The sequence below is a fragment of the Drosophila obscura genome, unplaced genomic scaffold, assembly GCF_018151105.1.
Source record: "Drosophila obscura isolate BZ-5 IFL unplaced genomic scaffold, ASM1815110v1 contig_137, whole genome shotgun sequence".
In the NCBI taxonomy this organism is placed as follows: domain Eukaryota; kingdom Metazoa; phylum Arthropoda; class Insecta; order Diptera; family Drosophilidae; genus Drosophila; species Drosophila obscura.
In genome coordinates this window covers 493,310-565,398 of record NW_024542721.1, presented here as the reverse complement: position 1 = coordinate 565,398, position 72,089 = coordinate 493,310, and the positions used below count along the sequence as shown (strand labels likewise).

Below are 72,089 nucleotides of genomic sequence, written 5' to 3'. Positions count from 1 at the left end.
CGGCTAACTGGGAGGCACTTGGTCCAATTGGTGTTAATGAAATATCAGTATTCCCTGCTTCTGTGCAAGCACCATGTATTTCTTCTCTATGTACCTTTTTTCAGCTTCGCGTGTCTCTTCCAGCATTGCCAACATCAAGGAATTTGAGCTAGTATGCGTGTGTGTTTGCTCGGTCAGCTTGTGCAGACTTATTTCTGGAGGTGGCTTTGATATATTGCAATTGACTTGGTCAACTTGCACAGTGTTCCAGGGATTGATGTTTTCCGGAACTTGGGGACCTTTGCTGGTTGAAGCTTGATCACTTGCTGGGGCCTTGCATGCGGGGCATGTCCATTCCAACTGCGCAATGGTGCTGTTCACACCAACACAGTCAAAGTGGTGCCAAATCTTGCATTTGTCGCATTGCACCCAGTTTTGGATGCCTTCTGAAATACGGTTCTTTCTGCAGACGCCACAGACACACATATGTTAATGACTTGTGCACTTTAACTTGGTTTTACTGTGTGTTCCCACGTTGCATGTATTCAGCGCGATCTACTACAGCAAGGTTCTTACACATACATGGCTTTTACACTTGTGTTTGTGTATGTAGGCAATTCTGTATGCGAGCGTCTTGTGTATTTGAGCATGCATGTCGCTATCTTGAATGTTAATCTGATGAAACATTTCGGCAATGTCTGCACAACGGCTATTCTGCCGACTCTGAATGCCATTAGTCAGGTCCGTTTAAAATAAAATCATTAAGTGATTTTCCATGGCTCTTGGCTGCTGCATCCCAGACTAGCCTTATTTTACTTGGTTTATTCGGACTTAAAGCAATAAAGATCGGTAGATACCATACGCGATCCATCTGGTTAGCTGCGTCTTTGGGCTCAGGTTCAAATCCTTTTGATATCAGATTATCAATTTGGAATTGTATTTTTTCGAACAGTTCTGGGTCTTTTCTGATTTTAGCTCGTAGACATTCAAGGTGCTTCAAAGCGGCGGAGTAGCTTTCCGGCAGAATGGCTTAAAACTCTCCTTAACCGCTTTGTCGATTTCACTCCAATTACAGCTACAATGATGCAAGGAAATATGTCTGTTTGTATTAATTGTTCCTTGGATGCTCCATCCTAGTGTACACTTCGATGCGATGGGTGCATTTCGTCGTCCTTCACGAATTTTACGGTGTACTGCCAAAGTCCAGTTATTGGCACCAATTAGCAGCATTGTTTGTGCGTTTGAGTACGATTTTATTGGCAATCCTTGTAGGTGAGAATATTGGTTGCGCGAGATTTTTGACTGAACGTACATTATTGAGCCATAGCATTTTGTGGCTTCCCGGTTCTGATACTTTAATGTGAGCTCTAGCGGATGTATTCTCCATTCGAGTGGTTTCGCTGGTCCATTGCAGGCAAAGAGGATCGGGAGTCGAGGAAACCTGAAGAATTCCCATTATGCTGTCATCAATAAGTGTGACGGATGAGCCTTCATCCAAAAAGGCGTAGGTGTCAAACTTAACTCCGTTTCCGTGTAGTGTGACGGGAAAAACTCGGAAGTATTGTTCTTCTATGCTGCTTTCCTTAAGGTGGGCGGTGCTGGTGCTGTTGACGGTGCTGGCCCTTGAGCTTGGTACAGGTATAACAGTGAATGCAGCTTCAGCTAACTTGTATATCCAATCTCTGAATGATTTGATGACTGGGATGACGTCACTGCGTGGGTGCATGGCCCAGTTTAACTTTTGTTGAGCGGGCAACTTATCGACGAGTTCGCGAAGCAGTAAGGGGTTGTCCAGGTGTGAGTTTAATTTGCAGGCCTCCATAGTTGCACACGTGTTGCAAAGTCTATAAGAGATTCCAATTTGTCTTTGTGTACCTTGATTTTTCTAATTTTATCAATCAAACGGTCAAGGATTTGTTCCGGTCGCCCAAAGAAGGTTTTTAGAGTATCGATCACTTCTGGGACTAATGCTGGCAGCAGCAGCTTATCACGCACCAACTCATCAGCTTTGCCCTTAAGACACTTCTGGAGCCGAAGCATGTTTTCTGCATTTGAAAAGCCGGCCACTGCGCAGCTGTTCTCGTACATGCTGATGAAAATCGGCCAGTCCTCCGCATTGCCGTTAAAGGTGGGTAGATCCGGTGGTAGCACTTGACTTGCGGCTAACTGGGAGGCACTTGGTCCAATTGGTGTTAATGAAATATCAGTATTCCCTGCTTCTGTGCAAGCACCATGTATTTCTTCTCTATGTACCTTTTTTCAGCATTGCTTCGCGTGTCTCTTCCAGCATTGCCAACATCAAGGAATTTGAGCTAGTATGCGTGTGTGTTTGCTCGGTCAGCTTGTGCAGACTTATTTCTGGAGGTGGCTTTGATATATTGCAATTGACTTGGTCAACTTGCACAGTGTTCCAGGGATTGATGTTTTCCGGAACTTGGGGACCTTTGCTGGTTGAAGCTTGATCACTTGCTGGGGCCTTGCATGCGGGGCATGTCCATTCCAACTGCGCAATGGTGCTGTTCACACCAACACAGTCAAAGTGGTGCCAAATCTTGCATTTGTCGCATTGCACCCAGTTTTGGATGCCTTCTGAAATACGGTTCTTTCTGCAGACGCCACAGACACACATATGTTAATGACTTGTGCACTTTAACTTGGTTTTACTGTGTGTTCCCACGTTGCATGTATTCAGCGCGATCTACTACAGCAAGGTTCTTACACATACATGGCTTTTACACTTGTGTTTGTGTATGTAGGCAATTCTGTATGCGAGCGTCTTGTGTATTTCGCAATTTGTTGAAATGCAAGCGTGGTTCACGATTATGTTTGTTGTTTGTGCGTAATTAAAGTTTTTTAAAGAAATGTTGAGTTTATTAATAATAATAAGAGAGAGAGCTTTAAAAAACTTTGTGTTCTTGCTTCGCTAGTTTATCCTCAATTGTCTCTCTGTTTTAGAGTTGCCGAATGGTGGTGCTTATGCATGGTGGCGTTGTCGTATGCGCCTACGTGGCTGTTATGGTTTAAATTCCAGAACTACTCTTTTAAGTTTAAATTTCGTCGGCAACAATTAGGCTGTGGCCCAAAATGTCTTTTTCTGATAGATTTTGGGGTTTACAAATCTTGAACGGAATTATGGTTTTTTTTTATGGTTTAGTTTTTTATACACGTACTCAAAAAAGAGTTAAGGGGTATATTAGATTTGTGTTAAAAGTGGATGTGTGTAACGCAGAGAAGGAAACGTTTCCGACCCCATAAAGTATATATATTCTTGATCAGCATCAATAGCCGAGTCCGTCCGTCCGTCCGTCCGTCTGTCCGTCTTGATGAGCGCCTAGATCTCAGAGACTATAAGAGCTAGAGCAACCAAATTTTGTTTCCAGACTCATGTAATATCACACTGCTACAAGTGTATTTTAAAATTTCGCCCCGCCCCCTTCCGCCCCCATAAAGGACGAAAATCTGTGGCAGGCACAATTTTAAAGATACGATAAAACTAAAAACGCAGTATCGTAGAAAATGACCATATCTACCAGATTGCCAGAGTTTTTGGAGTAGCATCTTCAGACCAATAGTGTAGCATGATAGCAAGCCCAGTGGGTCGAATACGGACATTAATACTTGTAAGGCTTCGCGTTTTGTTGGAGCTGTTTCACCATTCAAAACGTCTCTTTTCAATCTTGCAAATCTAAAAATATACATAAAAACGTCTCTGGAGGGTTCCCAGTACATACCAAGCACCTTTTCGGGCCCCCCTAATTCTTTTGGGTGTTGGTTATCCAATTGTCGTTCTCCAAAGTATTGAAGTACAGGGGTCGAGTTGGAGGTCAAGTTTCTTATGGTGAATCCTCCCTTGGCATGGATATCTCGGACTGCGGATGCAACTGCAATTGCTTCATCGTCGTCTTCGTAGCTGCCAATGAGATCGTCTACGTAGTGAGCTTTTGTAATGGACTCGTATGCTCGTGAATTTAGATTTTTGAATTCCTGTGCGTTTTTGTCGCGAACATGGTGAGCAATGCAAGGGGCGCAGCTAATTCCAAATGTCATTGAGCGCATGACGAATATTTTTGGAGTCTGATTATCCTTGTGGAGCCATAAAAATCGTTGAGCATGCATGTTGCTATCTTGAATGTTAATCTGATGAAACATTTCGGCAATGTCTGCACAACGGCTATTCTGCCGACTCTGAATGCCATTAGTCAGGTCCGTTTAAAATAAAATCATTAAGTGATTTTCCATGGCTCTTGGCTGCTGCATCCCAGACTAGCCTTATTTTACTTGGTTTATTCGGACTTAAAGCAATAAAGATCGGTAGATACCATACGCGATCCATCTGGTTATGCCCAGGTTTAAATCCTTTTGATATCAGATTATCAATTTGGAATTGTATTTTTTCGAACAGTTCTGGGTCTTTTCTGATTTTAGCTCGTAGACATTCAAGGTGCTTCAAAGCGGCGGAGTAGCTTTCCGGCAGAATGGCTTAAAACTCTCCTTAACCGCTTTGTCGATTTCACTCCAATTACAGCTACAATGATGCAAGGAAATATGTCTGTTTGTATTAATTGTTCCTTGGATGCTCCATCCTAGTGTACACTTCGATGCGATGGGTGCATTTCGTCGTCCTTCACGAATTTTACGGTGTACTGCCAAAGTCCAGTTATTGGCACCAATTAGCAGCATTGTTTGTGCGTTTGAGTACGATTTTATTGGCAATCCTTGTAGGTGAGAATATTGGTTGCGCAAAATTTTTGACTGAACGTACATTATTGAGCCATAGCATTTTGTGGCTTCCCGGTTCTGATACTTTAATGTGAGCTCTAGCGGATGTATTCTCCATTCGAGTGGTTTCGCTGGTCCATTGCAGGCAAAGAGGATCGGGAGTCGAGGAAACCTGAAGAATTCCCATTATGCTGTCATCAATAAGTGTGACGGATGAGCCTTCATCCAAAAAGGCGTAGGTGTCAAACTTAACTCCGTTTCCGTGTAGTGTGACGGGAAAAACTCGGAAGTATTGTTCTTCTATGCTGCTTTCCTTAAGGTGGGCACTGACGAGTTCGGCCTTGGGTGCTTCTCTATGAAGAAGTGGGTGATGTTTAGATTGGCAGTTATCGACGCCACAATCTCGTTTAGAGAAACATTTGCGGCGGTGGTTCTTCAGACATCTATAACACGCCTTAGTATCGTTGATATGAGAAACGAAGTAGCTTGTTGTTGCTGATCGTCTTCTGACTGAGGGTTTTCGTTGTTGTCCAATCCATGGCGAACCTGTGCGTGTTGACGGTGCTGGTGCTGTTGACGGTGCTGGCCCTTGAGCTTGGTACAGGTATAACAGTGAATGCAGCTTCAGCTAACTTGTATATCCAATCGCTGAATGATTTGATGACTGGGATGACGTCACTGCGTGGGTGCATGGCCCAGTTTAACTTTTATTGAGCGGGCAACTTATCGACGAGTTCGCGAAGCAGTAAGGGGTTGTCCAGGTGTGAGTTTAATTTGCAGGCCTCCATAGCTGCACACGTGTTGCAAAGTCTATAAGAGATTCCAATTTGTCTTTGTGTACCTTGATTTTTCTAATTTTATCAATCAAACGGTCAAGGATTTGTTCCGGTCGCCCAAAGAAGGTTTTTAGAGTATCGATCACTTCTGGGACTAATGCTGGCAGCAGCAGCTTATCACGCACCAACTCATCAGCTTTGCCCTTAAGACACTTCTGGAGCCGAAGCATGTTTTCTGCATTTGAAAAGCCGGCCACTGCGCAGCTGTTCTCGTACATGCTGATGAAAATCGGCCAGTCCTCCGCATTGCCGTTAAAGGTGGGTAGATCCGGTGGTAGCACTTGACTTGCGGCTAACTGGGAGGCACTTGGTCTAATTGGTGTTAATGAAATATCAGTATTCCCTGCTTCTGTGCAAGCACCATGTATTTCTTCTCTATGTACCTTTTTTCAGCTTCGCGTGTCTCTTCCAGCATTGCCAACATCAAGGAATTTGAGCTAGTATGCGTGTGTGTTTGCTCGGTCAGCTTGTGCAGACTTATTTCTGGAGGTGGCTTTGATATATTGCAATTGACTTGGTCAACTTGCACGGTGTTCCAGGGATTGATGTTTTCCGGAACTTGGGGACCTTTGCTGGTTGAAGCTTGATCACTTGCTGGGGCCTTGCATGCGGGGCATGTCCATTCCAACTGCGCAATGGTGCTGTTCACACCAACACAGTCAAAGTGGTGCCAAATCTTGCAAATGTCGCATTGCACCCAGTTTTGGATGCCTTCTGAAATACGGTTCTTTCTGCAGACGCCACAGACACACATATGTTAATGACTTGTGCACTTTAACTTGGTTTTACTGTGTGTTCCCACGTTGCATGTATTCAGCGCGATCTACTACAGCAAGGTTCTTACACATACATGGCTTTTACACTTGTGTTTGTGTATGTAGGCAATTCTGTATGCGAGCGTCTTGTGTATTTCGCAATTTGTTGAAATGCAAGCGTGGTTCACGATTATGTTTGTTGTTTGTGCGTAATTAAAGTTTTTTAAAGAAATGTTGAGTTTATTAATAATAATAAGAGAGAGAGCTTTAAAAAACTTTGTGTTCTTGCTTCGCTAGTTTATCCTCAATTGTCTCTCTGTTTTAGAGTTGCCGAATGGTGGTGCTTATGCATGGTGGCGTTGTCGTATGCGCCTACGTGGCTGTTATGGTTTAAATTCCAGAACTACTCTTTTAAGTTTAAATTTCGTCGGCAACAATTAGGCTGTGGCCCAAAATGTCTTTTTCTGATAGATTTCGGGGTTTACAAATCTTTAACGGAATTATGGTTTTTTTTTATGGTTTAGTTTTTTATACACGTACTCAAAAAAGAGTTAAGGGGTATATTGTGGTAAAAGTGGATGTGTGTAACGCAGAGAAGGAAACGTTTCCGACCCCATAAAGTATATATATTCTTGATCAGCATCAATAGCCGAGTCGATATAGCCATGTCCGTCTGTCCGTCCGTCCGTCCGTCCGTCTGTCCGTCTTGATGAGCGCCTAGATCTCAGAGACTATATGAGCTAGAGCCACCAAATTTTGTTTCCAGACTCATGTAATATCACACTGCTACAAGTGTATTTCAAAATTTCGCCCCGCCCCCTTCCGTCCACATAAAGAACGAAAATCTGTGGCAGGCACAATTTTAAAGATACGATAAAACTAAAAACGCAGTATCGTAGAAAATGACCATATCTACCAGATTGCCGAATCTAAATCAGATCGGATCATAATTATAGCCAGAATGAAGAAATGAATTTTCTGTTGGTTCCCTCTCCTTCTCCAGCGCTGCTGACGCTACTCATTCTCTTTCTCGCTCGCACACTCTGCCGCGTTCAGTGCGCGAGCAACCCCTAGCGGAGGAGATGTAGAATATATAAATATAAATGGTACATGTACATTCAACATGTTAGATGTGGAATATACATTGTAGATGTAGATGTAGATAACAGATGTAACAAAAAAATCTAAAATTTTTTTTTTTTTAAATTCTAAAAAATCATTAGCTCAAAAATGTATATACAGACTGAGTTCGGGTATAAGTAGAGTCGCGTCCCCAGAATCGACTCACACGTTCCTTCTCGTTTTTTATGGTTTAGTTTTTTATACACGTACTCAAAAAAGAGTTAAGGGGCATATTAGATTTGTGGTAAAAGTGGATGTGTGTAACGCAGAGAAGGAAACGTTTCCGACCCCATAAAGTATATATATTCTTGATCAGCATCAATAGCCGAGTCGATATAGCCATGTCCGTCTGTCTGTCTGTCCGTCTGTCTGTCTGTCTGTCTCGATGAGCGCCTCAATCTCAAGACTATAAGAGCTAGGGCAACCAAATTTGGTTTCCAGACTCATGTGATATCCCACTGCTACAAGTGTATTTCAAAATTTCGCCCCGCCCCCTTCCGCCTCCACAAAGGACGAAAATCTGTGGCAGGCATTATCGTAGAGAATGACCATATCTACCAGACTGCCGATTCTGAATCAGATCGGATCATAAATATAGTCAGAATGAAGAAATTAATTTTCAGTTGCTTCCCCTTCCTCCTCCTGCCGACGACCTTGCAACTCATTTTCCTTCTCGCTCGCACACTCTGCCGCGCTCAGTGCGCGAGCAACCCCTAGCGGAGGAGATGTAGAATCTAAATGGTACATGTTTAATCTACATGTTAAATGTATAATATACATAACATATGTAGATGTAGATAACGGATGTAGCAAAAAAATGTAAAATGTAAAATTTGTTTTTTTTAATTATAGATAGAGGCATTAATTTCGGCAATGTCTGCACAAACGGCTATTCTGCCGACTCTGAATGCCATTAGAACATCGGTTAATGGAATAAGATAGTCAGGTCCGTTTAAAATAAAATCATTAAGTGATTTTCCATGGCTCTTGGCTGCTGCATCTCAGACTAGCCTTATTTTACTTGGTTTATTCGGACTTAAAGCAATAAAGATCGGTAGATACCATACGCGATCCATCTGGTTAGCTGCGTCTTTGGGCTCAAGTTCAAATCCTTTTGATATCAGATTATCAATTTGGAATTGTATTTTTTCGAACAGTTCTGGGTCTTTTCTGATTTTAGCTCGTAGACATTCAAGGTGCTTCAAAGCGGCGGAGTAGCTTTCCGGCAGAATGGCTTTCTTATCTCGCCAAAGCAGGCCGACTTGATAATGGCCGTTAACCTTTTTACAAGTATCCTCGAGAATACTCATAGCTTTTTTGTCATCTTCAGAGTGGAGCTGCCGTGGTGTGCTTGGATCTACGTTAAAACTCTCCTTAACCGCTTTGTCGATTTCACTCCAATTACAGCTACAATGATGCAAGGAAATATGTCTGTTTGTATTAATTGTTCCTTGGATGCTCCATCCTAGTGTACACTTCGATGCGATGGGTGCATTTCGTCGTCCTTCACGAATTTTACGGTGTACTGCTGTACTAGTCCAGTTATTGGCACCAATTAGCAGCATTGTTTGTGCGTTTGAGTACGATTTTATTGGCAATCCTTGTAGGTGAGAATATTTGTTGCATAGTTTGATGACATCGACGCATTGTTTTGGTAGCGCGAGATTTTTGACTGAACGTACATTATTGAGCCATAGCATTTTGTGGCTTCCCGGTTCTGATACTTTAATGTGAGCTCTAGCGGATGTATTCTCCATTCGAGTGGTTTCGCTGGTCCATTGCAGGCAAAGAGGATCGGGAGTCGAGGAAACCTGAAGAATTCCCATTATGCTGTCATCAATAAGTGTGACGGATGAGCCTTCATCCAAAAAGGCGTAGGTGTCAAACTTAACTCCGTTTCCGTGTAGTGTGACGGGAAAAATTCGGAAGTATTGTTCTTCTATGCTGCTTTCCTTAAGGTGGGCACTGACGAGTTCGGCCTTGGGTGCTTCTCTATGAAGAAGTGGGTGATGTTTAGATTGGCAATTATCGACGCCACAATCTCGTTTAGAGAAACATTTGCGGCGGTGGTTCTTCAGACATCTATAACACGCCTTAGTATCGTTGATATGAGAAACGAAGTAGCTTGTTGTTGCTGATCGTCTTCTGACTGAGGGTTTTCGTTGTTGTCCAATCCATGGCGAACCTGTGCGTGTTGACGGTGCTGGTGCTTTTGACGGTGCTGGCCCTTGAGCTTGGTACAGGTATAACAGTGAATGCAGCTTCAGCTAACTTGTATATCCAATCGCTGAATGATTTGATGACTGGGATGACGTCACTGCGTGGGTGCATGGCCCAGTTTAACTTTTGTTGAGTGGGCAACTTATCGACGAGTTCGCGAAGCAGTAAGGGGTTGTCCAGGTGTGAGTTTAATTTGCAGGCCTCCATAGTTGCACACGCGTTGCAAAGTCTATAAGAGATTCCAATTTGTCTTTGTGTACCTTGATTTTTCTAATTTTATCAATCAAACGGTCAAGGATTTGTTCCGGTCGCCCAAAGAAGGTTTTTAGAGTATCGATCACTTCTGGGACTAATGCTGGCAGCAGCAGCTTATCACGCACCAACTCATAAGCTTTGCCCTTAAGACACTTCTGGAGCCGAAGCATGTTTTCTGCATTTGAAAAGCCGGCCACTGCTCAGCTGTTCTCGTACATGCTGATGAAAATCGGCCAGTCCTCCCGCATTGCCGTTAAAGGTGGGTAGATCCGGTGGTAGCACTTGACTTGCGGCTAACTGGGAGGCACTTGGTCCAATTGGTGTTAATGAAATATCAGTATTCCCTGCTTCTGTGCAAGCACCATGTATTTCTTCTCTATGTACCTTTTTTCAGCTTCGCGTGTCTCTTCCAGCATTGCCAACATCAAGGAATTTGAGCTAGTATGCGTGTGTGTTTGCTCGGTCAGCTTGTGCAGATTTATTTCTGGAGGTGGCTTTGATATATTGCAATTGACTTGGTCAACTTGCACGGTGTTCCAGGGATTGATGTTTTCCGGAACTTGGGGACCTTTGCTGGTTGAAGCTTGATCACTTGCTGGGGCCTTGCATGCGGGGCATGTCCATTCCAACTGCGCAATGGTGCTGTTCACACCAACACAGTCAAAGTGGTGCCAAATCTTGCATTTGTCGCATTGCACCCAGTTTTGGATGCCTTCTGAAATACGGTTCTTTCTGCAGACGCCACAGACACACATATGTTAATGACTTGTGCATTTTAATCCAGATCCGCAGGTCACTGAAGTGTACGGTCGCGTTTTAAAACCATCCAGTGAGTGTGCCAAGTTGCAGGCGAAGATCACCCTAAAAAACAGGGAAAGAGTGAGAGAGAGGAACGCGAAGGGCAGGGGTGCGTACCGAGCCAAGCCTACGCGCCAGGGGAAGATCTCCGAGCGCTTTTACCAGGCGGCAAGGCGGAGCTCCATCCCAGGAGGAGGGGCGGAGGGGACTTTGTTTCACTGTCCTCGCTCTCTCCTGAGTTTCTCCTTTACGGGGCACAACAACAAATAATTTCCACGCGCAATTTCTGCATTTTTCTTTCCTCGCCGGCTTACCAAACAGCTGACTGCTTCGGACAGTGCTAGAAAGCGGAAAAAAAACCCCCAGATGGCACATATCGGCTACCACTCCACCGTAGCAAGCAGAAGCTGTCAGGGTGCAACAATTTGCAAATTTGCAAAGCCTTGCATACCCCCAGGGTGAGTGCGAGGCAAAAATAGAAGTGCATACTTCGAGGCTGCACAGGTGGCACGTGGGAAAAGGTCACGGATCCGACCATCCTCCGATCCCCCGCCCAGGCGGTGTCCCGGTCAGCGGGACGTCGGGGACCGGGGAGGGGCGGTATAGCCCCCATCGTGAAGCCAAGGGGAAATCTGTGGCCAGCGCGGGACCCACCTTGTGCAGACCAAGAAGTAGAAGAGATGGAAACAGCGAACCCGTTCGCGGGCAGCTCGCTCATCCGTTCTCCAGCATCCACGTCAACTCCAGCAGCGGGACTGAGAACGGACCCGGACCCTAGGGAGACCCCTAAGAGGACGAGGGACCCCGCAAGCCCGGGGAGCTCGCAGAGATCGACGCCTCCAAAAAAGTGCAAGGCATCGCAGGAAGCTACCGATCAGCAGAATTTTGCGGAGCTGGGTAGACTTCTGGAGGAGATCACGTCTCAGATGCTGGACAAGAGCACGCGCCATATAAATGAGGCGACCAGAACCTTGTTCGTGCGCATAAAGGCGCTGCATTTGGCCAGCAGGTCACAAAGGCGCACCCATGAAGAAACAGAAGAAGGCCCAGATAAAGCCACACGAGGAGAAGGCGGCGCACAATGCCCCCAGCCAACAAGAGAGCCTCGGAAACCGTGAAAGCGGGTGGAGTTTAGTGGCTAAAAAGCCGAGGACAGCACGTCACGCACGCCCAGACGCTGTCATAGTACAAGCGGGCGGGAGGTCGTACAGCGAGGTGCTGGCCATGGTGACCAGAAGGGAGGACAAGCAGCTGGCTGACCTGGGAAGCTGCGTCAGCAAGGTACGCCGAACCCTCAACGGCAACCTACTGCTGGAGGTGGCCAAAGGCAGCGCAGAGAGTGCGGAGGCCATGAAGGACAGCATCGCGCGGGTCCTCGGCGACGCAGCGACGGTGCGTGCCATGACGGAGGACTCCAAGGTGGTCGTGCTGGAGATACGCGACCTCGACTCCCTCGCAACGGAGCGGGAGATCTGCGGCGCCATCGCGAGCCAGCACAAAATCGAGGAGGGCCAAATACGAGTGCGGAGCTTGCGACGAGGCTACTCGGAGTCACAGTTGGCGGTGGTCAGCTTGCCCTTTTCCGTGGGCAAAGCCGTTTTGGAGCGCGGCGAGGTGCGGATCGGCTGGACCGTCTGCAGGATCCGAGAAAGAAGGGTCTCCCAAGATGCTACAGGTGCCTGGAACCCGGGCATATTGCAAGTAATTGCAAGAGCTCGGTGGACAGGAGCGGCTGCTGCATCAAATGCGGTGGACAGGGGCACAAGGCAGCCGAGTGCAGTAAGGAGCCATCGTGCTTTATCTGCTCAGCAGCTGGGATGAAGGAGACAAGGCATCAGGCAGGCAGTAGGAGCTGCCCAGCCGCAAGCAGCGGGGTCAAGAACGCCAGATCCTCATGCAGTTGATTCAACTAAATTTGAATCACTGCAGAGCGGCGCAGGATCTCCTGGCGCAGACGGTGCGTGAGCTGGGCTCGGAGGTGGCAATCCTCAGCGAACCCTACAAGGTGGGGAGCAGCAGCGTGTGGGCCACGGACAGCACGGGCAAAGCTTCCCTGTGGCTCTGCGGAGTGAATGCTCCACAGATGCGCGACGCCAAGTCAGCAGTTGGAGGTACGTGGCTGTACAGCTGCTACCTGGCGCCCAGTCTCTCGCTGGAGAGCTTCAGCAGGATCCTGGACGATCTGTGCAGCGACCTGAGAGGACGGAGCAACGTCGTGGTCGGGGGCGACTTCAATGCCTGGGCCCAGGAATGGGGGTCCTCCCGTACCAATGCCAGAGGTCGCACGGTGCTAGAGGCTTTCGCCACGCTGGACATCGTCCTGCTAAACGAAGGGTCCCGGCAAACCTTCAGCAGGGCAGGCACGGGGTCAGTCATTGACATCACATACTCCAGCAGCGCGCTGGCACGCCACGCTCGTTGGAAGGTCAGCGAGGTCTACACCGCCAGCGACCACGAGGCAATCCAGTGCTCGGTGGGCGTGCCTGGGCGAGGGGCAGAACCTCCCCCCCCAAAGAAAGGCGTACCGGCAGGACACGCTGAGGCCGCAGATCTTCGCAGACGCACTGGGGAGCTTCTCGGCGACAGAAGCGGATGGAGCCAATGAGAGGGCCAACAAACTGGCCTCCGCATTGGAGGGCGCATGCGACCAAAGCATGCTCCCGAGGCGGACATTCCGGTCGCACCAAGTGCCGGTGTTCTGGTGGAGCGAGGAGATCGCTGAACTCCGCAGAACATGCCTCCGCGCCAGAAGGCTTCTGCAACGGGCTAGGGGCACTTCGCGCCTGGACAGCTGCAGCGAGCGCTACAAGGCGGCAAGAAAGGAGCTGAAGACAGCCATCAGGAGCAGCAAGAGGGAATGCTTCCTCAAGCTGTGCGATGCAGTTGAAGAAGATCCCTGGGGACGTGCGTACCAGATGGTGGTGAAGAGGATCAACGCGGGAGGCAAAGCCCCAACTGATCCCGAGGAGCTGGAGGGGATAGTTAGCGCCCTGTTCCCACGAGGGCAACGGGTCGTGAGCTCTCCACGGTCGGAGTTAAGACGAGGCGAGATATCCGAGGTCACGGAAGACGAGGTACGGCGTGCGGGCAGACGCCTAAAGCCCAAGAAGGCACCGGGCCCAGATGCGATCCCCAACAGGGCGCTAAAGCTGGCGCTAGCGCTGCTCCCGACGGAGGTTGCTGGCCTGTTTAACCAGTGCCTACAGGAGGGCACGTTCCCCGAGAGGTGGAAGAGGCAGCGGCTGCTACTTCTGGCCAAGCCGGGCAAGCCGCCAGGAGAGGCCTCCTCCTACAGGCCCATCTGTCTGCTGGACACCATCGGGAAGGTCTTCGAGAAGGTGGTTGCAACGAGGCTGAGTGCAGCCATCGAAGCGGCTGGCGGTCTCTCCCCGGGCCAATACGGCTTCAGGAAGGGGAAGTCAACGCTGGACGCCATCTCAAGAGTGGTAGAAACGGCAAAGGAGGCATGCGCGGGAACCAGGTGGAGAGGTGGAAGCAAGTCCTACTGTCTGGTGGTGACGCTGGATGTAAGGAACGCCTTCAACTCTGCCGATTGGGGCCGAACGCTGGAGGCCCTCAGAAGCTTCAACATCCCGGGGTACCTGCTGAATATAGCTTACAGCTATTTCAGCGCCAGGGTACTCACGATGGACACGAGTCTGGGTTCCAGAGCATACGAAGTCTCAGCCGGAGTCCCGCAGCGCTCCGTTTTGGGACCGCTGCTCTGGAACGCCATGTACGATGGAGTTTTGAGGTTGCCGATGCCAGCCAGCACAAGCTTGGTAGGCTTCGCGTACGATGCCGCGATAGTGGTGGTCGCAAAGGACCTTGCCGCCGTGGAAAACCTCGCCAACGAGGCTATCCAAGCCGTGGAATCGTGGCTAGCGGTAGCAGGCCTCGAGCTGGCGGCCCACAAGACGGAGGCTGTGCTCATATCGAGCCGGAAAGCGGTGGAGACTGCCATCGTGCAAGTCGGAGGGACCACGATCACCTCCCAAAGGTCGATTAAATACCTGGGTGTCCACATAGACACGAGGCTATCCTTCAAGGAGCACCTGGAGTACATCAACAAGAAGGCCAGAGAGCCAGAGAGCGGAACCGTAGGATCGCTCTCGAGGTTGCTGCTCAACACCAGAGGCCCAAAACAGGCAACGAGGAAGCTGCTGACGAGCGTTGTAACGGCGCAAATGCTCTACGCCGCGCCGGTGTGGGCGAAGCCCGCAACGGTGAAAAGCTATATGCGGGGGCTGGAGGCCACGTATCGGCTATGCGCCATCAGGATCGCATGCGCGTTCCGGACCATCTCGGACGAGGCAGCGCTGGTCATCGCCGGGCATATTCCTCTAGGGGAGCTGATCCGGGAGCGCAGGGAAATTTACGACGCCCTGCAGGACGACGAAGCAGGGATCAGCAAGGCAGAGCTGAAGGCTGCCGCTAGAAGGAGCAGCATGGAGAAATGGCAGAGGAGGTGGGACAGCTCCCAAAAAGGGCGCTGGACGCACTCCCTCATCCCACACATCTCGTCCTGGGTCGGAAGGAAGCACGGGCAGGTAGACCACTACCTAACCCAGGCGCTGAGCGGGCATGGCTGCTTCCGTAGCTACCTCAAGCGCTTTGGGCACGATACGGAGGACTGGTGCCCGGAGTGCGGCTCTGGCATAGTGGAGGACGCTCAGCACGTCCTCTTCGAGTGCCACCGGTTCGCATACGAGCGACAGGAGCTTGAAGCCATTGCAGGGTCTGCAATATGCGTCAACAACCTGGTGCCGCTGATGCTGGCAGACCAGAGGATCTGGGAAGCTGCCGCGGTGTTCGCCGCGAGCGTTCTGAAAACGCTCAGGGCCATGGAGAGAAGGCGGAAGGAGCAAAAGGAGTAGGTGTCTCCGCGCGGGCGAAGCAATGCCTTGCGGCAGTACCGCTAGTCGCACGACCTCTACCCCATCTGTCCCCCAACTGTTCGTATCACATTGTATTGTTCTTAGGTATAAGCACTATTGAGGAAGCCATTAAATGAATACAAAAAAAAAAAAAAAAACTTGTGCACTTTAACTTGGTTTTACTGTGTGTTCCCACGTTGCATGTATTCAGCGCGATCTACTACATCAAGGTTCTTACACACACATGGCTTTTACAATTGTGTTTGTGTATGTAGGCAATTGTGTATGCGAGCGTCTTGTGTATTTCGCAATTTGTTGAAATGCAAGCGTGGATCACGATTATGTTTGTTGTTTGTGCGTAATTAAAGTTTTTTAAAGAAATGTTGAGTTTATTAATAATAATAAGAGAGAGAGCTTTAAAAAAGTTTGTGTTCTTGCTTCGCTGGTTTATCCTCAATTGTCTCTCTGTTTTAGAGTTGCCGAATGGTGGTGCTTATGCATGGTGGCGTTGCCGTATGCGCCTACGTGGCTGTTATGGTTTAAATTCCAGAACTACTCTTTTAAGTTTAAATTTCGTCGGCAACAATTAGGCTGTGGCCCAAAATGTCTTTTTCTGATAGATTTCGGGGTTTACAAATCTTGAACGGAATTATGGTTTTTTTTTATGGTTTAGTTTTTTATACACGTACTCAAAAAAGAGTTAAGGGGTATATTAGATTTGTGGTAAAAGTGGATGTGTGTAACGCAGAGAAGGAAACGTTTCCGACCCCATAAAGTATATATATTCTTGATCAGCATCAATAGCCGAGTCGATATAGCCATGTCTGTCTGACCGTCTGTCTGTCTGTCTGTCTGTCTCGATGAGCGCCTAGATCTCAGAGACTATAAGAGCTAGGGCAACCAAATTTGGTTTCCAGACTCATGTGATATCCCACTGCTACAAGTGTATTTCAAAATTTCGCCCCGCCCCCTTCCGCCTCCACAAAGGACGAAAATCTGTGGCAGGCATTATCGTAGAGAATGACCATATCTACCAGACTGCCGATTCTGAATCAGATCGGATCATAAATATAGTCAGAATGAAGAAATTAATTTTCAGTTGCTTCCCCTTCCCCCTCCTGCCGACGACCATGCAACTCATTTTCCTTCTCGCTCGCACACTCTGCCGCGCTCAGTGCGCGAGCAACCCCTAGCGGAGGAGATGTAGAATCTACATGTTAAATGTATAATATACATAACATATGGGCAGTTCCTATCTGGCGTTACGTTACATTCGTACGACAAAATGTTGAAAAAAATAGTAAAAAAACTGAAATTTGGAAAAAAGATTATCCTCGTTGAATATAATTTGGTTAGGTCTATATTCACCAGAAAAATGGCAATAATCGAGCGTACGGTTTTAAAGAAATAAGCCAAATCTAAAAGTGCGTTACATAAAACAGAAGTGTTTTTCGAGGTTGGCGTACAAAATGGCAAAACTCTGCGATTTGGATAGGGCTATCTGTATAACATTTTTTGTGCTAATAAATGAAGTATTGAGAGTTAATTTTCAAACTTATTAAATGTAAAAACTTTTCCTCTTTTTTTGTTAAAAATCCGCGGAGGCATCTGGCGAACGTTGCTGGCGTTACGTTACCAAATTCCGCGATTATAAAAGCCTAAAAATATACTGTTATCCAAGGTTCGACCAACGTTGTGATAATGGTTTTAGGTAGTTTAATATAATAGAAAGACTTTAAGGAGAAACTTTTATCAAGAATCATCTTCTTCCTAGGAGATAATAGTAAAAGAAAACATGTCTATAAAAATACCAGAAAATACCAAAAACGTGAACTTTTGCTTATTTTCATAGGTTTTAGGATGAAAGTTAATGAAATTATATGTGAATAAAATAAATAAATAATAAATTTCAATAAATTTAGAAAAAAATATCCGGAAAAAATTATATAGAAATCGGTTTTTATTGACTTTTTATGATTTTTGGCCTGGTGGACCTTTTGGCGGAACTGCCCATATGTAGATGTAGATAACAGATGTAGCAAAAAAATGTAAAATGTAAAATTTTTTTTTTAATTCTAAAATTCCAAAAAATCATATGCTCAAAAATGTAAATACTGACTGAGTACGGGTGTAAGTAGAGTCGCGTCTTTAGAAGCGACTCGCACGTTCCTTCTCGTTTTTAAAGAATTTTTTCAAATCTGTTATTTTTTTAATGCTTTTTTTCAGAGGTAGTACTTCTATTTTTCATATAACTTGAGTATCTTATATCTGATTGCATGGAACAGTTGCAGTTCTGAAAAGCTGGCAAATGCAGCTAAAAATCCGACCCAGTCACTTTGTACCTGCAGCTTAACGCCTGATACATATTTAAGCTTCCAAATTGAAATTTCAAAATTTTTTTGCGGTATTTTTTCCCGAAATTTTTGCTTTAAAATCTCGGGAAAAGTCGAAAAAAAAACAACATTTTTAGTTTTAAATAGACGCATTAATTAGTTTTTTTTTAAGAACTTTTTAAAACTGGTATTTGTTTAATGTTTTTTCCTGCTAATGACAGGATCGCCATGATATGAAAGGCTTGCGTTCTGGTTTATGAGTGATTTTTTATTGAAAACAAACTTATATTTATATGAAATTGTGAAAAGGCGTTACCTCCATGCAGGTGACTCACCGCCCCGGTCTGCAATATGACGTGTCCGATTTCGGACGGCGGTGTTAGCTGTTAGTAAGGTTCTCTAGCTGGATGCAGACGCATCAGTTTTGGGCCACGACAGCGACCGCCGCTGGGACCGCATCATATTGCAATTCGTCTTTAGGGTGGTTCTTAAACACACTGCATGAATACACTACAGAAGTTCAGTTCAGGGTTATGGGAACGATTAGTAAACATATGACAAATTGTAAGTTCCGGCCAGAGGAGTCGAGCCTATTATTGACATGTCAGGTAGCAGCATTTTGAAAGAGGAAATGCTACGTTTGACTTTAAAGTTAAATTTATTAACTACCAGACCAGAAGAATTATTAATATTAAGTTTAGAATATATAAAGTCTCTAACCAGAACTTCCGTGGCCGATGCCAAAGGTCGAGAAACGAAAATAGATTTTAGTGGAGCGACAGCAGTTAGAGTAAATGGAGGGGAGATAGAATTATAAGGTAGCCTCCGCGAAGCAGATTCAATCCGATTACCTGAATCAGAAAAAAATGAGCCCTTTTCAGAGATGACGATGGAAGCCGTGGTAGACGGAACATCCACATCCATGCTGACGGATGGCGGCGGCTTCGAGTGCTGGTCCAGAAGCGCCGCCGACAGGATCGTAGACTTCCCGTGTGACATCGCAGTCAGACACGGTCGCCGGACAGGTGGTAGGTGATTAAATAGGTGCCCAGTCACTGGAAGTGAGTGTGTCCCAGGAACTGCAAGATAGACATTTATATTACGAGAGGGCAGACTGTTATTACCCTTCTTTTTCTTCGGCGACTCAGCTAAAATTTTTAAAGTGAGACTCAATAGAGATAATCTTATCATGAACAATACGAAACGCAGTTTTGACGGCCGCGAATTCATTATGAGTTTGTCTCATAAAGACCCGCATGTCGCTTTAATCGGCCTGCAGTCCAAAAAAGTCCAGTTGAGGCCACAGCGAGACTTTATCAAGTCGACTACGCGTCCATCAGTAGGACCAAAGTCAGCGCATGTAGTATGTGCCATGTTTTCACATAGCCAGCAGTATGTGAACACCTTCTGTTGAGCTGCAAAGCGGCACTTTTTAGCACAGCATGTAATGAAAAACAGTCCAGTAATATTTATTATTGCAACACTGAGAGACGAGAACAGAGCGTGGACAGATTGAACAGTCAACACTAATAAGACACAATTATTTTCCTTTGAACACAGAAAAGAATCATTTTTAGGAGGAGCAAAGTTAAACACAAACATCAGTTACAATAGATATCGATCGAACCTGTACTTTTATAATTTCAAAGCAAAAAAACACCCCATATTGTGCGCGTCAAACAAAACAATGTACTCGGCAACTCTGTTAAAAAAAAACAGACATCTGTAAACTTAATAAAAATGCTTTTAGCGAGACTGTTGTCCATTGAAGAGCTACGGAGGCAACATACTATTTGGAATATTGATCGCTATGCTTCTCTTTGTGCTGCCATGGGTCTGCACTTAGCCGAACAGGGGTTTTTGACATAAATGCAATGGAAATAATGTGAAGAAATGGTTTGTTCGTTCTGTTTTGGCATTTTGAAGCGATCCGACTTGGTAGAACTACAAATGACTACAAATTTCCCAATTTGCACAAAAAGTATGCACACGTTTGACGTAAAGGAAGTTATGCAGCAGTGGGCTATTTTTTATAATGCTTAATTAAAGGAAAACAGAATGCTTTCAATATAATTAATATTAAATATCGAGCTAAAAAAGGTATCATTACTGCACTAACTTCAAAAGTCCGAATCGCCCTAGGTGGCCACCTCGGACGCCAGCGTATTGAGCGCGGAATCGTTAAGTGAATATTCAGTCAGCGGATTTGTTTAAAATGCTTATTTTATTAACTTAACATGTATAATGTTAAGTTATTGGGATGAGGGTTAATTACCAATTGAGCAACCTTTATATGAAGGTAAGATTCGAATCGTTTTATGTGTGTTTTATGGGTGTATTTAATCATATCGCTGTAGATATGGTCATTCTCTACGATACTGCGTTTTTAGTTATATCCTATCTTTAAAATTGTGCCTGCCACAGATTTTCGTCCTTTATGTGGACGGAAGGGGGTGGGGCGAAATTTTGAAATACTTGTAGCAGTGTGATATCACATGAGTCTGGAAACCAAATTTGGTTGCCCTAGCTCTTATAGTCTCTGAGATCTAGGCACTCAACAAGACGGACGGACAGACAGACATGGCTATATCGACTCGGCTATTGATGCTGATCATGAATATATATATACTGTATGGGGTTGGAAACGTTTACTTCTCTGCGTTACACACATCCACTCTTACTACAAACACAATATGCCCCTTAACTATTTTTGAGTACGGGTATAAAAGGGACATAAGCTGAATTGCTCTGGTAATGGTGTCAAATTCATACCAATGCATCATTGTGTCACATTTTTTTAAACGCAAAAGTCTTGCGTTTTACGAGAGCGGGTGACTTTTCGTTTCTTTATTAAATTTTAAAGACCCAAATCCATCAGAAAAAGTCTGTTTTGTCTCTTTAGGGACACGCAACAGATCAAATGAAGATAGCGACACACAGTTGTTTCTGCTGCAGAGAAACAACAAAACCAAAGTTGTTAAATTGTATTCGAAAAGCATTGTAAATATTCCAGCTTATATTAAGTATCAAAATACGATATCTGTTATGGTTTTTGGAACCAAATTTGTTGTATGAAAGACTGAAGGTCATGAATTTGCAGGCCGTGTCACTTGCATATAAAGTGTGTTTGCTATTTTGATTTATTCTATATTATTTCTTCATGGACATGAAATGGTGAAAACAAACCAAGTTTTTATATTGTTTTACTTTTATATAATTGAAATCTATTCTTGTTTACTGTGGTACTTTTATTTCTTTCTTTTGATATGTAGTTATTCCTCTCATCTATTCCTATGACCTTATGTGGTCCCTTGTATTGGTTATCTAGTTTATGTCTATTTATTTATGCTATTTAGATACCTGTCATAATATTTTTTTTTTGTCTAGTTTTTGCATTTTCTTATAATAATTTGGATCTACTATTAGCTATCTGTAATCTGTATTTTACTTCTTTATCGTATGCTTCATGGTTGGACTGGACTGACCTTAGTTTCTTCTAAAAAGTCATAAATTTGTGGTTTTTTACCAAACACCAGTTCAAATGGGCAATACCACAAACCATACAGTATATATATACTGTATGGTTAGTGGCAATACCCATGTACTGTGGATGGTGTTGTATTGTAGCAATATGTAAAGTACTTTATCCATTCGTCCCAACCATTCTTTTCACTCGAGATGTACGAGCGAACATACTCGTTGAAAGTTCGGTGAGTGCGTTCTACTGCGCCGAGTGTCTGATGGTGATGGGCAGTCGATGTTTTATGGTCAATTTTTAATAACTTGCATGAGCGTCCTCATAGGGCCATAGATAATAATAAAGTTATTAAAGATACTATTGGCTACGACCTTAGCATGCTTGCTGGGTATCGGTATTGTAATAAGATTGAGAGGTATAAGATTTAGTCAAATCGCATAGGATTGTGACGGCATATTCATTATTATTTTCCGACCTTGGTAGGGGGCCGATTGTGCATTAACTGCATTTCTTCTTTGTTGTGCTTAAGAGTTTTGTTCTTCAAACATTTGTCGCAGTGTTTTATATACTGTTTTATATCCCTTGTCATTTTTTTTCCATGTTTGTACGATTGACTCCCTGGTGGCCACCATTAATAGGGTCATCGTGGAATTGTTTTAATATTTTATCGATCGATTTTTTTTGCCTTAACGCAATTTTATGTCTAAAAGTTTTTTATTTCCCATTTCTTTAAATTCATCTACCCGGGTATACTTAAACAGTCTGTCTTCTAAGGACAGTTGTAATTTGGTGACGCCTAGATTACCTAGATTACTTCTAAAGTAAGCCTTTTGAAGAATTGTCCTAAGTAAATTTTCTCGTTAATAATCAGGTCATTAACTATAAATTAGCTACTAACTCTTTTCCCATTTTTGAATAGTAAATTCGGAAGGGTCAGAATGAGCTCGACATGTCGAGCTTCTTTTTTATATAGCGCTTCGTATACTTTTGGAACCTTAAGACTTTCTTTGATACTCTTATTAGGAGTGTTTTTTATTTTTAATTTTTTCGGCTTCCGACCGTGTTGTTACTTTGAGTATTTGGGCTGCCTTGGCAGTTAAACTTTTCAAATCTGATATTTCTATGCGGGATAGCGCATTCGCTACATAGTTTTCCTTCCTTGCTATACTCCACCACAAAATCATATTCATCTAAATCCAATCGCATTCGTGTTAATTTAGACGAGTGGTTTTTCATTGAAAATAAGTATGTTAATGGACGATGATCGGTTTTTACCAAAAATTTGGTACCGTATAGGTATGGTCTGAAATATATGATTGCCCAGTGAATGGCTGCTAATTCTTTTTCTATTGTTGATTTATTGGATTCGCCTTTTGTGAATGCCTTAGATGCATATGCAACTGGTAGTTGTTTACCATCGTACTCTTGACTTAGTACTGTTCCACATGCGAACCGGCTAGCATCTGTGGTTAAGCAAAATGATTTTTTGAAATCTGGGAATTGTAAGATTTGAGGTCTTATCAGAGCCTGTTTAAGATAGTTGAAAGCTGTACTGGACTCTTCAGTCCATATAAAAGGTGTATTTTTATACCCGTACTCAAAAAAGAGTTAAGGGGTATATTAGATTTGTGGTAAAAGTGGATGTGTGTAACACAGAGAAGGAAACGTTTCCGACCGCATAAAGTATATATATATTCTTGATCAGCATCAATAGCCGAGTCGATATAGCCATATCTGTCTGTCCGTCCGTCTGTCTGTCTGTCTGTCTGTCTGTCTGTCTGTCCGTCCGTCTTGTTGAGCGCCTAGATCTCAGAGACTATAAGAGCTGAGGGCAACCAAATTTTGTTTCCACACTCATGTGATATCACACTGCTACAAGTGTATTTAAAAAATTCGCCCCGCCCCTTTCCGCCCCCACAAAAGACGAAAATCTGTGGCAGGCACAATTTTAAAAATACGATAAAACTAAAAACGCAGTATCGTAGAGAATGCCCATATCTACCAGATTACCGAATCTGAATCAGATCGGATCATAATTATAGCCAGCATTAAGAAATTAATTTTCAGTTGCTTCCCCTTCCCACTCCTGCCGACGACCATGCAACTAATTTTCCTTCTCGCTCGCACACTCTGCCGCGCTCAGTGCGCGAGCAACCCCTAGCGGAGGAGATGTAGAATCTAAATGGTACATGTTTAATCTACATGTTAGATGTATAATATACATAATATATGTAGATGTAGATAACAGATGTAGCAAAAAAAAGTAAAATGTAACATTTTATTTTTGTAATTCTAAAATTCTAAAAAATCATACATATGCTCAAAAATGTAAATACTGACTGAGTACGGGTATAAGTAGAGTCGCGTCTTTAGAAGCGACTCGCACGTTCCTTCCCGTTCTACTTAATCTTGTTAGATTGCGAGCTTGTTCCGCAAAATTTTGAATGAATCTTCTATAGTAGTGACAAAATGCAACAAATCTTTTAGTTTCGTCTGCTGATGTTGGTTTCGGCTACAAGTTTTTTGTTATGCCCCTATAATAAACTACCATTCTCCTTCGTTTTTGTGGATTGCCCGGTAGTGAATTTTGTTTTTATACCCGTACTCAAAAAAGAGTTAAGGGTTATATTAGATTTGTGGTAAAAGTGGATGTGTGCAACGCAGAGAAGGAAACGTTTCCGACCCCATAAAGTATATATATATTCTTGATCAGCATCAATAGCCGAGTCGATATAGCCATGTCTGTCTGTCCGTCTGTCTGTCTGTCTCGATGAGCGCCTAGATCTCAGAGACTATAAGAGCTAGGGCAACCAAATTTGGTTTCCGGACTTATGTGATATCCCACTGCTACAAGTGTAGTCCCCCTTCCGCACACACAAAAGACGAAAATCTGTGGCAGGCACATTTTTAAAGATACGATAAAACTAAAAACGCAGTATCGTAGAGAATGACCATATCTACCAGACTGCCGAATCTGAATCAGATCGGATCATAATTATAGCCAGAATGAAGAAATTAATTTTCAGTTGCTTCCCCTTCCCACTCCTGCCAACGACCTTGCAACTCATTTTCCTTCTCGCTCGCACACTCTGCCGCGCTCAGTGTGCGTGAGCGAAACCTTAAACCACGCCAAATTAATGCACCTATACACAAAAAAATAGAGGACTTTTCCTGAGTTTTTAAAGTCAAAATTTCGTAAAAAATACCGCACAAAAATCATCATTTTTGCATTGCATATATTGCATATATATATTGCATATATTTCCCAGACGGTAAGCTAAAATCACAAAATGTTTGGGCTTAACTTCTAGCTGTTTTAATTATCTTTTCAAAATAGCAAAGTTCTTTACAACCAGACATAAGATACTAGAGTTATGTGAAAAAAACAAGCGCTACCTCTGAAAAAAGATTAATAAAAAAATACCAGACTTCAAAAATTCTTTAAAAAAAAGTTCTGCCATAGAAAAAACACCATAATTCTTTAAAAAATTGTAAAGCCCCATATCTATCAGAAAAAGTCGGTTTGGATCCTTGAGGAAAAAAAAAGTTCGATTTGGTCGAGTAGTGTAATCAAAAGCAACAAATATACTTTGTCTGGACGTTGATATGCAATGACTGCACCATCAAGTGGCCCATGCGACACCAAGCCGAAGCCTGTTACGCGCGGAACCCAGGCAGAAACGCAGCCCTCCTCCCGCCCAACCGACCGAGGGGCGCTGCCGCTTGACGCGCGACGCGTGTTACCGAACCGATCGCGAGCATGCAGGAAAGATAGGAATTGGACTAAAATTCGAGGAAAATTAGAGCTTAGCACAACTCAAAGGGCTAAACATGGAAAGATAGCTAAGAAATATAACTAATTACGGGAAAGATATGTTAGTATTAGTGATTTAAGAAGAGGAAGGGAATTAGTAGTTGAAGTCCGAGAAAAGGACCCCAAATGGTTCGTGTAAGGAATAATTCGATCTACAAAGCGGAAGGAACAAAGGAATGAAGTTTCTAGTAGATCTAATAGGAATCGTAAAGTTTATGCGGCTCAACAAGTCAGGGCTATCTACGTCACCCTTGATCAGGTTGTGCATAAAAATCACACCAAGCATTTTTCTACGACTAACTAAGGTCGGAAGGTTTATTACAAGCAATCTACGAGGATAAGATGGCAGTCTCACACCTACATCCCAGTTAAGGCCACGCAGAGAAAAAAGTAGAAAAATTTTCTGGACTGATGCTATTCGGTCCTGGTGTACTTTGTACTGGGGGCACCATACACAAGAGCCGTACTCTAAAATCGTACGAACAAGCGAGATGTAGAGAGTCTTTGTTATATAGGGGTCGTCAAATTCCTTTGACCACCTCTTTATAAACCCAAGCACACCCATGGCCTTATTTACCATGGTAGAAATGTGTTCAGAAAACTTTAACTTTGGGTCTAATTTAACACCAAGATCATCAACCAAGGTAATTCTCTCAAGAGAACCACCGCAGAGGCTGTAAGGAGCCAAAAGGGGGCTGGAGCGATGAAATGTCATTACTTTGCATTTCGAGGCATTTAGGTGTAACATATTTGCACAACACCATGACTGAAAGTTATTGAGATCGGATTGCAAGCGAGAGTGAAATGAAATGTCCTTATACTGGACGCAGAGTTTAACATCATCCGCATACATGAGTACTCGAGACGTTGTTAATACTAAAGGCAGGTCATTAATAAAGAGTGTGAATAGTAAGGGGCCTAGATGTCTGCTTTGTGGTACTCCAGAAGTAACCTTAACAGGTGAAGAGAAGGAGTTTTTTAAGAGGACTCTTTGAGACCTAGAACAAAAGTAGCTAGAAATCCATCTCAAAAGATTAGGCGGGAATCCTAAAAGTACAAGGTAACTTGTAACCTTTAATAATAACGGTAACGTTTAATGATAAAAGTTTTGTGGTTTTTGATCGTCACCTTATTAATCCGTGCTGAGACGGAGATATAAGTGATTTGCAGAGATGTTGCAAATGCGGAGTTAAAATTTTTTCAACCATTTTAGGAATAGCGAATAACTTAGATATACCTCTATAATTATTTGCATCAGACTTGCTACCTTTCTTATGGAGCGGAATAATAAAAGATTCCTTCCAGATGGGGGGAGCATGGATAAAGTTAATGGACACAAGAATCAAAAAATGTGTTAAGTACATTGTAAAAAATGTTTGTGCCTTTCATAACGTCAGTGCACAAATACAACCGGACCAATCAAAATCACTAATGAGGTTTATAAGCTTCGTAAACTCGGCTTTACGAAAGCAGCGGACAGGTGATGCTCGTATATTAAGATATCCGAGGAAGGTGGAATATACGAGCAGGTAATGAAAATGGAAAAGCCTGGGAGAATCAGTTTTACGCACAGGAATTCCAGGTCTTGTTGAACCTGGACCATGAAATGTTCCCACGTGAAGTTTGAGTCCACTGCAATAAGGACCCCACCTTTACGTCGAGACGAACGGTCATTTCTAAAAATTGTGTACCGACCTGCCAAAACTTCGGAACTAAGGATGTCCGGCTTTAACCAGGTCTCGGTGAACACAATAACGTGGGACGAGAATGCGAGACTCTCAAGGAAAAGAGTGCTGAGCTTACTACGCAAGCCTCTAGCATTCTGGTATGTAACTAAAAGACAGGAAGTTAGTTTTTTGGATGGGTAGAAGTAGAGGTGGAAGATGAGGATGGAGAAGTACCAATGGTCTGACTACTAGGAAGAGTGATGGGGGGCCTATTCTTTTTCTTAGCCTTCAAATCTCTAACCGCCAAATGCTCCGGCCAAAACTTGGCGGAACAATTGGTTTCAAATTGAGTTGGGGAGACGCTTATCTTGAAGGAAGATATCTCCCTGGCGTAAGAAAAGTTAAATTTTTCCACCTTTAAGCCGACGGCTTTTATTTTGCTTTGTATAAAAGCGGTCACATCATTGGATGTGAGGTCAGGGGCTAGCCGCGAGACTACAAGTTTTTTGTTATGCCCCTATAATAAACTACCATTCTCCTTCGTTTTTGTGGATTGCCCGGTAGTGAATTTTGTTTTTATACCCGTACTCAAAAAAGAGTTAAGGGTTATATTAGATTTGTGGTAAAAGTGGATGTGTGCAACGCAGAGAAGGAAACGTTTCCGACCCCATAAAGTATATATATATTCTTGATCAGCATCAATAGCCGAGTCGATATAGCCATGTCTGTCTGTCCGTCTGTCTGTCTGTCTCGATGAGCGCCTAGATCTCAGAGACTATAAGAGCTAGGGCAACCAAATTTGGTTTCCGGACTTATGTGATATCCCACTGCTACAAGTGTAGTCCCCCTTCCGCACACACAAAAGACGAAAATCTGTGGCAGGCACATTTTTAAAGATACGATAAAACTAAAAACGCAGTATCGTAGAGAATGACCATATCTACCAGACTGCCGAATCTGAATCAGATCGGATCATAATTATAGCCAGAATGAAGAAATTAATTTTCAGTTGCTTCCCCTTCCCACTCCTGCCAACGACCTTGCAACTCATTTTCCTTCTCGCTCGCACACTCTGCCGCGCTCAGTGTGCGTGAGCGAAACCTTAAACCACGCCAAATTAATGCACCTATACACAAAAAAATAGAGGACTTTTCCTGAGTTTTTAAAGTCAAAATTTCGTAAAAAATACCGCACAAAAATCATCATTTTTGCATTGCATATATTGCATATATATATTGCATATATTTCCCAGACGGTAAGCTAAAATCACAAAATGTTTGGGCTTAACTTCTAGCTGTTTTAATTATCTTTTCAAAATAGCAAAGTTCTTTACAACCAGACGTAAGATACTAGAGTTATGTGAAAAAAACAAGCGCTACCTCTGAAAAAAGATTAATAAAAAAAAAATACCAGACTTCAAAAATTCTTTAAAAAAAAGTTCTGCCATAGAAAAAACACCATAATTCTTTAAAAAATTGTAAAGCCCCATATCTATCAGAAAAAGTCGGTTTGGATCCTTGAGGAAAAAAAAGTTCGATTTGGTCGAGTAGTGTAATCAAAAGCAACAAATATACTTTGTCTGGACGTTGATATGCAATGACTGCACCATCAAGTGGCCCATGCGACACCAAGCCGAAGCCTGTTACGCGCGGAACCCAGGCAGAAACGCAGCCCTCCTCCCGCCCAACCGACCGAGGGGCGCTGCCGCTTGACGCGCGACGCGTGTTACCGAACCGATCGCGAGCATGCAGGAAAGATAGGAGTTAGACTAAAATTCGAGGAAAATTAGAGCTTAGCACAACTCAAAGGGCTAAACATGGAAAGATAGCTAAGAAATATAACTAATTACGGGAAAGATATGTTAGTATTAGTGATTTAAGAAGAGGAAGGGAATTAGTTGTTGAAGTCCGAGAAAAGGACCCCAAATGGTTCGTGCAAGGAATAATTCGATCTACAAAGCGGAAGGAACAAAGGAATGAAGTTTCTAGTAGATCTAATAGGAATCGTAAAGTTTATGCGGCTCAACAAGTCAGGGCTATCTACGTCACCCTTGATCAGGTTGTGCATAAAAATCACACCAAGCATTTTTCTACGACTAACTAAGGTCGGAAGGTTTATTACAAGCAATCTACGAGGATAAGATGGCAGTCTCACACCTACATCCCAGTTAAGGCCACGCAGAGAAAAAAGTAGAAAAATTTTCTGGACTGATGCTATTCGGTCCTGGTGTACTTTGTACTGGGGGCACCATACACAAGAGCCGTACTCTAAAATCGTACGAACAAGCGAAATGTAGAGAGTCTTTGTTATATAGGGGTCGTCAAATTCCTTTGACCACCTCTTTATAAACCCAAGCACACCCATGGCCTTATTTACCATGGTAGAAATGTGTTCAGAAAACTTTAACTTTGAGTCTAATTTAACACCAAGATCATCAACCAGGGTAATTCTCTCAAGAGAACCACCGAAGAGGCTATAAGGAGCCAAAAGGGGGCTGGAGCGATGAAATGTCATTACTTTGCATTTCGAGGCATTTAGGTGTAACATATTTGCACAACACCATGACTGAAAGTTATTGAGATCGGATTGCAAGCGAGAGTGAAATGAAATTTCCTTATACTGGACGCAGAGTTTAACATCATCCGCATACATGAGTACTCGAGACTTTGTTAATACTAAAGGCAGGTCATTAATAAAGAGTGTGAATAGTAAGGGGCCTAGATGTCTGCTTTTTGGTACTCCAGAAGTAACCTTAACAGGTGAAGAGAAGGAGTTTTTTAAGAGGACTGTGAGGAATGGAGTTTCCTCACAAGGGAACCAAGTAAGGGTTAAGGCGAGAATTCACGGCAAATTCACAAGAGAGTGAGAGCCGGGGTCCGTTAGAGTGGCAGGGCTCCAGTGCATGACCAGATATGGGCATGAGAGTATGCCTCCGGTACGAGCCCGTGGAGGGAGTCGGGAATGGAGGAGCCCGCAAGGAGCGGCGCTCACGTCAGGCTAGGAACGGCGGGAGCGGGCCGGCAGCGGTCCAGCGCATGACCATGTATGGACATGAGATCGCGCCACCAGCCCGGTCCCGTTAAGAACGTGAGGGAATCAGGCGAAGAGGCCGATGGCAGCGGTCCAGCGCATGTCCATGTATGGACATGAGATCACGCCACCAGCCCGGTCCCGTTAAGAACGGGAGGGAATCAAGCGAAGAGGCCGATGGAAAAGTACCAGCGGCGCACGGATTTACCGCTGTTGATAGGCAGAGGCGCGGACGCTAGCGTCGAAGCGAGGGTATAAGAGGAGCCCGGCAACAGTGAAGGAGGACAGTCAGTGGAGTGCGAGCAGCGAGGAAAAAGCGTGAACACAAGCGAGTGCGTGAGGACAACTGACAAGGAAAGTCGACGTGAGAGGCAAAGGAAGAACCAAAGTGACCCATCCAAGAGGCAGCAGTACGACCCGGCAAAGGGAACAAGGTCTGCGAGGTGCCAGAGGAAGGACGACAGGTACCGCTTCCGCAAAGGCGATCAAAAGCGACTCAGTGGGTGCGGAGTTGTGTGTGTAGATCAGGCGTGAGCCAGGTCGGACGCATAGCCACAGCACCAGCGAGGAGCCTGAGACGAGAGCGAGAGAGCGTGTGAAACTGAAGAACGATCCATTTGTTGTATAGAACGTAAGATCCCATAAGTATAAGATACCAATAAAACATCCAAAACCAGTAATTAAACCCACCCGTGCATTCTTTCGTGTCTGTGAGGCAACATACAAATTTGTTGCAACGAACCGTCGGCCGCTGAGCCAGCCTCGCTGAGTTAGACGGACCGAAACAGTTCGTTACAACTGGCGCCCAACGTGGGGCCTCACGACAAGCAAAGAAAGGAGTGCATCGGGAAGGGCGGTACTGAAGGGATCTATACACCATGAGGGGATTGTTCCAATGGAAAGTGATGCCGTTCGGGCTACATTCGGCCTCGGCCACGTTTCAGAGGGCGTTGGACCAGGTTATTGGTCCGGAAATGATGCCGCATGCTTTCGCATACCAAGACGATATCATCGTTATAGGCCGAACGAAAGAGGAGCACCAACGTAATCTGGAGGAGGTGTTCCGACGCTTAAAAAGGGCCAACTTAAGGTTGAATGTGGAAAAATGCCAGTTCGGCCGAAGGGAGCTGCGGTACCTGGGGCATTTGGTGACAGGGGAAGGCATCTGCACTGATCCGGAAAAGGTGGCCGCCATCGCAGAGCTGAAGCCACCGGCGAACGTGAAAGAGCTTCGCCAGTACCTGGGCGTCGCCTCATGGTACCGACGATTCGTGCCAGGATTCGCCACCATGGTACAGCCGCTTAGCACATTGCTGAAGAAAAAGGTGAAGTGGGAATGGGCATCAGAGCAACAACAGGCATTTGAGTCCGTGAAGGGTCGGCTGGTAGCCGATCCGGTGCTAACTTGCCCGGATTTCTCGAAGAAGTTTGTGCTACAGACGGACGCCAGCGACTATGGATTGGGAGCGATTCTCACCCAAGAAACGGAGAAGGGCGAAAGGGTGATCTCATACGCCAGCCGAACGCTGAACAGTGCGGAGAAGAATTACTCGGCTACAGAGAAGGAATGCCTGGCAATTGTGTGGGCCATCAGGAAGCTCAAACCCTATTTGGAAGGGTATCACTTCAAGGTGGTCACCGACCACATGGCATTGAAGTGGCTCAACAGCATAGAGAGCCCGACGGGGAGAATCGCAAGATGGGCGCTAGAGTTACAGCAATACGACTTCGAAATAGCGTATAGGAAGGGGAAGCAGAACGTGGTGGCTGACGCGCTATCCCGACAGCCCATGGAAGAGCGATGTATGCAAGCGGAGGACGTTGGACAGGAGTCCGAAGAGCAATGCTCATGGATAAAGAAGGTCAAGGAGAAGATGAGAAGGGAGCCGGCCAAGTTCCCAGATTATGTGGAGGAGGCAGGCGGGGTGTACCGGCATATCCCGCACCGGGCCGGCGACGAAGAAGTAGTAGCTTGGAAGCTTTGCGTGCCGAAGGATCGGCGGGAGCGGGTCATGAGGGAGAACCACGATATCCCGGAGGCGGGTCACGCCGGCGGCAGGAAAATGATGGCAAGGATAGCTGCCAGGTACTACTGGCCGGGGATGCACCGAGACGTGAGGACGTATGTCAGGAAATGTGACACCTGCATGCGTTTCAAACCAAGTCAGGCACAGGCGGCCGGGAAGATGCTGACACAAGTACCAGAGGAACCATGGGCGACGGTGTGCGCGGATTTTGTGGGACCATTGCCCAGATCAAAACACGGCAACGCCATGCTGTTGGTGCTGGTGGACCGGTTTTCAAAATGGACCGAGCTGGTGCCAATGAGAAAGGCCACGGCAGAAGCCCTGATAAAGGCTTTCAGAGAAAGAATATTGGCCCGGTTCGGCGTACCCAAGGTGATGATCACCGACAATGGGGTACAATTCACCAGTCGGGCGTTTAAAAAGTTTCTGGATCAGATGGGAGTTCGACACCAGTTTACGGCACCGTACACGCCGCAAGAAAACCCGACGGAACGCACCAACAGAACGGTGAAAACCATGATCGCGCAGTTCACCGAAGGGGACCAGAGATGCTGGGACGAGAAGTGGCCCGAGTTAATGCTGGCCGTGAACTCTGGGGTCACTGAGTCCACTGGATTCGCACCAGCATTCATAGTGCAAGGGAGAGAGCCCAGGCTGCCGAAGGCGTTGTACGATGAGGAAACACTCGGCACGGGTCAGGAGACAAACACTCCGGATGAGCATGCGGTAAAGCTGAAAGAACTTTTTCAGCTGGTGAGGCGGAATTTGGAAAGAGCAGCCCAGGATCAGGCAAGGTATTACAACTTGCGAAAGAGAGCTTGGAAGCCCAAGGTCGGTGAAAAGGTGTGGGTTAAACAGCACCACCTGTCTAACGCAGCCGAGGGGTTCGCAGCAAAATTGGCCCCAAAGTATGCCGGTCCCTACCAGATCACTGATTTCGTATCACCGGTGATATGCAAGCTGCGTAAAGACGGCGATAGGCATACACGGACGGCACATATTGGGGATCTGAAGCCACAGGCAAACGACGAAGGAAAATAAGGAGTCAGAAACGGGTGGAGCGATCCAGAAGCCAAAGGCGTTCGGCTGACCGAGACCCGGGCGGAGAGATACCCTCGGGGGTCCAGTGAAGTGGGAGTGATACTCCGGGTCCTGGGGTCCAGTGTGCCTGGGTCATCTACAGCCGTCGGGCTTGGCTGGGCAGAAGACACTACCCATGCGTTGCTGACGGGCGAGGAGTCGGATGATCCTCGGGTCCGAAGCAGCTGCGTGGGGCAGAGGTCACGCCAAAGGTCAAGCCGGAGGCGGCAATGAGGTGACGAGCCAGGGCCGATCGTCATATTGCAGCCAGGCGAAAGGTCGGAGGACCTGTTAGTCAGGGGCAGGTGTGACGATTGGCATCACGGATCAAGGATGCAAGATGGGCTGGAAAAGAAGCCAGAGTCATTAAAGGATAGCGCACATTCACAGTACTCACATGGGCCGAAGGGGGTGTCGATCAGTCGGGGGGAGAGGGGAAGCCGGGCGGCAAGGCCTAAGAAAAAAAAAGGAAAAAAAAGGAAAATATATTTTTAAAGCTCTTCAAACAAAAGGGGGTGGGATCAGGTATGATCGGGTGCGAGCAGACCCCCACCGGCCGCGGAAGGGTTAACGCGGCGAAGAGCCCAATGCTGAGAGGCAGGAACCGTCGAGAGAGCGGGAGAAGGAATGCCCAACTACCGTACGACGGAACGACGGGAAAAACAGCAAGGGCTCGACGGCGGCAGAGGCTGGAGCTGTCGATCAGTCACGAGCCAGAGGTAGACGGAAACGCAAGCGCGGACTTTAAAAGAGAAAAAAAAAAAGGGAAGAAAATCGCCATGTTGGAATTTTACTTGGAGGAACAAGCCAGAAGTGTGGGGAGCCGCAATCCCGAGATCCAGCGCCAGCGACGGGCGGAGCCCTCGCGAGGTGAGCGATGCGATCGGCGGAGCGAGACTCCAGAGTTGGAGCTAATGGCGTCCCCATTCACAAGCCCCATGGCATCCCCAAGGAGCGAGTGGTCCTCGTGGGCGTCTCCTCGGAGCAGACGGGAGCCGGAAGTGTCGCCAGGAGCAACGGAGGAGGAGGACAGCGACGGCAGCGACGTGGTGGTGGTCTCCGTCGAGCCGGCTCCGAGGAGAGCCGAGCTCCGGAGATGGCAGCTCAACGACGAGGAGGAGCGGGCACGGGAGCAGGAGCTGCGACGCGACGCAGCGTTCCTCGGCATCGCCATCCGATCGGCGGAGCGCTATTTGCGTGAGCGGAAGCGCGAAACTGCAGGGCAACGGGAGCCGAAGCAGCCGTTGAAAACCAGGCCGCCAGCGACGCCATCGCAGCCGACGTCAAGGCCAGCAGCAGCGCAGCAGGGACGGACGGCAGAGGTACCGTTGCAACGGAGAGCGCAGGCCTCAGCACACCCGACAGCGCGGCCGCCAGCGACGCCAGCGGCGCAGCCACCAGCGACGTCAGCAGCGCAGCCACCAGCGACGTCAGCAGCGCAGCCGCCAGCGACGACAGCGGCGCAGCCACCAGCGACGCCAGCAGCGCAGCCACCAGCGACGCCAGCAGCGCAGCCGCCAGCGACCCCAGCAGCGCGGCCAACAGCCGAGGCCGTGCGGAGGAGCCAGATGGAGCAGCAGCGCAATCGGCCAGCAGCAGCAGAGGCGCGACGCGAGGAGGAGCGGCGACGCGAGGAGGGACGGCGACGCGAGGAGGGACGGCGACGCGAGGAGGAGCGGCGACGCGAAGAGGGGCGACGACGCGAGGACGAGCGGCGACGCGAGGAGGAGCGACGACGCGAAGAGGAGCGGTGACATGAGGAGGAGGCCCGAAGCAAGGCAGCGGAGAAGGCGCAAAGGGAGGCGGCGCTGAACAAGGCCATGATGCGGGAAGCATATGCCGCCCTGCAACGGCAGATGGAGGCCGCGCGGCGGGAAGCCGAAGCTCACGAGAGGATCGAGGAGGAGGCTCCGCCTCCTCCGAGGTTCCTCAAGGTGAGGACAGGTCTGTTTAGCGGACCGACGGGGCAGCAGCAACCCAAACAGGGTGAGGAGGCACCCTTATGGGAACGCCGGCACCCCGAGCCACCGCCGCAGCCACCGAGCACACAACAACCGACGCCCCCGCAGTCACCGCCACCAAAATCGCCACCGCCGAACGCACCGACACAACAGTCGTCGTCACGACAGGAGGAGGCACCGAAGGAGCCGCCACAGGAAGAGGCCCAGCGGCCCCAGTGGGGTGGTCCGGAGACCGCGGTGTGCGGGCCATTTGTGTCACAAAACGAGCACACGGCGGTAAGGAATGGCATGATATGGCACCACCAAGTTATCCACATAACGTGGGCGTCGGGACCCGCACCATCGGAAGCGCAGGAAGAACGGAAAGTATGGGTGGAGGAACCGGCCCCGCGAAGCAACGCGCGTGATCCACGACAGCACCGGAGGCAGGCCGAGGCCATGAGGGCAGAGGAGACGGCGTCGGAGGAGCGGGAGCCAGCGGCAGCGAAGGCACCGGCTGCGACGGCGACAGAGGCACCGACAGCGGCAGCAACGGAGGGGGGGGCAGCGACGGAAGAGGCGGCAGCGCCAGCGACGGCGAAGGCAACGGAAATACCGACGGCGGCGATGGAGGTACCGGCAGCGACGGTGACGGAGGTACCGGCAGCGACGGAGACGGAGGTACCGGCAGCGACGGTGACGGAGGTACCGGCAGCGACGGTGACGGAGGTACCGGCAGCGACGGTGACGGAGGAACCGGCAGTGCCAGCAATGACGACGGCGACGGAGGTACCGGCAGCGAACACGGAAAGCGAGAGGTGGGAGCGCGGTCCGTGGGTGTGGCCCTCACCTGCGAAAGACAAGCCTAGGCCTGTCCTAGTGCGGCAATCGTCGTGCCCGGATCCCAGGGCTGAGGTCGCCCGGCCGCAGCTGCAGAGACAGCAGTCGGTGGAGGAGCCGACGGGGAAGAACGTCCGCTGGCGACATGTGGATGTTGAAGAATGGCCGGAGGCAGTGGCTCGGGCGGTGGAAGGCACACGCCGGATCGGTCGACGCGTGAAGCGTCTCGTGAGGGTGCGCGGGGTGCGGTACCGGGTATCAGCATCGGCAAACCAGGTCGAGGTGTCCGTCGAGGCATGAAAGGGAGGAGGAAAAATTATGAATGAGATTAAAATGAATAAAAAAAATGAAGTACAACTTACCCCGGGGCATGGCAGCTTGATGGCGGGATAGGCGGGGGTTTAACACGCGAGGTATACAGAGCCCACGAGGGCAGCAACATAAAACTTACGCGAAAACGCGGCCGGCCAGCGTATACAATAGTTACCGCAAGCGGAAGCAACACGTGAAAAGGGGAGCGGTCCGGCAACACGTGAAGAGGGTCTGGCAGCACGATCAGAGGCGCACATATCGTGCACCTATCGTGCACGCAAAGCGCGCACCTATCGTGCACGCGAAGCGCGCACCTACCGGGAGAATCATGCACGGGGCTGGTTCCGGAACTGCATCGGCAGACCCGATCCGATAGATGGCGAACCGATCGGGCAGTGGAGGAACCAGTCCGGAACCAGCGCCCGCGCGCACGCTTGAATTCAAATGGGAAGGTGGCCGAGAGGGAAACGAAGGGAGTTTTCCTCTGGTAAAGAAAGGGGGAAGTGTGAGGAATGGAGTTTCCTCACAAGGGAACCAAGTAAGGGTTAAGGCGAGAATTCACGGCGAATTCACAAGAGAGTGAGAGCCGGGGTCCGTTAGAGTGGCAGGGCTCCAGTGCATGACCAGATATGGGCATGAGAGTATGCCTCCGGTACGAGCCCGTGGAGGGAGTCGGGAATGGAGGAGCCCGCAAGGAGCGGCGCTCACGTCAGGCTAGGAACGGCGGGAGCGGGCCGGCAGCGGTCCAGCGCATGACCATGTATGGACATGAGATCGCGCCACCAGCCCGGTCCCGTTAAGAACGTGAGGGAATCAGGCGAAGAGGCCGATGGCAGCGGTCCAGCGCATGTCCATGTATGGACATGAGATCACGCCACCAGCCCGGTCCCGTTAAGAACGGGAGGGAATCAAGCGAAGAGGCCGATGGAAAAGTACCAGCGGCGCACGGATTTACCGCTGTTGATAGGCAGAGGCGCGGACGCTAGCGTCGAAGCGAGGGTATAAGAGGAGCCCGGCAACAGTGAAGGAGGACAGTCAGTGGAGTGCGAGCAGCGAGGAAAAAGCGTGAACACAAGCGAGTGCGTGAGGACAACTGACAAGGAAAGTCGACGTGAGAGGCAAAGGAAGAACCAAAGTGACCCATCCAAGAGGCAGCAGTACGACCCGGCAAAGGGAACAAGGTCTGCGAGGTGCCAGAGGAAGGACGACAGGTACCGCTTCCGCAAAGGCGATCAAAAGCGACTCAGTGGGTGCGGAGTTGTGTGTGTAGATCAGGCGTGAGCCAGGTCGGACGCATAGCCACAGCACCAGCGAGGAGCCTGAGACGACAGCGAGAGAGCGTGTGAAACTGAAGAACGATCCATTTGTTGTATAGAACGTAAGATCCCATAAGTATAAGATACCAATAAAACATCCAAAACCAGTAATTAAACCCACCCGTGCATTCTTTCGTGTCTGTGAGGCAACATACAAATTTGTTGCAACGAACCGTCGGCCGCTGAGCCAGCCTCGCTGAGTTAGACGGACCGAAACAGTTCGTTACAGGACTCTTTGAGACCTAGAACAAAAGTAGCTAGAAATCCATCTCAAAAGATTAGGCGGGAATCCTAAAAGTACAAGGTAACTTGTAACCTTTAATAATAACGGTAACGTTTAATGATAAAAGTTTTGTGGTTTTTAATCGTCACCTTATAAATCCGTGCTGAGACGGAGATATAAGTGATTTGCAGAGATGTTGCAAATGCGGAGTTAAAATTTTTTCAACCATTTTAGGAATAGCGAATAACTTAGATATACCTCTATAATTATTTGCATCAGACTTGCTACCTTTCTTATGGAGCGGAATAATAAAAGATTCCTTCCAGATGGGGGGGAGCATGGATAAAGTTAATGGACACAAGAATCAAAAAATGTGTTAAGTACATTGTAAAAAATGTTTGTGCCTTTCATAACGTCAGTGCACAAATACAACCGGACCAATCAAAATCACTAATGAGGTTTATAAGCTTCGTAAACTCGGCTTTACGAAAGCAGCGGACAGGTGATGCTCGTATATTAAGATATCCGAGGAAGGTGGAATATACGAGCAGGTAATGAAAATGGAAAAGCCTGGGAGAATCAGTTTTACGCACAGGAATTCCAGGTCTTGTTGAACCTGGACCATGAAATGTTCCGACGTGAAGTTTGAGTCCACTGCAATAAGGACCCCACCTTTACGTCGAGACGAACGGTCATTTCTAAAAATTGTGTACCGACCTGCCAAAACTTCGGAACTAAGGATGTCCGGCTTTAACCAGGTCTCGGTGAACACAATAACGTGGGACGAGAATGCGAGACTCTCAAGGAAAAGAGTGCTGAGCTTACTACGCAAGCCTCTAGCATTCTGGTATGTAACTAAAAGACAGGAAGTTAGTTTTTTGGATGGGTAGAAGTAGAGGTGGAAGATGAGGATGGAGAAGTACCAATGGTCTGACTACTAGGAAGAGTGATGGGGGGCCTATTCTTTTTCTTAGCCTTCAAATCTCTAACCGCCAAATGCTCCGGCCAAAACTTGGCGGAACAATTGGTTTCAAATTGAGTTGGGGAGACGCTTATCTTGAAGGAAGATATCTCCCTGGCGTAAGAAAAGTTAAATTTTTCCACCTTTAAGCCGACGGCTTTTATTTTGCTTTGTATAAAAGCGGTCACATCATTGGATGTGAGGTCAGGGGCTAGCCGCGAGACAAAAACTTGTCGCTTTGGTGGGACTCCCACCAGAGGTTTTGGCACCATAGGCCTAGTACCTGTGATGGCAGTATCCGGTGGTCCTGGACATCTATTAGCTGGTGGGAGCGAAACTGAGGGGATAGTTAAGGGGTTGGGTGCGGACTCGATGAACACGCACTCTACAGACATTTCTAACTGCATACTCTCCGAAGTGACGCATTCGGCTCCCGAATCTGCATCACCAGCAGCGACCGTTGCCCTTGGAGTAGCAAACGTAATCAACTGCTGCACTAAGGGAGTGGTCGGAGTAAGTTTTTCAGATGCCGGCGGAAATGAGGCAGTCGGCACTTGCAAGTCCCGCGGAGTAGACTTCTTGCTCCTCGGAGACTCAGCCAGCAGCTGTATACTGCTGAACTGAGTGTTCATGGCCAAGAGCCGATCATATTGCTGTTTAAAGCCTACGATCAGCTCTTTGAAGCCACTCCGCGTCTGCCTCATGAACGAACGCATGTCGTTTTCCACAGCACGGCATTCCTCACAACTATAATGTAGGTTGTTGTCTTGGGAAATGGCGTCTCCTACACGGCCCGAGATCCGTACACATTTTGCGTGCACTACGCTTTCGCATAGCCAGCAGGGGATATTGGGCTAGTCATGGGTGATCTGCTTCTTGCAGGCTTTTTTGGCACAGACGACAGAAAATTCCATAATTATGTCTTTTATTTTTTTTTACTTCGTGGAAAAAAAAGTTCAAAACAAATAGCAATCAGACCACTGTGCAGAGCAAATGCTTAGAGCAATGCTTAAAGCGAAATCGGTAAAAGATGAGAGAGAAGAGTGGTTGCAGCAACAGCTTATAAGTGAGAGCGTTACTGAACAAAAAGTTACAAGAGCGAGAGCGAAAGAACAGTTATTGAGAGTTAGGTGATAGAGAGAGTGATAGACGGCAATAACTACGACAAAGAGCGGCTAAATGTAATGAGAGGGCGTACTTACGAAAAGCAACAACACAAACACACGACTAACCGACGCTCAAAATTTATTAAATAAGTTGTGTTTTTACACAATTATCAGGCATGCACCCGCGGTAAAAGTATGATTTTAATGTAAGTTAGTTAGAGAGTTAAATTATAGATAAAAAAAACACCGGCTGTTTAACTTATACAAAAGGAAAATGCGGAGCGCAAAACAAAAACACGTCTGGTCACTACGAAAAAGAACGAACGATTGTGTGCAATTTTTTTAGAAAACAATACAAAAAGGTATAAAAACAAATTCTATCATAAAATGTTCTGTTTTACAGAATGATACAAAATTAAATTAAATAGTCGTCCAAACACACTTTTGAACCAAATTTAAGTTTTTTTTTTTTGTTGATTAATTTTTAATTTTTGAGAAACTTAGTTATAGAAAAGTCCAAATTTATTTCTGCAAACCATGCCACGTTCTCTGAATATTTTTTTTCTTAAAATGTTGATCTCTTAAATGTGGGTATTTATTGTTTCAAATTTATTTAAATTTTTAGGTTTCTATATAAATACATAATTTTTGTTAAAATAATTTTATATTATTATTTTGTTTTGTGTGTTGGCGGCGAACTTCGCCTTTTTGCCAGAAAGTTGCCTGTGTGGGCACTCGTTTTTTCCATGTAGGTTTTATTATTATTATTCCAGCTCTTCGTTTTCTTCTCTCGTCTGATTATGCTTTTGTAGTTGTGGTTTTTGTTGCTGCTTTTTGCGCTGTTTCTCTTCCAGTCTGTCGATGCGTGCCCAAATGGCATTAGCAGTTACCCAGTCTCTGTTTACTTGATCCAGCAACATGGCCCGCTGTCGTCGAAATTTGGCGAGTTGACTTTCTCGTCGCCTGACTTTGGTAGTGCTGGGTATGGTGGTCAGCCGCTCCTCTTGAAGCCTTTTTCTGGCTAGGGCTTGGAGGGCGGCGGTCTGCTGCTGGGCACTTCCTTACCGCTGCCTGATGGCTTGTGCTCATCCTCGTTGAGTCCTTTTGCCATAGTAGGCAGTATCTGTTGCCGTATTTGGCAGGATCTGGTATTTTAATTATTATATCCGTACTCAAAAAAGAGATAAGGGGTATATTAGATTTGTGGTAAAAGTGAATGTGTGTAACGCAGAGAAGGAAACGTGTCCGACCCCATAAAGTATATATATTCTTGATCAGCATCAATATCCGAGTCGATATAGCCTTGTCTGTCTGTCCGTCTGTCTGTCTCGATAAGCGCCTAGATCTCAGAGACTATACAATTAAGGGCAACCAAGTTTGGTTTTCAGAGTCATGTGATATCACACTGCTACAAGTGTATTTCAATATTTCGCCCCGCCCCCTTCCGCCGCACAAAGCACGAAAATCTGTGGCAGGCACAATTTTAAAGATACAATAAAAACAATAAAACAATACAATAAAGATACAATAAAAACGCAGTATCGTAGAAAATAATCATATCTACCAGATTGCCGAATCTGAATCAGATCGGATCATAATTATAGCCAAAATTAAGAAATTAATTTTTAGTTGCTTCCCCCGCCTCCTCCTCCAGAGACTTACTACTCATTCTCTTTCTCGCTCCACACTCTACTGCGTTCAGTGCGCGAGCAACCCCTAGCGGAGGAGATGTAAAATCTAAATGGTACATGTAAAATCTACATGTTAGATGTAGAATATACATTGTAGATGTATATGTAGATAACAGATGTAGCAACAAAAATGTAAAATGTAAAATTTTTTTTTTTAATTCTAAATTTCTAAAAAATTATAAGCTCAAAAATGTGTATACTGACTGAGTACGGGTATAAGTAGAGTCGAGTCCCTAGAAGCGAATCACACGTTCCTTCCCGTTTTTGTTTTAGTTTGCCGGATTAGGCAGGATCGCCATGATAGGAAAGGCTTGCCCTCTGGTTTATGAGTGATTGTTCTATACTATTGACATGTCAGGTACCAGCATTTTGAAAGAGGAAATGTTACGTTTGACTTTAAAGTTAAATTTAGTAACTACCAGACCAGAGGAATTATCAATATTAAGTTTAGAATATATAAAGTCTCTAACCAGAACTTCCGTGGCCGATGTCAAAGGTCGAGAAACGAAAATAGATTTTAGTGGAGCGACAGCAGTTAGAGTAGATGGAGGGGAGATAGAATTATTAGGTAGCCTCCGCGAAGCAGAATCAATCCGATTAGCTGAATCAGAAAACAAAGAGCCCTTTTCAGAGATGACGATGGAAGCCGTGGTAGACGGAACATCCACATCCATGCTGACGGATGGCGGCGGCTTCGAGTGCTGGTCCAGAAGCGCCGCCGACAGGATCGTAGACTTCCCGTGTGACATCGCAGTCAGACACGGTCGCCGGAGAGGTGGTAGGTGATTAAGTAGGTGCCCAGTCACTGGAAGTGAGTGTGTCCCAGGAACTGCAAGATAGACATTTATATTACGCCCTCTCGTAAGGTCGGTACTGGGCCCCTTGCTGTGGAACGCAATGTACGATGGCATACTGCGACTCAGACTCCCCCACGGAGTGCATGTGGTGGGCTTTGCGGACGACGTGGCTGTCCTGGTAGTGGCCAAAGACTTGACAGCAGTAGAGACGACCTGCAACCTTGAGCTGGTCGGGCTTGAACTTGCACCTGACAAGACCGAGGCAGTTCTGGTGTCCAGCCGGAAGAAAGTTGAGACGGCCAACATCACGGTGGCAGGCACCCTGGTGTCATCAAAGCGGGCTATAAAGTACCTAGGCGTCGTGATAGACACACGGAATCAAGAATTATGTTAAATACCCGAGGACCCAAGCAACGGCGGGGCCAGCTACTAACGAGTGTGACGAGATCAATGATGCTTTACGCGGCGCCAATCTGGACAAAGGCCCTCCAGACAGCGAGCTACACCAGAGGTCTGGCAGCCACTCACCGACTCTCTTCACTGCGAATAGCCTGTGCCTTCCGAACAGTCTCGAACGAGGCTGCCCACGTGATAGCGGGTATAGCACCGTTCGAGCACCTAGCGGAGGAGCGGTCACCGGGATACGCATGGCAGAGGCATGGAAGCGGCGGACAAACGGCAGGTGTGCATGGCGTGCAAGCAGCAGAGCCTCAGGAAGTGGCAACACCGATGGGATACATCCCCTAAGGGTCGGTGGACTCACCAACTCATCCCATCCGTCGAAGCGTGGGTTGATGGGAAGCATGGCCAGGTCAACTTCTATTTGACTCAGCTTCTCAGCGGCCACGGCTGCTTTCGGAGCAATCTGCACCGCTTCGGGCACGAGGACTCAGCAGAGTACTCATGGTGCGGACACAACGTGGAGGAGGACGCCGAGCATATTATATTTGCGTGCGGCAGGTTCACAGCGCAACGGCATCAGCTGGAAGTCGCCCTGGGCGGGGCGTTATCCAAACATAGCCTGGTGCCGTACATGCTCAGGTCCCCGGGTAACTGGGAGGCGACCAGAAACTTCGTGGCTACCATCATGGCAGAGCTGCGAGCCACCACTTGTGTGAAGCATTGCTTCGCGGCCGTACCACACCTCTTGGGCTCGCATAGTCATGTCAACCAAAGTCATTGTATATAGATAGTTAAGTAGATTAACTAAATAAATGGAATTAAAAAATACATTCACAGAAGAACTTGGATTTGCATTGTTTTATCTTGGGACCTGACCTGTGGAACCCCCTGAGACGCCCTACGCTTAATCAAATAGTTTTTCCATTTTGACTGTTATTACCCTTCTTTTTCTTCGGCGACTCAGCTAAAATTTTTAAAGTGAGACTCAATAGAGATAAACTTATCATGAACAATACGAAACCCAGTTTTCGTATTTGTCTCATAAAGACCCGCATGTCGCCTTAAATCAGCCTGCAATCCCAACAAGTCCAGTTGAGGCCACAGCGAGACTTTATCAAGTCGACTACGCGTCCATCAGTAGGACCAAAGTCAGCGCATGTAGTATGTGCCATGTTTTCACATAGCCAGCAGTATGTGAACACCTGCTGTTGAGCTGCAAAGCGGCACTTTTTAGTACAGCATGTAATGAAAAACAGTAATATTTATTATTGCAACACTGAGATACGAGAACAGAGCGTAAGTCGGGTACGGAGAGGAGGAAAATGCAGCGAGTCAGTGTAAGAATGTGTGAAGAAAGAAGAAGCGAAGTGTGAAAAGCGAACGAACATACAAATTGAGAGTGGCTCAAAAAGAGTGCGAAGTAACAAAGCCTGCGTCAAAAAGAACACAGATGTGAATACGAATGCACGGAGACATAGAGAAAGCACAATTTGACTTTATTTACGAAATAAACACTCAAAGTCGCGTTTGCAGAAAGAGCACAGATAGTGGACAGATTGAACAGTCAACACTAACAAAGTTAAACACGAACATCAGCAACAAAAGATATCGATCGGACCTGTACTTTTATAATTTCAAAGCAAAAAAACACAAAACAATGTACTCGGCAACTCTGTTCAAAAAAAAACAGACATCTGAATTTTACGGTAAACTTAATAAAAATGCTTTTAGCGAGACTGTTGTCCATTGAAGAGCTACGGAGGCAACTTACTATTTGGAATATTGATCGCTATGCTTCTCTTTGTGATGCCATCGGTCTGCACTTAGCCGAACAGGGGTTTTTGACATAAATGCAATGGCAATAATGTGAAGAAATGGTTTGTTCGTTCTGTTTTGGCATTTTGAAGCGATCCGACTTGGTAGAACTACAAATGACTACAAATTTCACAATTTGCACAAAAAGTATGCACACGTTTGACGTAAAGGAAGTTATGCAGCAGTGGGCTATTTCTTATAATGCTTAATTAAAGGAAAACAGAATGCTTTCAATATAATTAGTATTAAATATCGGGCTAAAAAAGGTGTCATTACTGCACTAACTTCAAAAGTCCGAATCGCCCTAGGTGGCCACCTCGTACGCCAGAGGGTTGAGCGCGGAATCGTTAAGTTAATATTCAGTCAGCGGATTTGACTAAAACGCTTATTTTATTAACTTAACATGTATAATGTTAAGTTATTGGGATGAGGGTTAATTACCAATTGAACAACCTTTATATGAAAGTAAGATTCGAATCGTTTTATGTGTGTTTTATGGGTGTATTTAATCAAATCGCTGTATAAATAGTGACCGATTTTGAATCCGCTTAAAAATCGGTGTGTGGCACAGAAATTCCAGCGGAAGTGATTTCTGTAGCACCCCTGATATTCTTCTAGGGGCCAGTGGTGTGACCAGAGGTGTACACTGCATTCCGTTTGTTTTTGTTTTAGGTAAACAAAGTTAATTAAATGCACTTATTCGTCAAGTGTAACTCCTCCCCAGGCATATCCTGTGCTCCCAAATATTTGATTGCCAAAGGAAGGTGCAACCGCCACCGACCACCGTGAAAAAAACATGTTTTGAAAACAATATTCCTTTAAATATTCAAAAAAAACTAATGTGGACGCGACTATACTTATACCCGTACTCAGTTAGTATAAACATTTTTGAGCTTATTTAGATTTTTTAGAATTTTTTTGCTACATCTGTTATCTACATCTACAATGTATATTCTACATCTAACAATAAATTCTACATGTACCATTTAGATTCTAAATCTCCTCCGCTAGAGGGCGCTCGCGTACATAACGAGGCAGAGTGTGCGAACGAGAAAGAAAATGAGTTGCAAGGTCGTCGGCAGGAGGAGGAAGGGGAAGCAACTGAAAATTAATTTCTTCATTCTGACTATATTTATGATCCGATCTGATTCAGAATCGGCAGTCTGGTAGATATGGTCATTCTCTACGATAATGCCTGCCACAGATTTTCGTCCTTTGTGGAGGCGGAAGGGGGCGGGGCGAAATTTTGAAATACACTTGTAGCAGTGGGATATCACATGAGTCTGGAAACCAAATTTGGTTGCCCTAGCTCTTATAGTCTCTGAGATCTAGGCGCTCTCTTGCTGTAGGAGGCGAGGGATGCAATTGAAAATTAATTTCTTCATTATGGCTATAATTATGTTCCGATCAGATTCAGATTCGGCAATCTGCTAGATATGCTAGATTTGTTTAGTTGTACAAAAAGCCATCTAGTTTTCATTTCGGCGAGGATTTTTCTTGCCGTTTTTAAACGGAAAAGTCTTGCGTTTTACGAGCGCGGGTGACTTTTCGTTTTTTTTTATTAAATTTTAAAGACCTAAATCCATCAGAAGAAGTCTGTTTGGGTCCTTGAGGAAAAAAAGGTCCATTATGTCGAGTAGTGTAATCAAAATTAGCTTAGTATGAAAGTGTGCTGTGCATGGTTCTCATAAAAAGAGAAAAAATGTTTTTTTTTTAGTTTTCGTAGAATTTGTATAAATTGTTATCGATTTGGCGGGAAATTTAAGCGCATTACGTTAGGAGTTACACTCGCGAGTTTCACAACACAGTCAGCTGGGAAGAAAGCTCGTAAACTCGATCGTTTTGGGTGGAGCGAGAATAGGTTTGTAACGAACCATGGTTCTAGCCATGGCTCGTCACAAACGGCGAAGGGTCAGCGCATCCACGCTGGCGGGAGACAATAATCTAACTGATATACACAGAGCTAGCGAACCATGGCTCTAGCCAAGTCTCTCCTCACAAATAGCGGTGCGTCAGCAACCCGGAAATAAAATAGTCTTAAGCAACGCACGCAATTACTAAAATTAAGAACTCTCGATCAGCGAAAACCACAGCACGAAATTCTCGGTCACCCACTTCTTGGCGATATTTCGCAACCACTCGGCCTCGAAACATCGACCCAAATTCAGATATCACCTCCGCGTTGCAGAGTTAGCAAAAACTCATTTCTTTTGAAACCAAATACCCAATTCCCAACTGCACCTTCCGGGATGCAGCATCAGCAAAACCACCCTGACTCACTAAAAATTGTCAACGAAGCACCAAGCTTCGACCTAGTTACCACACCCTACAATTATTATTACCCAATAACCTTAAGTCAGCAAGAATTAATTATTTCCGGGTCTCAGGTGCGATCGCCAGCTGCATAAAAGGGCCAAGATCGGCCGAAAGAGTAGGCAGTCCATCAGCCCGAGCACAAGACACTGCACTAGGCAGTCCATCAGCCCAAACTCAAGACACTGCACTAGGCAGTCCATCAGCCCAAACACAAGACACTGCACAAGGCAGTCCCTCAGTCACACACCCAAGACACTGTACTACGCAGTCCCTCAGTCACACACCCAAGACACTGCACTAGGCAGTCCCTCAGTCACACACCCAAGACACTGCACTACACAGTCCACCAGCGCACCATTCAACCACGAGTTGAAGCAGCAGAATTTAAGTGAATGAAGAAGTGAATGAAAAAAAACCAGAATACTAAATAATAACCAAGAACAATCCAACAAAAACCGTCGCCTCATCATTTCTCGCTGCCTACTACATTCTTTTACGAGCCAGCCCGACACCTGAAGTCACCTACAAACTACAAATTTTCTTGTAGCGGACCCTGGACAGACTGAAGCTTACCTCAGCCTGAAATAGGACCTCACAAGTGGCGCCCGAGCAGGGACTTTTTGGTGACTTTAAGGAGACTAACACCTTAATACGGAGCATTGTGGAGTAAAGACCCACGACCACTGAATGAAAACTAGGCTAGCAAGGACCAATACTCGTCCAACACTAAAAACCGGCACCCTCGCAACATCCGGTCGCAAGCACAAATACCACAAACAACACGTAAGTCAGTGCTACTAACCACAGAAACACACCATGGAAGCCCACGAAGCCGGTCAACCCGACGAATTTTACCCGGAAGGACTCCATACCAATCCAGGAATCACCACCGGCTGGATCTCCAAACTCCGGCGGGACGAGCTGGAAACCCTGTCCGAGGAATTCGGATTTGGCAACGAAGGAACAGTCGAGGAACGACGAAAGAGATTCGCCGCATTAGTCGCCGGAACACTCTCGCAGGACGCCTGGGTTCGACTAGGAGACCTTGAACGGCAATACGCCAAACCAGCAGGACGCTCCAGGTCACCCATCCCCACCACTCCTAGGACATCTGACCAGCGGAAAACCGACCCAAGAGTCGGGTTACAAGTCCCCACCGCGTCCGAATACAGCACCCCTGGCCCACCACGCATCGTAACGCCAGCCGATTTGCCCAGACCTCCAGTTACGGACACCAGCCGCTCGCCCACACAGAGGATGGTGCCAGCCATGGACTCTTCCATAGATGGACGCCACCACAGCCACACCGCCCACATCGAGGATCAGATTCGGCAATGGGAAATCAGGTTCGACGAACAGGACGACCCACTTACATTTCTGGAACTACTCGAAGAACGTGCGCTCTCATATGGGGTGGACACAAATCAGCTACCTCGGGCAATGACAGAGCTTCTCACCGATCGGGCCAGTCGCTGGTACCGCACCAGCCAACTACAAGGCAGCTCATGGGCATATTTCCGCCAAGAATTCTTGACTTTCTTCTTGTCGCCACGGTATTTTGAACATTTGGAAGATCAGATCCGAGCCCTCAAGCAAGCGGTAGGAGAATTGTTCAAGGATTACCTCATCGAGATACGTCTACTCATGCACCACGCCAGGTACGACGCAGCCAAGGAACTGAACATGATCTACGATAACGCCCTGCCAGCATACCAGATGTACGTGCGGCGACACGAACTACAAAGCTTAGCACAGCTAACAATGTTGGCCACCGAGTTCGAGAGCATCCAAGAGCGGACCATCCCGACCACTTTCGCACCCCCGCGTAACACGCCAAGATACGCAAGGCCGGCCACAGAGCAGAGGAATTGCGACTCGCACCAGACGCCATTTCTGAGTGCCCATTAGGAATCGACAGACACACCAGGGAGACCACCAGCTCATCCAAACAGTACGGCGAATCCCGAAGTAGCCCATCACATGATCACGACCCCGCTCATCAACCCACGCGCAGCCTGTCGCCGGTGTGGTGAAGCGGGGCATGCGGCATACGACTGCCATAATCCCTCCATCCTATTCTGCTGGGAATGTGGCAAACGCGGCACACGGACCGTAAATTGCTGCCGCCAAAACACGTCGGGAAACGACATGCGTCCCCAACTGACACGGGATCAGCCGGGAACGACGTCTTCTCCAACCCGCGACTAAATAACTCTCTACACGTAAGCAACGGCCGGATAGTGGCGATGGTGACCATAGGAGGACACGCAACGGAAGCCGCAATCGACACCGGGGCATCCAGAAGCTTTATCAGCGCAAACCTCGCCCGAAAACTAAAAAACAACAACACCAACCTGCAAGATGCATGCGTCCGCATACGCCTGGCCGATGGCTCGGTCAGAGAGATCTCACAAGTTCTACTGGCACCTAGGTGCCACCGAAACGACGATCCAATGCGGCTCCACGCTGCTACAGCTACGAGACCGTCACCCCATGCCCACTGAACCCGTGCTTACTACCATCCACGTACAAGACACCGAACCCCGATGCCAGAAACCCCAACAAATCGCAAAGAACCTACGTCCACGACCTACCACAACGCACACGGCACGCAATAACGCAACGCAGCACTTGACACCCAAACCAATCGCAACGAATACGAAGCAACGGCATACTACGGAGAACACGAATCCAAGGTCAACTCCAGCAAACCGCAATCAAGCAATCAAGAAAACGAGTCCCACGGTCACTACGGAGCAACCGCGTCCTAGGCCAACCACAGGGGACACATACCCCAAACAAACCACGAGGATCTCACACACGAGACAAACACACTTGAACCGGCGCTCGACACAGGAAGCCCAGGTCCAAGACAAGCAACAGAGCAAGCACGCACAGAATCCACAACGGAAGAATTCAACGCACGGACACCCTCAAAACCGACCCTCAGCATCGAAAACAGCCCAGCAACACGGGAAACAGCCACGCTAACCCCACGCTGGTCGGGGCCCATAATTGAACTGATATCCACAGAGCCCCTCAACGCGGGCCCGGAAACCAGGACGATACCCCCACGATGCACCGACCGCCGCTCTGTCGTACCCACGGCCGACGCCACACCGATCCTCGCCAACACAATGGAGTACCTTCCGCGTACCGACTTGACTGCTAGCGCCATGCACCGAGCCATGCCTAGAGCCAGGTCCGAGATCTTCGTCGCCCGTACCAGCTGTTGGTCCAAAAAAGAGGAATCACCGAGACTCACCTGTTCATGAGCCAAACGACCGCCAATACCACCCAAGTATTGCATCAGAGATATGAAACATATCTACCCACGGCCAACGCCACACCCATCGTCGCCCACATAAGCGACTACCAACGGAGGATCGAAACGCCCAGCGCCTTCGACACAACCCTCTTACCCGAAGACCCCAGCCAGCCATTTGACTCCGAAGCCGCCGATCCAACCGGACATGAGCCCGAACCAGTCCCGGAGCCGTGGCCGCCGGACTTGGCCCCGCAGATCCAAGCATTTACATTCGACAGACCTATCCTACCGAAAGACCAGAATCAAACGTTTGACCCCGGAGCCATCGAACCCACCGAAGACGACCCAGAACTACCGACGGATCCTTGGCCACCCGACATAGCACCGACGATTCAAGAATGCCTGGACAAAGAACGACCGAAGAAAACCGCCGAGAAAACCATCGTCATATGGGATAATCGACCCACCAAGCAGACACCAACTACAAAGCACCCAGAACAGCAGAAAGGCCACGATCACAGCAGCAGTAGAAAATATAACGTTACCGACGCCACGCTAAAGTGACGAGATTAAAAGCGACGAATCCGGAGACTCGGCACAAGCCAAAGGACAGGAAAATGGCGAACCTCAGCACCCGCCAAGCGACGCCACTAATCTCTCCATCACCCACCCGGTAGAAAGGGGGGGGTGTAACGAACCATGGTTCTAGCCATGGCTCGTCACAAAGGGCGAAGGGTCAGCGCATCCACGCTGGCGGGAGACAATAATCTAACTGATATACACAGAGCTAGCGAACCATGGCTCTAGCCAAGTCTCTCCTCACAAAAAGCGGTGAGTCAGCACCCCGGAAATAAAATAGTCTTAAGCAACGCACGCAATTACTAAAATTAAGAACTCTCGATCAGCGAAAACCACAGCACGAAATTCTCGGTCACCCACTTCTTGGCGATATTTCGCAACCACTCGGCCTCGAAACATCGACCCAAATTCAGATATCACCTCCGCGTTGCAGAGTTGGCAAAACCTCATTTCTTTTGAAACCAAATACCCAATTCCCAACTGCACCTTCCGGGATGCAGCATCAGCAAAACCACCCTGACTCACTAAAAATTGTCAACGAAGCATCAAGCTTCGACCTAGTTACCACACTCTACAATTATTATTACCCAATAACCTTAAGTCAGCAAGAATTAATTATTTCCGGGTCTCAGGTGCGATCGCCAGCTGCATAAAAGGGCCAAGATCGGCCGAAAGAGTAGGCAGTCCATCAGCCCGAACACAAGACACTGCACTAGGCAGTCCATCAGCCCAAACTCAAGACACTGCACTAGGCAGTCCATCAGCCCAAACACAAGACACTGCACAAGACAGTCCCTCAGTCACACACCCAAGACACTGTACTACGCAGTCCCTCAGTCACACACCCAAGACACTGCACTAGGCAGTCCCTCAGTCACACACCCAAGACACTGCACTACGCAGTCCACCAGCGCACCATTCAACCACGAGTTGAAGCAGCAGAATTTAAGTGAATGAAGAAAGTGAATGAAAAAAAACCAGAATACTAAATAAAAACCAAGAACAATCCAACAAAAACCGTCGCCTCATCATTTCTCGCTGCCTACTACATTCTTTTACGAGCCAGAACGACACCTGAAGTCACCTACAAACTACAAATTTTCTTGTAGCGGACCCTGGACAGACTGAAGCTTACCTCAGCCTGAAATAGGACCTCACAGGTTCTTGACGAGCTCAGCGAATTTTCTCTCCTATTTGATCGTACCAGCGATACTGACCAGACCTAATTTCAGATATCGAAATTAAATTACGCGCTTAACCCAGTCTAATAGTATAAGTCCTAAATATTCAAAGAGCAATCTCGAAGTATTTAAGGCATCCGTGGAAATTTTAAATAAATCTTCGTGAAGAATTGTTTTGAAAGTGGTTTATAGTTCGGCCAGGTAAATATTTCGTGGAAGATTGTAGGGAGTCATATGGAATTTATAAGACTATATTCCAGAACAGATTTTGGTTCAACGCAGGCGCTTTTAAAACATTGCTGTGCCCAACAAAAGCATAGCGGAGGAAAATAATACACACGGTTTTGAAGAAAAAGTTGAGAAATAAGGGATTTTCATAGTCCAAGACAATTTTCTGACCTAACCTGTCCTCAAAGACCAGATTAGGGTCAAGTCAGGGGCAGAAGAACCCGTGGAAAGGGCCGAGCTCCCTGACGCAACTTTCTTTGGCAGACCAGCAGCCGCAGCAACGTTACATATGCGCAGTCTGAGTTTATTCGATTGACATTAGCGGGAGAGCAGGGTTAACAACCGGAGCAGAACGTTTGGAAAACGGAATCCCGGAGACAAGCAGAAGAAGGCGAAGCAGCAGCAATTAGGAATTAGTGAAAATGTAGGGTTGATTAAAAGAAATTCGCAATTACATCAAAAAGAAGACATGTAAACGAATAGGCACGTTCAAGATCACCAACACATGTACAACCGGGCAAAAGAATACAGTGTAAAGTAACTAAAACATGCAAAGTGAGTGAAAAGGCAAAGTGAAAATAAACCAGTGAAGCGAGACTTGTAATGCTCTATCACCCCAAACTAATTACCTAAATTTAAAATCAATCATAAAATTAAACCGATCTTCGAGAAGGCCTTCTACGATAAATCTGGGTGAGTCCAACAGACCGAATAAAAACAATCAATAAAACCCAAAAGAAATTAACTATGTAAAAGAAAACGTGGAAACTCTATCTGTGAGATAGAGTGTGCGGTCGAAAGAAGAGGTGACGAAAGAGAGTTAACAGAGATAACGATGCAATCGCAAAGCACCTGCACCGATTTTTGGCGTGTTTGTTTTGATTTTGCGTTTGCTGACTTTCCTCGTTTTATTTGTTTAACTTTGATACAAGAAAACCTTAAACCCTTATATTATTATTATATTATATTAATTATATATTATATTATTATTATTAATTTTATTATTAATTATTTAATTAATAATTAATTAATTAATTAATTAATTAATTAATTATTATTATTATATTATTATTAATTTTCATATATTACTAGCAGACCCGCGCGTTTCGCTGCTTACTAAATGAATTTAATGTTTAGGAATTCATCGAAATTAAAAAATGATAATTTTGGTGTAATGACATATTTTATTTATTGCAATGCTTTGTGATAAACAATATTCTTTGTTTTGCCGTCGGTACAATGAATAATTTATGCCGAAGGTTTGCCTACTAGTGAGCACGCTACATACAGTTGACCATGTGAAAATACCGGATGCTCCAAATTTAAACCACAAATTTGCAACGACTGTCCTTGTGATTTATTAATAGTCATAGCAAAAGCAAGACGAATCGGAAATTGTAGTCGTTTGAAATCAAATGGCATGTCAGTCGGAATCATCGGAATTCTCGGAATTAAAACGTGTTCACCACAAAATTTCCCAGTCAAAATAGTTGCTTCAAGTAAATTATTCATAACTTTTTTTACAGCAAGTCGTGGTGCATTGCAAAGTCGTGGTGGATTAAGATTCCGCAGCATAATTATGGTGGCTCCAACTTTTACTTGTAAATAGTATGGCGGCAATCCAGGTAAGTCCAATGAATTTAGAAATTCGACTGGATAATTTACAACATCATCTTGCTTGATAATTGTATCAACCGACCTATACGCAACCATTTCTCCTGGGATGGAATTCAAAATAGATGCGTTGATCTCATTGACATCTTTATTTGTTCCGGCCAAAATTGCTCTTTCCCTCAACCAGTCATGGTTTCTATAATTTTGTACAATATTTGGAAACACGCTCTGAATCAAGTATTCCTTCGATGACGCAAAAATTATTTGGAAGCGTTATGAAGCCAGAATTGTCAACGGGAAGTATGCCATTACCAATGTCTAACAGTTGTCTGGAAAAAAATCTGCTGAAGCATCGTTTTGCAATTGAACATGTACATTTGTAGTCAATCTAAGTGTTTTCACAAAGCGCCACAAATTGGATGTTTTCAAACAGGCATTAATTTCATCAGCAGAAGTTCCTAGCTTGACTACAGGCAATGCTTGTCTAAAATCACCTGCTAACAATATCAATGCACCACCAAACAATCGATTATCTCCACGAATATCTTTCAACGTACGATTAAGTCCTCCAATGACTTCTTGTTGGCCATAGTACACTCATCCCATACAATAAGAGAGCATTGCTGCAGCATTCTCGCCATTGCAGATCTTTTTGAAATGTTGCATGTAGGATTATCGTCAGCCTTCATATTCGAGGGCAACTTAAGGGCAGAGTGCGCCGTACGACCACCATCCAATAATGTGGCAGCGCTGCCAGACGAAGCCAAAGCCAATGCGATTCTACCTTGTGCTCGAATGGTAGCCAAAATAATCGAAATGACAAACGTTTTTCCGGTACCTCCAGCTGCATCCAAAAAGAACAGTCCAGTCGTAAACAGTCGTAAACCGTTCTTTGGTTGATATTTAACCGTGGCTCATTGTTTTGCACAAACGTATTAAGCTCGGCACGATCATACTGCTGTTCACGCTCCAGTTCATTGTTGAAAAGGTCGTGTATATCACGATTAGGCGCTGTCTTACCTAATTGAGCTAATGCTTTGCTTGCCATCATCAAGCAATGGTCTTCAATAGCAATCAATGCTTCGTTGTAAATTTCTGGCGTATAGTCCATGTTTATATCACCCGTTTGACGGTGCAATCGATGTAAAAAATCCTCTGGCAAATGATTTTGATGTTTTTGCCACAATTCAATTGGCTTTGCTGGACTGCACGTGGTTAGAAGAAGTCTGGTCGACTGTAACGGCGAACGTATGACATCGCATCTTGCGCGTACTCAAACATATGACGTGGACTTCCGACATACGATGACGGTAATATTATCATAGTTCCAACGTTTTGTGCATTACCATCGTTGTTAATGGCATCACGGAAATGAACATACTCTTCGGAACGTAATTTGGCTTGGTTGAATCGAAGAAAATTTAACCGTTCCGATTCAATTTTTGCATTCATGTCAACAATATACTAGTGGAAAAGTGCTCTACCCCTCAATATGTGGTTGTCTTGATTTGCCCGTATCTGCAGCCTGTATGCGTAATAATTCATAGCACTAACTTTCTTTGTTCCTTCTCGACTGTTTACTGGATTTATCATTTTAATGTTGAAATTATAGCCATCTTGTCCGCTCCAAAACAATATGGGATATTGTAGTGCATCATAACAGCGATGAGTCTCGGATACACGTTCAAGTTGTTCATTTCTGCGATGAAGCACAATATCACGATTATTAAATTGCTCACGAACTATGACTATTGCCACTTCGTCAACTGTTTGTGCATTGAAACGCCTTGCATGTTCGCCATCCGGTCTTTTTTCAGCTCGAATAACAATTTTATGATCGTCAGATGGCATTCGATCAAGCGAAAACCTGAACCAATTCGTTGTGCTCATGGAATCTTGAAAATCGAAAATAACACTAGTCAACACGATTTTTCCTCAAGGAACAAAACGAACTTTTTCTTAAAGATTTGGGGCTTAGAAATGGTTTGATATTTTTTTTTTTCTATGGCAGAACTTTTTTTTGAAGAATTTTTGAAAACTGGTATTTTTTTTTTAAGCTTTTTTCAGAGGTAGCTCTTGTTTTTTTCACATAGCTCTAGTATCTTACGTCTGGTTGTAAAGAACTTTGCTATTTTGAAAAGATAATTAAAATAGCTAGAAGTTAAGCCCAAACACTTTGTGATTACAGCTTACCGTCTGGGAAATATAAAGCATTGAAATGCAAAAATGATGATTTTTGTGCGGTATTTTTTACGACATTTTGACTTTAAAAACCCAGGAAAAGTCGAAAAAAAATTATATCTTGTGTCCTCTACATGGGCTCAACTGCCCATTGGGAATTGGGATCGCGATCAGGTACCAAATGTACAACCCTTGTTCGTTTGCTTTGTTCCCAATTGGCAGTTGGGCCCGCCGCCTTCCAAAAGGTATTTTTTGTTCATTTTTTCCATATTTTAGGTTTGGTTAACGAATTTTAGCTCCAAAGTCTCTCCATAGATAACGCACCTATACACAAAAAAATAGAGGACACGAGATATAATTTTTTTTCGACTTTTCCTGGGTTTTTAAAGTCAAAATTTCGTAAAAAATACCGCACAAAAATCATCATTTTTGCATTTCAATGATTTATATTTCCCAGACGGTAAGCTGTAATCACAAAGTGTTTGGGCTTAACTTCTAGCTATTTTAATTATCTTTTCAAAATAGCAAAGTTCTTTACAACCAGACGTAAGATACTAGAGCTATGTGAAAAAAACAAGCGCTACCTCTAAAAAAAGCTTTAAAAAAAAATACCAGACTTCAAAAATTCTTAAAAAAAAAGTTCTGCCATAGAAAAAAAACCAAAATTCTTTAAAAAATTTTAGATCCCCATATCTATCAGAAAAAGTCGGTTTAGATCCTTGAGGAAAAAAAAAGTTCGATTTTGTCGAGTAGTGTAATTTGTCTCCGCGTGTTGGTAATGGCACACCGACGATTAGCTTCGTCTTCCGCGTTCCCGATAAAATATAATTCCAAAAATTGGTGGTCTGTGTTTAATTACCTTGAACGTTGGCATGAAGTTGTCTCTTATAATATTTGTGGAGCCAAAAGATGTCATTTGAAAACTCGAATTATACTTTCGTATATTGTTAAAAAATTATTTGACTCAGGTGTCAATCCATTAAGTAATGTGCTCAATGGTTGTGGTGGGCTGTCTAATTCAGGCAATTTCACATTCAGCACATCCCATCTGCTTCACCTTTAAATTTTAATGCCTGACAATAACGACAACGGTCGTTCATTGGACCAATTATAATTTGCCTATGAGAAGCGTAATCGGTGACACTACTGTACGCGATCGCAAAACCTTGTAGATTTTGAATATCACGACGTTCATTTGCAGTTGTTGTTGCATCATTGTTCCGTTGATTTGAAAGCGACCTTGCTGTGCGTAGACGATTATTTTCATTGCGATGTGTAATGTCTATGCTACTTTCACGGCTCCTTGAAGCCACAACTTGAAACGAATTTCATGTTCGCCGACCCAAATTTAATCGTCTCGACATTTAACTTTAAAAACCACACAGGTTGGTTTAAAACGCACACATTTTCAAAAGCAACAAATATACTTACACAAATTGCCATTTTTTCAGAAAAAAAATGTTCACGCTAAAAGTTATAAAAACAAAATCTATCATCAAATGTTCTGTTCTACAGAATGACACAAAATGAAATGAAATAGGCGTTCAAACACACATTTTTAGACCAAATTTGTTCTACACAATGACACAAAATGAAATGAAGTAGGTGTTCAAACACACATTTTTAGACCAAATTTGAGAATTTTTTTTTGATTAATTTTTAATTTTTGTGGAACCTATTTATAGAAAAGTGAAAACTTTTGTAAGGAAAGAATGCCCGTACCTGGCCATCATTTAAAAATGATGCAATTTGGTGCACGCATTGCGGAGAAATGAAATAAAAAGGGTCGTTCATAACACACAATTTTGGACCAAATTTAAGATTTTTTTGATTCATTTTTAATTCTTGAGGAACCTATTTATAGAAAAGTACAAATTTGCTTGTGCAAACCAGGTCACATTCTCTGGCTATCATTTAAAAAAAACAGCATGCAATTTGGTGCACGCGTTGCGGAGAAAACTCCTTTTCAGCGGTTGTATATGGGAAAGTGAATTTGAGCAAAAGCAACGAGATTACAAATTATTAAGAATAGAATTTATCAAAGATAATTGTTTGAGCCAATAATAATGAAGTTAGGGTATATAAGTCTAGTAATGGAAGCAAAAGAATATTATTATGAATTATTTAAGTGGTGTTGGCTTATTAAATGAGTTATGAATATTAAATGTAATGGTTTCAAGTATTAAGTTTTGTGTAAAAATTATGGAGTAAATAAAATAATTAATATTTCCTTGAAGTAATGTGAAGAAGAATTGAGAGAAGAGATATCGTTTTTGGGAGTTTTTCGAATATTTTTTGCGCGCAGAAAAGCTCAATGGTCGGGAGGGCTGAGGCGCGTTACTGCATACCATCAAGCAGACTCACTGTCCACACATATCTATGGAATATGTGTATTAGTGAGAAATTGAAGAGAGTAGAGTCTGGTTCAAAGTTAATCATTTTGCATTCGTTGTGAGTCGCGTTGCACTTTGCATTGCGTGGATCGATGGAAGTAAACATTAAGGCAAGGGACATTATTAAATGTGTACTCTGATGTTGGAGATGGAATGGGTTTTGCTAGCTGTGTCCCATCGACCTTCTTCACTGCCAACAGGATACTCAGGGAACGGCCAACGTTAAGACCGGCCTCACGCTACGGTCTGCACTGTGCTATATGCATAGGAAGGTTTGGTACATTACAAAAGGTTACAAAAAAGGGGAAACAAAAAATGGACGGAAGAATGTTGCCTCTTCAGGAACACTCAACAGATCAAAATGAAGATAGCGACACACAGGTGTTTCTGCTGCAGAGAAACAACAACACGATAGTTGTTAGGTTGCATTCGAAAAGCATTGTAAATATTCTAGCTTATATTAAGCAATTGAGAGATATCTAAATACGATATCTGTTATGGTTTTTGGAACCAAATTCGTTGTGGAAAGACTGAAGGTCATGAATTTGCAGGTCTAGTCACTTGCATCTCTTTTCTAAAACGCCCATAGCTCTTAAAAAATCTCTCGGGGATGATAAAAAATATATATTATGGGTACTCAGCAGAAAAATAAAAGAAATTCTGTGTGCGTTAGAGGAAGAAGAAGAAGATGTAGGAGGGTTTTTTGTATGTGTAAGTTAGAGAATATATCTGAAAATAAAAATAGAATTTGTATTAAATATATGAAGGTATTCGGAAATAAAATTAAAATTATACATGCACCATGCACCATGTGCAGGCCCCCTGCGCACTCACACAGGGTACAGTAAACAGTACAAATGATAGCCGGTTAGAACCTCAGAGGAGTTCTCACCAAATTAAATTTGACCATGTTCCTTCTCGTCCGTTTCAAACAAGACCATATGATCGTTTGTTATCATATATTACTGTAATAATAAATATACCAAAAAAAGTATCTGGTCATTGCAGATTCATCGTCGTGCGACCAATCAATTAGCTTTAGCGATTAAATACCAAAAAAAAAATAATAATAAATATTTTCGATAAAAGTTTTTTGGAAATAAAAAATTATATTGTGGGAGGTTTTAACATCATGGCTGCCGAAATAAAACCAGCCCAGCGAAGCATTAACGATCGTTTCAACACGTCAAATAAACCGGAATTGCTTAGTAAACTCGATGGTAGCACCGATGATGTTAATGCTGCAATCTTAATACCGGGAGAAAATGGAGTGATAAGCGTCTCAGATGACAAGTGCGAATATCCAATATATGTGTATCAAAGAAAAATCCGTTTTTGCTTATAATTTCATTTTTTTCAGAACTGTTCGTGTATGGCTTAAACGAGATTCTGGGCAGTATTGGCCTAGTATTTGCCAGTATATGCCTTCTGGTTGCACGGCCGTAGCGTATATCCAAGAGTTCCGTCAATTGTATATCGGTCAAGAAAATGGAACAGTGACTCAATACATGCTTTCTGAAGACTGCAACCGTTTATCATTTATACGTGATTATCTGTCACATCAGGCTCGAGTCGTCGCAGTTGTATTTACAAAAACTCACAATTGGATATTATCTGCGGGAAAGGATAAGCAATTCGCCTACCATTGTACTAAAAGTGGTAAACGAGTGGGCGGATATAATTTTGAGACACCGTGTACGGCACTTCAGTAAGTATAAATCTGGGTTTAAATGATGCAGGGGCTTCACGCATGTGAGGCTGCACCCTTTGGGTACACGCTATAACATTTTGGGAGCAGTTTTCAGTTGTGTTGTCTCGCAAGAATGACTCATAGTTATGTTTGTGCAGCATAGGCATTAAAGAATGTCCATATCACACGTATACATGCTGCAATGTGGCCGCTGCATCGTTTAAAACCAGCTTAACAACTAATTGAATTATCTGATTTAATATATTTAAAAACAAAGAATGCCATAAGCTTTTTATTAATAGTAGTACCTAAAGTGACTAGTATTAGCACAGCTATCAATGTCAAGTTTGCTTCGGGCTTAAGAGTTTTTCTATTGCGATTTTTAAAAAACAAAATAGTTTTATCCGATGAAGGCCTGTCTCCAGCACCGCGGATAATTGCGGCAAGGAATTTGCTAGTTATTCCGTGAGGGTGGGGAACATAGCTAAAACAGGGTTGATGAATCAGCTGTGTTTTGTAAACAGAAGCAAGAGTAAAATTCTGCTAAAATTAAAAAAGGAAAAAATGCACTCTGATGATGAAGTAATTGTGTTCGTGGCGGCATATATTGTTGCAAAACAAAAAAGAACAATTTTCATGAGACGCCAAGCCGAAGCCTGTTACGCGCGGAACCCAGGCAGAAACACAGCCCTCCTCCCGCCCAACCGACCGAGGGGCGCTGCCGCATGACGCGCGACGCGTGTTACCGAACCAATCGCGAGCATGCAGGAAAGATAGGTGTTAGACTAAAATTCGAGGAAAATTAGAGCTAAACACAGCTCAAAGAGCTAAACATGCAAAGATAGATAAGAAATATAACTAATTACGGGAAAGGTATGTTAGTATTAGTATTAGTATTAGTGATTTAAGAAGAGGAAGGGAATTAGTAGCTGATATTATGTGGTAGAGGGAATTGAAGTCCGAGAAAAGGACCCTAAATGGTTCGTGCAAAAAATAATTCGATCTACAAAGCGGAAGGAACAAAGGAATGAAGTTTCTAGTAGATCTAATAGGAATCGTAAAGTTTATGCGGCTCAACAAGTCAGGGCTGTCTACGTCACCCTTGATCAGGTTGTGCATAAAAATCACACCAAGCATTTTTCTACGACTAACTAAGGTCGGAAGGTTTATTACAAGCAATCTACGAGGATAAGATGGCAGTCTCACACCTACATCCCAGTTAAGGCCACGCAGAGAAAAAAGTAGAAAAATTTTCTGGACTGATGCTATTCGGTCCTGGTGTACTTTGTACTGGGGGCACCATACACAAGAGCCGTACTCTAAAATCGTACGAACAAGCGAGATGTAGAGAGTCTTTGTTATATAGGGGTCGTCAAATTCCTTTGACCACCTCTTTATAAACCCAAGCACACCCATGGCCTTATTTACCATGGTAGAAATGTGTTCAGAAAACTTTAACTTTGGGTCTAATTTAACACCAAGATCATCAACCAAGGTAATTCTCTCAAGAGAACCACCGCAGAGGCTGTAAGGAGCCAAAAGGGGGCTGGAGCGATGAAATGTCATTACTTTGCATTTTGAGGCATTAAGGTGTAACATATTTGCACAACACCATGATTGAAAGTTATTGAGATCGGATTGCAAGCGAGAGTGAAATGAAATGTCCTTATACTGGACGCAGAGTTTAACATAATCCGCATACATGAGTACTCGAGACGTTGTTAATACTAAAGGCAGGTCATTAATAAAGAGTGTGAATAGTAAGGGGCCTAGATGTCTGCTTTGTGGTACTCCAGAAGTAACCTTAACAGGTGAAGAGAAGGAGTTTTTTAAGAGGACTCTTTGAGACCTAGAACAAAAGTAGCTAGAAATCCATCTCAAAAGATTAGGCGGGAATCCTAAAAGTACAAGGTAACTTGTAACCTTTAATAATAACGGTAACGTTTAATGATAAAAGTTTTGTGGTTTTTGATCGTCACCTTATTAATCCGTGCTGAGACGGAGATATAAGTGATTTGCAGAGATGTTGCAAATGCGGAGTTAAAATTTTTTCAACCATTTTAGGAATAGCGAATAACTTAGATATACCTCTATAATTATTTGCATCAGACTTGCTACCTTTCTTATGGAGCGGAATAATAAAAGATTCCTTCCAGATGGGGGGAAGCATGAAGAGTTAATGGATAGGGTGAATAGTTTAAGCAAGGGTCCACACAGAGCGTCGGCACAGTATCTAAGTACACAGCCGGGAACTCCGTCGGGACCTGGTGAAAACACCGGCTTAATTAGTCGAAGATCATGAAGCAGTGAGCTTTCATTTAACAAGGGGCTGAAGATGCCATTCGACCTTGGTTAACTGTATGGATACGACTGACTGAGAGTAGCTTTCATGAGAATAGGTTGTTTGGAAAAATTTGGCAAAAACATCGGCAATTGCCTGATCATTGCTTGCTGACATATTGAGAAATGATAGCGAGGATGGATGTGCAGACGTTCTACGCTTACTATTTACGAAGCTGTAAAACTGTTTAGGGTCCTGTGAAAATCGTATCCTGCATCGAGATAGGTAGTTTTTATAGCATTGAGCGTTAAGAACGGAGAAATTTGACCGAGCTATTACACAGTGAGAAAGAGAAGAGGGAGAACCAACTTCTCGAAATTTTTCATAAAGTCTTGATTTAAAATTTTTTAGACTGGATAACTCTTTGGTAAACCAAGGAGGCTTTCCAGATCTAACCGGACAATAAAGTGGGACACAAGAATCAAAAAATGTGTCAAGTACATTGTAAAAAATGTTTGTGCCTTTCATAACGTCAGTGCACAAGTACAGAGCGGACCAATCAAAATCCCTAATAAGGTTATTAAGCTTCGTAAACTCGGCTTTACGAAAGCAGCGGACACGTTCAGATAGCCTACCCATTCGATCCAATACAGTAGGGCCAATATCGACTGACACTTCGAATGTAGGATGGTAGGAGTCTTCAGGTATACTGAGCGGATGGGCTCCGGTTAACAACGCTATGGTCGGATCCGAGACAAAGCACAGATCAAGCAATCGACCCAAGGAATTTTTCACATGGTTGACTTGAGACAGGGATAGGTCTAGCAAGCCGTCGATAAAGTCATGTCGTGACATGGGCACAAGGTTATTAGACTCGTTTACCGAAGACCAAACAGTACCTGGCAAATTGAAATCACCAAGAACTATCATATGGTCTTTATCTGATAGCGAGGAAGAAACTGTTTTTAAAGCGGACAGGTGATGCTCGTATATTAAGATATCCGAGTAAGGTGGAATATACGAGCAAGCTTTGCGGACAGGAAGGATTTAGAAGAATTGTAAAGTATATATTCCTGAGCTGGGTATCAGCTGTTCTCTCAGTCCACACACGGTCCCGATAGGCAACTATCGATATAAATCTGTGGATTCTGCTCGTGTTGCTGGATACACACTCCTTCCTGGAGTAGTAAACGAAATATAGTCTTTGCTAAATCGTTCTGTTTCACAGGACTAAAACTATGGTGAATACTTGAACAAAAATAGTGACCATATTGGCTAATTACAAGAAAATAGATCATTTAAAATATATAAGTGCCTATATTTTGTTCTACTAATTTAAGACCTTTTTAAAAAAAATTGAGTATTGTTGACCACCTAGAAGGCAGCGTTTCCCACCCTATAAAGCATACAAACATAAATATTGGTTGCCTTTTAAGTCCTTAGCCTACTAGTGACGGACAAACCAAGTAACATTGAAAATGGTTTTATGGTTTTTATACACGGTACTCGAATAGTTAAGTTACGTTAACGCAAAGAAGGTAACGTTTCCGACCCCGTAAACTATATACAGTGGTGGCTAGCGCTACTAATGGATTTACATATTGTTAATTTTTTCCACTATTCCTTCAACAATCGAATTTGTTTCTTTACTCGTACAACTATCAAGCATTGCTGTTCTTGATTATAAAGTTATAGTAGTGTGTCCCTTTTCTTTCCGCTATATTACGATATCTCCATTTCGGAGCGGTCCAAATAATAGTAGTGATATAATTAATGTTGAAAATTATTAAATCTGCATTTTTTGCAAGGCTTTCGTTGTCAAACGAAAGTTTCTAGTTTCAAGCATTTTTAGTATTGTGTTTGATCACTTGGTGCCGGAATCATGGGGCGTGGCAAACCCTAGAGCGGAAAAGCGTTCGTGCTTCAAGGGCTCGTTTCAGAAGGAAAGTAAATACTATTGGCTATTTAACTTTTATGATCATAAATGATAATAATGATAGCACTAGTCAACACGATTTTTCCTCAAGAAACAAAACGAACTTTTTCTTAAAGATTTGGGGCTTAGAAATGGTTTGATGATATTTTTTTTTTTCTATGACAGAACTTTTTTTTTAAGAATTTTTGATAATTGGTATTTTTTTTAAAGCTTTTTTCAGAGGTAGCGCTTGTTTTTTTCACATAACTCTAGTATCTTACGTCTGGTTGTAAAGAACTTTGCTATTTTGAAAAGATATGTAAAACAGCTAGAAGTTAAGCCCAAACACTTTGTGATTACAGCTTACCGTCTGGGAAATATAAAGCATTGAAATGCAAAAATGATGATTTTTGTGCGGTATTTTTTACGAAATTTTGACTTTAAAAACTCAGGAAAAGTCGAAAAAAAATTATATCCTGTGTCCTCTATTTTTTTGTGTATAGGTGCATTTATTTGGCGTCGTACCGCTCATTAAAATCTATGGAGAGACTTTGGAGCTAAAATTCGTTAACCAAACCTAAAATATGGAAAAAATGAACAAAAATACCTTTTCGAAGGGTGCGGGCCCAACTGCCAATTGGGAACAAATGTGGAAAAAACAAGAGCTTCCTCTGAAAAAAGCTTAAAAAAAAAATACCAGACTTCAAAAATTTTTCAAAAAAAAGTTCTGCCATAGAAAAAAAACAATACTTCTTTAAAAAATTTTAAATCTCCATATCTATCAGAAAAAGTCGGTTTGGATCCTTGAGGAAAAAAAAAGTTCGATTTTGTCGAGTAGTGTAGGAAAACACGCGATCACCGAAGCTATATCAATAGATCAGCCATTACGACAGGCGAGGTGCACAATGCATTGTAAAAGTGGAGGAATTTTTTATATTCGAGCAAGACCAAAATTGTTTTTTCCACAAAATATACTTCAAAAACTGTTAAAACATAGTGATGTTTTAACACATATGTATAATGGTTAAATTCCGTAGCAGTTCATTCATAAATTGAAATATCGACCGGCATGATTCTACCTTATGAATCTGAGGATATGCAACATATTTGGATGTCCCAGGAGGACAACGAATGACAGCCTCAAAGTTGCCAAAGACTGGTTCGTTTCCAATAGAGTAAATTTATTGGAATGGTCGGATCGATCAACTGATCTCAATTTAATAGAGAATTTATGGTTTTATGTGAGAGAAGTCTCATCAATAGCACAATTAAATTTGGGACGTTTTACAAAGGTGCTGGAGGACGATTTCTGTAGAAAGTTATCAAAATGTACTTAGCTCCATGCCAAAGCTAACTTCGAATATAAAGTTGTTATATTGGATATAAAGAAAAATTGAAAATTTTTGATGATTAATTTTAAGTTATTTTCTACTGCAATCTGCAATGTAGCTAGTCTCTAAAAACAAACTAAAATTAGTTCTTTTATTCGGAAAATATGAGAAGTTGTATTGGCACTACTATTATTTTGACCGAAAAGAAAATAAAAATTTTTGGGTAAATATACATAAAAAAAAATTTAATTCGTCGGTTTTTTTTTCAAATAATATTGAAGCTTAGAAACTAGTTCATATTGATAATAAGGTATTTTTATTTTTTTTTTTAGTTACTGTTAAAAAATTAACGATTGGTGAAAATCAAGAAGTTTAGCTGAGGTTGATATATTTGGTTAACTAGTTCGCTAAAACTTGTGCAGGTTTTTTACTGCCAATAACTGATTAATGACGGTATGAATGGTATCAATATATATGCAATAGATTTCACCAATTATCCAACTCATTCGTCAAAAATTTTTTTTTAGTTTTCTTGATTACATTTTTTTTGTAAAATTCGGTAGCAACCTCTAAAAAATAAAAAAAAAAAAAAATAAAAACATTTAAATTACTATTAAATCCAAGGTAACAAAACTAGGGGGTGTCCCGTTTGAATTTAGAAAAAAAAGTTTTTTGGCCCAGCCTAGTGTTCAGAGTATACTCAATATTCCAATGTACATATCCAGTTAGGAGGCATTCATGCTGCCATGGTAGTAGATGTAATAGAGAAGTCACGGGCCGTGCCGGTCTTCGTGTCCCACGGGCCTCTTCATGAAAATTGCGGGCTTCGTGCCTCTTAATCAATCTCGTGCGGTCTTCGTGCGTGCTGTGATCAATATATGAATATGCTACAGTTGTCTCGACATACTGTTTATGTATGGGTTCTTTCTTTTGGTCTCTAAATAGGCTCGTCCTCAGCAAAGAATTTGCGGGTACCGGACCGGCTCTATGTTAGATATGACCGGGCCGGGCCTAAAAATTTGATTACGTGCTCGAGCAGGTCCTAAAAAAGGAGGGTCGCGCCCTAATGCGTGAATTTACTCGAACAGCGACTCTCCCGTGGAGTAATGGGCGTTCGCATCACACCCAGGACTATGTCTTTTCCCTCCTTTCGCGCTTGACGGACAATGGTCCTGTACAGCAAGTAGGGGGAGCCCATTTATCCCGTCCTTCCTCTCGCATAGTGCCACCGTCAGCTCACGACTGCTGTACTTGGCAGAAAACAGAACATTAAGCTCGTTCCCTACCACGATACAGGTTCTGTGCTTACCTGCTCGTTGTGGTGTGAGAGGATGGCGTCCGCGCAGCTCAGACCCCAACCCCCTCTGACGACCATAAACCTCAGCAAGTCGATGATACACTTGAGTGATGCAGATTATTCTTCACCCTTTTACTTCATCCGTTGGACCGTTGATCCGTTGGACCAAACAAAGTGCCGCTCCTGGAAAAATTTGACCAAAACCGTGAACTGTGGTTTTGAGAAACTCAAGAGTTTCTGCGTTACCACAGGCCACTGCTTTGGTTCCCTTATACCACTTGATACCCTCGAACTTGCAGACAAACGGGTTTTCTGTGCATAGAACGGCATCATTCATGGCGGTCAGGATCTCCAATTCTGCCGTCAGCCAGTTGGCGTCCGAGACCCCGTAGGTATTTAACCCAAACCCTATAGCCCGACAGCCGCTTGCGTTGGATCTCTGCCTCGTCCGTCTTCGTTTTCTCCGCCACAGGTACTGGCCCTGAACAGCCCTGGATGTTTGAATCTGTAACTTCTAGCCCCGCCTTCTGCGGCTCCTCATTGTGCCCAAGGCAAGAAAGTCCAATTCTGCCTCCGACACAGAGGGACCAGTGACCAGTTCCTCCAAAGTCCCCTTCTACCTGCGGATCCGGTTTTGTTTGTGGCATTACGCGAGATTGCAGCCAAGCAATCCACTGCTGCCTTAGGTTTCCTGCAGACAAAGTATGTGACGACGTCGCAGGGTATCATTCTCTACAAAAAGCATTAGAAAACAAAAATAATTACAAGGAATAATACACAAACACATACAACTTTTCTCGCAGGAAAAAAATGAGGTGTGACTTTTGCCAACACTGGCATTCTTGTTTTCCCATGGTTATGGCTTTGTTAAATCTTGGTCCTACAATGACAGCCCCGGTATTCCCATCGTCTAATCCGGATGGTGAGGGGAGAACATGCGTGAGGCCCCATGATTTACAGAAATGCATAAAGGCAAAAAATGGCTCTACTTGAGGTTTTAGTTATGGTCCTTCAGAGTTTGGGAAACATAGAGAGAGAAAGATCAATAGCGCGAACTTTAGTTATGTTAGAATGTTAATGTGTATTCTTGTTGTTCCCGTAACGCACCGTCCGTTAAATACCTCTCTCTATCTTTCTCTTTCCACCAACGAGTACTGTTAGATCTGTTGGCCGTTAAAAAGCATTTCAAATATATACTGGTTTAATGATTTACAATTACAGAAAATAAGAGGACAATTTGTATTGTTTCTTAATTTTTATTACTTTTAAGATGCAAGCTCGTGTTAACAGAATGTATTTCTCGTCAGCGAACAACTCTGTTAATTAGCTGTCAGGTTTGCGATCTGTTCTTTGCGAAACATTAAAGATCAATGCTTTTTGATATTTTACCGACCTTGAAAATGGGTTCTATGGTGCAACTTGTCATATATATCTACCATACCACCATAACCATATCTACCTTCGACTAACCCCCATGGTAATTTTAGGATTCCTGTCCCATTAGAAACAACGTTTCGTCAGAAATGTGTCTGTTGTTATGCATAATTTCAAATTTTAAGTATTTTAATATTTATTTAGATTTGATGCACTGGCAAAGTACGCCTTTATTGGCGACCATGCTGGTCAAATAACAATGCTTCGTTGCGATGTTCAAGGGGTACAACTTATAACTACATTTAAAGGTCATACTGGTAAGTAACCGTCAATTACAATAAACTCACACATTATACAGAACTAAATTTCAACCCTCCTTTTCAGCCGAAATTCGATGTTTGAAATGGGTAGAAGGTCCTCAGCTACTCTTTAGCGGTGCATGCGACCAGTCTGTGATAGTTTGGGATGTCGGTGGAAAACGAGGCACCATATACGAATTGCAAGGTCATAGGTAGTTTAATTTTTAAATGTATAAATTTATACATACATGATACATATAACATTTACCAATTTCCTTCTAGTAACAAAGTTTCGGCTCTTGCTTATGCGAATCAAACTCAGCAGTTAATAAGCTGTGGGGAAGATTCAGTAGTCGTTTTTTGGGAAATGAATGCAATGCGAAAAGAAGTTCCAGGATGGGTCGAGTCAAACAACTGTCAGCTATGTTCAAGACCTTTTTTTTGGAATTTCCGCTCAATGATGGACCAAAAACAATTAGGCATGTTTTTTAAACATGTTTCTTAAATAATTTAAAAATCGTTTTTATTTAACCGACAGGAATTAGACAGCATCATTGTCGACATTGCGGTAAAGCTGTTTGCGATAATTGCTCCACCAATCGTATTAATATACCAATAATGGGCTTTGAGTTTGATGTTCGGTGCTGTGATCCCTGTTTCAAACAACTTCAAACCGTAGAGCGACCTTCCTTGGCTTCATTTAATGATGTAAAACACTCTATTGTTCATATGGATCTTGATGAGGACCGAAAACTTCTTTTAACGGTTGGCCAAGATAGGCTAATAAAAGTATGGGATCTTTCTAATATTTGGGTATAATAAATACATATAAAATAAATACATATATAAAAAATAAATATATCTATATCTATTAAACTGGAGAGATAGAAATGTATAGTACATCATCACTTGAGAACGGCTGGGCAGATTTGGTTTAAATTTGTATTCAGTTGTTCGTATTTGCCAGAAGAATTTGTATACGTAAGGAAACCCATATCGCGAATAAAATTAATTTTAAAACGACTGTGCCGATCAAAGTCTGTCGTATTCCAGCATTGCAATGCATTGAAGTTTTAATCGGAAACCTGCCTATACACTGCATATACTGCGCTGGAAATGTAAAATTTCCTGTTTTCACTCATTCGCCAGAGCCATTGTATTTGTTTCTCATGGAAATACAATCCAATCAAAGCATCCAATGATGAAAGTGAAAACATATGATGTCGTTATCGATAATCGCTGGATCGTTCCATACTGTCCGCTTTTGTCGAAAACATTCTCAAAGCATTGCAATGTTGAGTACTGCAACTCCATAAAATCCATCAAATACGTCTGCAAATTATTCAACAAAGGGAGTGACATGGCGGTGTTTAACATTGTCGGTCCAAATGTAAACGACCAGGTGACGAAATTTCGACTTGGACGTTACGGGAGTAACGAGGCAATCTAGCGGTTGTTTTCATTTCCGATCCATGAACGTCAACCGACTGTCGCGCATTTGGCAGTTCACTTGGAGAACTGCCAGGGTGTGTAGCTTACGGACGCAAATGCAGCGCAAAGAGCAGAACGAATACCAGCGACAATATTGACAAACTTATTTTTGACGACCGAAAGCGATCCGTTTGCAAGGACTTTACTCTATTAGAATATGCCACGGTATTAAATATGGAACGCTGCATGAAAAAGAAGTTTCGACGCCGAAAGAGAGGTGACGCTGTTGCTAGCTTCCCTGATGTCTATTGGACTGATGCCCTCGGACTAATATGCACAGTTGATCCACGCCAATACGAATGCTTCTATCTTCGCTTGCTTTTGGTGAACATTAGCGGCCCTACCACCTTCGCTTTCTTGCGTAATGTAGATGGTGTGCTGTGCGCCACTTTTCGGGATGCTTGCCAACATTTGATTTACCTGAAAACGATACAAATTGTGACTCAACGCTCGCCGATGCAACTGTTTCTGCGAAACAAATTCGTACATTGTTTGCGATCTACATAGCCACATTTCTGCGTTAAAATGGGGCGAGACAACGTTCTGTTAAAGTGAAAAGTGCCAGTTGCACCGTCGAAAAAATCATGCGATATAATAGAGCAGAAAGAACCGTCCAACAAGTCGATAACGCAAATGTCTGTGAAGGCATATCGTACTTGCTTGAATCTCAATCACAAGGGGTACGAAATGAACAAAAACAATTGGAACGGAGACGTGGTCGCCGCTACATAATTGACAATATCAGACAATATGACCGAAAGACCAATGTGGACAAAAAAATGTTCCCATTGTCAAATATAGACATGAGTCAAATGGTATGTGTTGCGCATCAGGAAAAGTGCAAACCTCAAACTAAGACACCACCGAAACCATTGAACAGCTTGCTCATCAGCACGGATCCAGATTTAAACATCTTCCTCAACTCCATTCGCAAATTCAATTCATGCTTTCCAATGACAACCTTCGGAGCAACAGAAATAGTCATGAATACTGCGGAAAATGGTCAACAATACAATTCCACATTTAAAATTAAAGGATAAAGTAGGCTCATTGCTTCCAATGCCAAACGAAGCACATCAGTTTTTACAAATATACTTCATGGGTGGTAAGGACCAAAATCGCTCACTCGCCAATAGCGTAGATGCACGTTGCGGTTACCATAACCTCAATTCGGCAATATCCAGGCGTATAGTTGGAAAACTGGAAGGATTACTTAATCAGCACAGTGAATTGAAATTATTCGTCAAACAATGAGATTCATTATTCATGTATTCAGTTGAATGGCAGAAACGAGGATTACCTCATGCACACATTTTAATTTGGTTAGTCTACAAAATACTCCCTGAGGGTCTACTGATCAACTACTGATCTATATAATTACCACAAACATGATTCATGGCCCATGCGGTGATATGAATCGCTCATCGCCTTGCATAAAAGATGGTAAATTTACAAAGCGTTTTCCAAAAGATTTCACCAATGAGAGGAGCACAAACGTCGATGGATATCCTACATATTGAAGAAGAAGTATTGATAATGGTGGACAATTATTCATAATAAAAATCAACAACGTAGACATTGACATTGACAATCATCTATCATTCCCCTCTGCTAAGCAAAACATTCACATTAATGTTGAGTTCTGCAACTCAGTGAAATCTATCAAATACATATGAAGTTTGTGAGTAAAGGCAGCGATATGGCATCAAATTCAAAATGCTGATGTGAAAGCTTCTCGATCAGCAGTTCGTTCTCTTTCGTAGTGACGAGACGTGTTTTTGTTTTGTGCTCCGCATTTTCCTTTTATTTTAATTAAACAGCCAGTGTTTTATTTTTAAATTAACTCACTAAATAATGTCCCTTAAAATCAAACTTTACCGCGCGTGCGTGCCTAATAATTGTGTAAAAACACAACTTAATTAATTAATTTTGTGTTTTGTGTTGTGGCTTTTCGTAAGTACGCCCTCTCATTACATTTAATTTTAGGATTTGTAATGGTTAACCCACTGTGTAGGCAAGATGACACTCTTAACTATTGGACGGCACGCTAATTCATTTTTTTCCGGCTGCTGTTTCTGCCAAGCTGAGCTGGCTTTCTGATCGCGGAATTGTCGCGAGTCTTGCTTGCTGCCTCGTTAGAAGAGATGTGCTAGTGGGATTTGAAATTGTTTGGGATATACAAACGGTATCACAAATCGGACATGTCGTTTTGCTTGTGAAATGCTTTTTTATGCATGCCTTATGAAAGCGATGATCAC

At 44.4% G+C, this 72,089-nt stretch overlaps 3 protein-coding genes across 3 annotated transcripts; all 3 read left to right on the top strand.

The window, feature by feature from the left end:
- Window positions 1-33,769: 33,769 nt before the first annotated feature.
- Window positions 33,770-34,744, top strand: LOC121405054 (vicilin-like seed storage protein At2g18540). The gene has a single exon (XM_041595625.1). The coding sequence runs from the start codon at window positions 33,770-33,772 to the stop codon at window positions 34,742-34,744; it is 975 nt and encodes a 324-aa protein (XP_041451559.1).
- A 69-nt stretch (window positions 34,745-34,813) lies between these two features.
- On the top strand, window positions 34,814-36,070 carry LOC121405053 (proteoglycan 4-like). The gene has a single exon (XM_041595622.1). It carries the CDS (start codon window positions 34,814-34,816, stop codon window positions 36,068-36,070), a length of 1,257 nt encoding a protein of 418 aa, XP_041451556.1.
- Window positions 36,071-59,185: 23,115 nt separating this feature from the next.
- Window positions 59,186-69,197, top strand: LOC111081450 (WD repeat and FYVE domain-containing protein 2). Its single transcript, XM_022377515.2, has 6 exons — window positions 59,186-59,446; window positions 59,514-59,861; window positions 68,246-68,358; window positions 68,426-68,552; window positions 68,623-68,819; window positions 68,879-69,197. The coding sequence occupies exons 1-6, from the start codon at window positions 59,286-59,288 to the stop codon at window positions 69,157-69,159; spliced, it is 1,227 nt and encodes a 408-aa protein (XP_022233207.1). The 5' UTR covers window positions 59,186-59,285; the 3' UTR covers window positions 69,160-69,197.
- The last annotated feature ends 2,892 nt before the right edge of the window (window positions 69,198-72,089 follow it).

Coding starts and splice junctions, on each gene's coding strand:
- LOC121405054 (XM_041595625.1), top strand. CDS start 33,770: ATGTTGGAATTTTACTTGGAGGAACAAGCCAGAAGTGTGGGGAGCCGC.
- LOC111081450 (XM_022377515.2), top strand. CDS start 59,286: ATGGCTGCCGAAATAAAACCAGCCCAGCGAAGCATTAACGATCGTTTC. Junction 68,553..68,622: donor TACGAATTGCAAGGTCATAG/GTAGTTTAATTT, acceptor ATTTCCTTCTAG/TAACAAAGTTTCGGCTCTTG. Junction 68,820..68,878: donor GATGGACCAAAAACAATTAG/GCATGTTTTTTA, acceptor TTTAACCGACAG/GAATTAGACAGCATCATTGT.
- LOC121405053 (XM_041595622.1), top strand. CDS start 34,814: ATGCGGGAAGCATATGCCGCCCTGCAACGGCAGATGGAGGCCGCGCGG.